Raw genomic sequence first — 72,089 nt, 5'->3', positions numbered from 1 at the left:
CACTAACGCTGAAAAGTGATCAAGAATCCCTAACCAGGATGCAAAGCCTTTCTCACAGAACACCAACCTCAGGTGATACTGACGTCAATACCCATCTTACTCAAAACACTGAAACTCATATACTGCTCATCTGAGATCGTGACATCACAGTCATTGACCAAACTGCAACCTTGGTCCTTACTTCAAATTCCATACCACTCATTGCACCTCACGTGCCAATATACGATAGACGCGATTTCCATCACAACTTTGGAACCGCTGATAGGCTAATACTTCATCACATAAGACTTTCCATTTAACTTACTTCAGGAGAACTATAGCAGCATACAGGTGAATCTTCATAATCGTCGAATATGCCAATCTCTAAGTAGTTGTCCAAGCCACCATAACACTTTCTGGGATCCGCCTACTCATATAGGCCCTAACAAAAGAATGCTTCAGAATAACATCAATCACTGCGGCCGACAAGCCTCACATGCATAACTCGATCATGCTGAACGAACCGATCACTGACACCAGTATACCAACTCAACTATGGCTAATCAATCTACTTCCTTCCAATTTATCCTTGATTGCCTTAGAAATAATAATATCTCCCTTTAACACCTAACTTATTTCAACCAAACTCACCCCGAGTGACCTTAAATCACGAGACCATGCTGTCTCAAATACCATGACCATTTCATGTCTCTCAAATGCTACACCGCAAGTCAAAACATCATAGAACATTCTGTGCCTTTCTTCATAAGCTGCTTCAAAAGCTTGACTCTTAACCGTACTTATAGACTCAAAATCATTAGGCACCACACTTTACCTCTTGAATTAACTAGGACCGCTATTGAGAGCCACCCAGCTCTGACTTGGCCCCGAATGCAACCAACTCTACTGAATTTTATAACATATGAATACCATCTCGATAAAGCACCCAACGGAATCACTTCCCTCGAAGCCTGCACCTATACGAGGCATAAATCATGAATCTTCCCTCAAGTCTAAATATGAGCCAATAAGGCTAACCATAGCATGCATCCAACAATTCATTTACTCAAATTACCACTCATGGTCCTTTTCCGTAGCTGCAATAACCCACCAATACGCCAATAACCAGAATTCACGCAGGTAATAAACCGTGCAATCAGCTAATCAACAGCAAGCTCCCCAACTTGGCTCGAAGCCATAGATCACAACACATATACTCTATTGTTGTCGTAATATCATGGTGAGATTAAACTCACTCCATCATAAGCTCGTGGAAACACGAATCATCTGGAATTTTAACTCTTCTGCAATTCTTGCATTTACTCACACAACAGTTAAGCCCACTCTCTAGGCGACCAATTTTTTTTTTACTAAGTCCTAAATTTTTCAAAAATTTCGGCAGAGCCTCCTTTGTAATTGGTCCTATCCACCTGCCAGAGAATCACCAAAACCATCCTAACAACACATCCACAACTTGACAAAGCATCACAATGCATATCAATTACATAAATCTAAATTGATACATGGACATGCGTTGCACCTATTTGAATCATAACACATAGAAAATACCCTTCAACCCTCCATTATTGGGCTATTCAACCAAGTAGGAACATATTCTTTCTTTAATATTTTCGACCTTCAAGGTGGTCTCCTTGACTCAACGATTTCGTCATAATACATTTACGGAAGCGATCTCAGCTCCCAGACTTATCTAACTAGGAGACACGAAAAATATTCTTCATACGCCCATAACTCGGGCTACTCAACAGATCACAATAAGAAATGAATCACTTAACAGTTCATCTACTATCCAGTAGGCTTCTTCTCCACTACCAAGTCGTACAAATACACCTCGCAACACTAAAATACTCATCACGTGGATATCCAACCGTCATTCCGGCTAATAAGGACAATAATGAACATATGAGTTCAAAACACTTGCTCACAAAATCAGCACCTCGGTGCTCAAGCCATTGGCAAAGATTTGGCCTCAAGTCCTCCAGACTGGTCTAACTTCAAACTCACAGAGATTACACCTCGCCCCTCGATCGGGGAATCAAAAGCCATCGAGACACATCTGATACTGAGCGCCCGTTGGTGCATACGATCACGCGGAAGGAATTTCAAAAGTTTCTTTTCAAGCTGAATCAAGGACGCAAGATAAGAATTCAAGAATGTGAAGTTTTGCTAAAGGTTCGGCAGCCTCTCGAGGATAAGTACAGACGTCTCCGTACCGATCCGCGAGATTCTACTAAACTGGCTCATGACTCGCGAGACCAAGCAACCTAGGCTCTGATACCAACTTGTCGCGACCCAAATCCCAGTCGTGATGGCGCCCAGCACACTACTAGGCAAGCCCGACCATTATTCAACACTTAACCCAATTTATCAAAAAAAAACGGAAAGAAATATCAATTAAGCAAGATTAAAGTACTGAAGAATTTAACAAAATACACAATATAATCTCACTAGGACCCGGTGTCACGAATTTGAGCCTCTAGAATACAGAATATCATCCTAATACACGGTATATCCAAAGTCCTATAATGCGGAAATAAAGAGATAGGATAGGAGGGAGAAGATCAATGGTTGCGAACGTCGTGCAGCTACCTCGATACTCCCAGAGGCTAGATCTGCTGATCAACTGGATCTACTGAGCCTGAGACTGCCCTGGATCTGCACACAAGGTGCAGGGAGTAAAGTGAGTACTCCGACCCAATGAGTAATAAAAGTAACTACAGTCCGAAGATAAAAAAATCCAGTAAATACACAAAGTAAGCTACAATCCGAATATACAGCAACATATGGAACTGAGCAGCTAAACACCAGTATAAATACAAATACATGAATGCAATGCAATGCATATGATGGTACATTCCAGTACCCACTGCGGCGTGCAGCCCGAGCCATCCATATTTATTTATCGTCGACGGCGCTCACTGGGGGTGTGTACAGACTCCGGAGGGGCTCCTACAGCCCAAGCGCAATATCTTGGTCAGTCATTGTTACCTGACCGGTCAGCCATTGTTACCTGACCAATTTATATCATACAGTGCCATTGTTACCACTGTTCAAGTATATCATCCAGTGTCATTGTTACCACTATTTCAAGTATATCACACAGTGTCATTGTTACCACTGTTTCAAGTATATCACACAGTGTCATTGTTACCACTGTTTCAAGTCACTTTATAATCAGTCCAGTGTTTCAAGTATATCATACAGTGTCATTGTTACCATTGTTTCAAGTCACTTTATAATCAGTCCAGAAAATAATATAATAAGCCCCTTGGGCATTTACAAAACAGAAGTTCCCAGCCCGGAATACATTTAAAAATATCATTTAAGTTTTCAACACTTAGAATTATGGCTGAGTTTGCAAAACAGCATTTAAAACCTTGGACTGAAATTAAATGATATGCAAATCATGCTAAGCAGTAATATCAATCCTCGAAGGATTTTACAAATCGGCACAAGGCCCCAAACATGGCATCAAGCCCAGTAATATCAATGAAGTATGTGTATCAATCACCAGTATAGTATAAACATCACACGGGATGGATCAAGTCATAATCCCCAATAGTATCCGACCCCGCACTCGCCATGGAGTGCGTGTCACGCCTCAATATAGCGTTACGATGTGAAAGTTCGGGGTTTCAAACCCTCAGAACAACATTTACATCTATTACTCACCTCAAGATGGCCAAAAGTCTACTCCGCGATGCCCTTTCCTTTCGAATCGACCTCCTCGCGCGTCGAATCTTGCCAAAACCACAAGGAATATATTACAATAGGCTAAGGGAATATAACCCAATCGAAAAGACTCGAAAAATATCGAAAATCACGAAATTTGCAAAAACCGAGCCTCTGGACCACTTCTCGAAAAATTACGAAAGTCACATCACCGGATTCCTCGTCTCGCCACGAGTCCGTACATATAAAATTTACCAAAATCGGAGTTCATTTAACCCCTCAAATCACCAAATCTTATTTTCAAATCCCTAGGCCTAAATCCTCAATTTTTCTACAATTTTCATGCTCAAATCCATACATAATTGATGTACTTAACTCAAAATAGGTGGGGATAACTTACCTTCATATTGATGATGAAAATCCCCTCTTGAAGCTCCCCAAAAATCGTCCATACTTTGAAGAAATGAAGAAAAGTGAGCTAAATCCGTGTATAAAAGAATCTGCCTGTGCCTTCGTCGAATTGTACCTTGCACTTGTGCTATACAAGTTGTACATCCTATTAAAATTGTTCCTTGTCGGACACCTTCTGTTTAAATACCCATAACGTCTTGTATAAATATCCAAATGACAAACGGTTTGAAGATGTAGAAACTAGACTCAACGATCTTTAATTTGATAGGTTGTACACCATATACCTCTTTATATATCCCGAGATATGAGCTTCTAAAGTGCATCGTAAATTCTGCCGAAATCGCTCCAGTAGCCCTTTCGATCCATCGTAACTTTCGGAGATGATATCTAAATTGCAAAGGGTTTAACTTTCCGAAAACTAGAATGTATGGGCTACAACTTTTGTGTTTTGCACTTTTTCTGATTTCTTATAGATTACAAGATATGAGCTTCCAAACTGGACTACTCGTACCTAAAATTTTCTGGGCACAGCAGAATTTCTGCAATTTTCTGCAATTTTTCCTAAGTCCGAAATCACTCCGAGACACCTCCGAAACACTCCCGAGCCCTCGGGGCTCCAAACCAAATATGAACACTGACTCTAAAACATCACACGAACTCGCTCGAGCGATCAAATCGCCAAAATAACATCAAAATCAATGATTTGAGCCTTAAATCCAAGAATTCTTTCAAATTTCATAAACTTTCAAATTTTCCAATTTAAGGTCGAAACCCGTCAAACAACGTCCGTTTGTAACCAAACTTTACAGGAAGCACTTAACCAACATATATGACCTGTACCGGGCATCGGAACCAAAATACGAGCCCGATACCATTACTTTCTGATCAAATTTCATTTTCATTTTCCTTAAACATTTTCAGAAAACAATTTCACGAAAAAATTCATTTCTCGGGCATGGGACCTCGGAATTCGATTCCGGAAACACGCTCAACTCCCATATTTTTCTATGGACCTTTCGAGAGCGAAAATCACGGGTCCGGGTCCGTTTACCAAAAATGTTGACCAAAGTCAACTTTAACAATATTAAATATCAAAATTCTTCAAATTTTTCACATAATTCATATATTTCAACACAAAATATTCCGGACACACTCCTAAGTCCCAAATAACCTAACGAAGCTATCCAAACCATAAAATTCGCATTTCGAATCCGATATCAATATTTCCACTTCCGGCCAAATTTTCTCAAAAACCTTCAATTTTCCATCTTTAGCCAAACGGCTCCAAAATGACCTACGGACCTCCGAATTCACTTCTGATCGCGCTCCCAAATCCAGAATCACCATACGGAGCTACTCCCAGTCTCGGAACCCCAAACAGACATCAATAACACTGAAATGCATTTTAAACCAAACTGATGCAATTTCTTCTAAAATGCTATCTTCCACAATAGGCGCCAAAACGCTACCGGGTTATCCAAAACCCGATCCGGGCATACGCCCTAGTTCAAAATCATCATACAAACTTGCTGGAACCTTCAGATCCCAATTTCGAGGTTGTTTACTCAAAATTCCAATCCTAGTTCATTTCTTCAATTTTAAACTTTCAAAATGAGAACTTCCATTTAGATTTGACTCCAAACTTCCTGAATTTTAAATTCTGACCATACACACAAGTCAATATACCTGAGATAAAGCCGCTCATGGCCTCAAACTGCTGAATGATGCGCCGGAGCTCAAAACGACCGATCGGGTCGTTACAGGTGCAATTTTAACTTTATAACCGTTTTTATTCAATTATTTTTAAGGAGAAATGCAACGTCATTCAAAATACGTCTTGAACCACGTCACATAAATGCACCCGCGGCCCTCGACATATTTTATCTAACATTGTTGAGAGTCAGATTTGGGTCACATAAATACGCACTCGAGTTTAAGAAAGTAAATTTTTGAAATAACGCGCCTAAAGCAACTACGCGTTTGCAACTTTGTGAGGACCATGACAATTCGCTGAATGGCACGCCTCGATTTTTAAGGATAAACAACGTTAATTAAACGAGGGCCATGAAATTGAGGTTTTGCTCGGCATGACATGCCTCGATTCTAAATTTTAAGGGAAATGCAAAACTAAACTTTTGAGGGCCATAAATTGTGACTTATCTAATGTAGCTCGCTTCAAATTAACCAAAAAGGCCTACCAATTAAATAAGGCCTAAGGAAATTGTAGCTATTTCCAAATTAAAGCTCGTGCTCAAATTGTCATTCCATGGTTCAGTAAAGAAGAGTATATGATCCATTATTTGTTCAAAAGGAGCTCGGGCCTAACACAGTCCCAACAATCTACCAAAAATCTTTACTTTGAGGCAGAAAATCAAAGGATTGCCTAGGGAAGCAAACTCTCCTTCGTCTCATCATGATTTCGATGTTCAGGCCCAAAAGAGGCCCAAATATTACCAAATGCAGGATGTAGGCAAAAGACGTAGAAACTAGCCTCTACCAAAGCAAATGACTCCTTCGCAATTAATCACAAACCAACAGATCTCATTATCACTCAGTAAATGGTATGCCAGGACACTTTGAACACCATTAAGAACAGATGCACGCCTTCATATATAGCAAATATCCATGACTTAGGCATGCTAGCTAATGTACTACACAATCAGTCAACGAGCCAGCTTATCAACCAACAATGTAAAAAAAACCTCTAGTTTCTGCATATTCTACATGAGCTCACATGAACTTCTCATTTTTAAACATATAAATCAAACAATGACTATCAGCAGTTTGGAAACAAATTTTATGAGCTTTACATGAGATATCAAGCAGGGTATCAGGAAGTTTAAATGTACAAAGGCCATAAAACTGTCACCCCAAAATATATCTCCAGAATCAAAGTTATCAACCAAAATGATTAACAAGCATGTAATGGATTACCTTAAATTTATACAAAGCAAGTTGCATTCTCTATGGCTGTAATAAATCTACTTATACAAACTAGAACTCAATTAGCCAAAGTAATTCATTATGTAAGAAGGAAATTCAAAAGACACATGATTGAATCAGCAAAACAACTAATGCTATGCATTGAAACTTCTGCTTCTCCACTCATTCTTCATATCAAGACTTCACAAACAAAAGATTTACAAGATCGTGTACCTGGAGATTGAAAAGAAACAAAGAAGTAATGAATCAGTGGTCAAGTAGCAATAGAACAGTAGCAGAAATCAGCCCCAGATTCAATGGAACGGTAACAGCTTCAAACCAACTTCAAGCCCCAAAAATCAAGCCATTTTTTCAACCGAATGCAGAATCTATATTTTCAGGGGATTCTATCTAGTGATGATGATTAGAAACTCAGCATTGAACAGAGTGTTTTTGAACCATTTTCATCAAAAAATTCAGAGAAATCAGTGTTATCAAAATCCTAGCCGTCTCAATTTTTTTTCAGTTTTTTATCTCTTCAAAGTCTGACTTGAAAGCCAAGTTATCATGCCTTTATAGGCAAGGCTCTAGGGCAGCCCTAAGCAATCAATTTTTGCACCTAGAACCTTTTCCAATTTTGGTTTTTGCTATCATACCCTCAAGGTAAATTTCAGAAATTCAAATTAGTCCCAAACCCCCTTTCCTGGAAGCTTCCTAAGGCTGTTACACTCAGATTCCCTAAGCAATTACCTAGACTACCCCTTTAAAACCTCGTTATTACCCTTCAGCTCATGGGTCAATTTGACCCAATGACTTGGCTGAATGAACAGGCTGCCCTTCTCTTTTAAATGGGTCAGAAACCCAAAGCCCAAACAAATAACCCAAAGCCTCTTGTAACCTCATGAAAGCAGAGGAAAACAACACTTAAATGGTTTCAAACATTAACAAAAAATCTATACAAAATGAAGTGTTAACTGATTAACTAAATTAACCAATCCAAACTAACTAATTAAGTAGACTAAATGCATTGATTAAAGAAAAATGATTTAAGACTAACAAGCATATGAACGACTCTTAACAACAACAACAACAACAACAACGACCCAGTATAATCCCACAAGTGGGGTCTGGGGAGGGTAATATGTACGCAGACCTTACCCCTACCTCGAAGGGTAGAGAGGCTGTTTCCAGGAGACCATCGGCTCAAAAAGCAATAGGAGATGATATATTAGTACCATAAAAATGCGTATTAAAAATAACAACAATATATAATAGATATGAAATATGAAATACAGAATACGAAATACGAAATACGAAATAGATGGCTGGTATAGTACAACTAGAAGGTAAAGCCCTGCATCAATAGACGACCAATGACATTCCTAGTCTAACTCCTAACTGGATAGTCTCACTCTATTGTGCTGTAGAAATATTCACACTCTCCCCTAACCTACAACCTTAATGCTCGACCTCCATAATTCCCTATCAAGGGTCATGTCCTCAGTAATCCTAAGTCGCGCCATGTCCTGTCTGATCACCTCTCCCCAATACTTCTTAGGTCTTCCTCTACCTCTCCGCATGCCCACTACAGCCAGTCGCTCACACCTCCTCACCGGTGCATCAGTGCTCCTCCTCTGAATGTGCCCGAACCATCTGAGTCTTACTTCCCGCATCTTGTCCTCCATGGGGGCCACACCCACCTTCTCTCGAATATCTTCATTCCTAATCTTATCCATCCTTGTATGCCCGCACATCCACCTCAACATCCTCATCTCTGCTACTTTCATCTTCTGGATGTGTGAGTTCTTTACCGGCCAACATTCAGTTCCATACAACATGGCAGGCCTAACCACTGCTCTATAAAACTTACCTTTTAGTAACGGTGGCACTTTCTTGTCACACAAGACTCCCGACGCTAACCTCCACTTCATCCACCCCACCCCTATACGGTGTGTGACATCCTCGTCAATCTCCCCGATCCCCTGAATAACCGATCCAAGGTACTTGAAACTACCTCTCTTGGGAATGACTTGAGAGTCAAGCCTCACTTCAACTCCCGCTTCCGTCGGCTCAACTCCAAATTTGCACTCGAGGTATTCCGTCTTCGTCCTACTCAACTTGAAACCTTTAGACTCAAGAGCATGTCTCCAAATCTCTAGCCTCTCGTTGACGCCGCCTCTTGTCTCGTCAATTAGAATAATGTCATCAGCAAATAGCATGCACCATGGAACCTCCCCTTGAATATGATGAGTCAGTGCATCCATCACCAGGGCAAATAGGAATGGGCTGAGCGCAGACCCTTGGTGCAACCCCGTAATAACTGGAAAGTGTTCAGAGTCGCCTCCTACTGTCCTAACCCGAGTCTTAGCTCCATCATACATGTCTTTAATCACCCTAATATAGTTACTCGGGACCCCTTTATCCTCTAAGCAGCTCCATAAGACCTTCCTAGGAACCTTATCGTACGCTTTCTCCAGATCAATAAACACCATGTGGAGATCCTTCTTCTTATCTCTGTACTGTTCCACCATCCTCCTAATAAGGTGGATAGCTTCTGTGGTAGATCGTCCCGGCATGAACCCGAACTGGTTGTCTGAAATAGACACCGTCCTTCGCACTCTCATTTCTACCACTCTCTCCCACCCGACTTCTGGACCGTTAGATCAACAGAGATCAACGGTCCTGATTTGGTCTGTTAAAACGGGGTCATTTTGGTTAAGTGGGGAAAGGGACCAGGTTAAGGGCGGTTTGGGTTTGGACTGAGGCGGGTTTTGGGAGTAAAAAACTTGGGCCTGTGGAAATTAAACTAAAAACAGCCCAAATCGAATTTCCTTCTCTTGTTTTCCTTTTTCTTTTCATTTCCTTATTCTAATTTCTTTTAAATTAAAAATAAAACCCAAATTAATTTCTAATCAAATTATCCTACTGTATTAAATTAATTAACTCTAACTAACCATTACCACAAATAATTAAGGACCAACTTGAAGGACAAACTACAAAAATTCGAAATTAAAATTAAAATTAAAAAGTGCAAAAATAAACTATTTTTTGTGATTTTTCCATTTTTTATAAACAACTAATTTGTTAATTAATCCTAAAATGTAGAATTAAATCCTAAATGCAAATGCAATATATTTTTGTATTTTTCATTAATTAAACAAAGTTAACATGCGCAGACAAATGCAAACAATTAACGAAAAATGCTACAAAAATCTACGAAATTGCAAATAATGGAAAACTTATTTTGTTTTGAATTTGTGGGAGTAATTCATATAGGGAAAAAATCACGTGCTCACAACCACATATGCTGAGCTTGGCATTTATAAGGACTGTCATCAGCTTGGAAGTCAGTCCGGAAGTGACTCATCTTGTCGACCCTTGGTATAACCTGTTTCCTACCAGCCTATCTCATAAGTCAGAGAGGGACATAAGGGTATGTTCCTCTCAAACCGATCAGTATCAGAAATGGTGCGTCCCTGGATCGGGTGATGAACTCTTCAGTAGAGAACCACTCGAACATCCATTGTATTTGATCCTCAGTTAGATTTTCAAACAGCTCAACAAACTCTTGGCATCTTCTGGCTGAGCAAACATGTTGGGCATGTAGTTCATTCGCCTTGGTTGATGGAAGTCTATATGATCATCCCAGTCTCTACATTGAATCTCTTGTCGATATTCACCCCTTTGAAGATGCTCCATGAGCCAGAGCTAGAGTAGCAAGTTGCAGCCCTAGAAGTGTGGGGCTCCTTGTTGACATTTTTCCAATGCTCGGTATATCTCTGCGATGATCACGGGCACTATGCTAAATGGTTGTCCACCAATTCCCTCCATCAAAGTTTTGGTAACCATGGCTAGCCTGGTGTGGATCCTTGCTTTTTTCATGGGAAACACTATCATCCCTAAGAAGCAGAACATGAAGATAAAGACCCTTCAGTGAATATGCCCCAATGATGTAAGGGCGAACTCATCCGGATATGTACGGTAGGATTTGTTGTGACCATACCTCTCGTACAAATAATCAAAGGGAATGTAGGACTCCTTCAAACATGTCAAGTCTGGATTCTTCTTTAGACCCATCATCTTGAGAAAACCTCTACCCTTACGATTCTCTAGCATTAACAAACCCGGAGTCTCCCATGGTATACCAGCCAGTCCTCTTATTTCTTCTAGAAAAGGTGCCATTTCAATGTCCCCGAAGCGGAACACAGACCTATCACCATCCCAGAATAGAGTAGCCGCTTCTATGATTTTGTTGTTGGGTTGGATTTCCAAAACCGAAGGTAGATTTCCTAGGTATTTTCGGACAAGAGTCTGATCACTGGAATGGAGATCTTCCCACTAGTTTAACAACTTTGGGTGGATGTTGGTGACCATGCCGAATCTGGGGACTTCGTGCCTCATATTTTTGCAAGACAAAAATGTTAGACCCTTACCCCCACCAGACTCGACTATTAAGTATCAATAATTGGCATAAAAACATTTAGTTCTCCAAATAAATGCACAAAACATGGTAGTGTTCGTTTGGGTTTCAAGGAAACCTTGTGGACTTTGGATAAGGCTATCTTAAAGAGTCGTTATGCGGACAACATAACCGACTCGGCTAGGTTTGACCATGATGCATGCACAATTAAACAGAGTAAAGGTTTCTATGGGGTATTAGATCGGTATCCTTGAGCAGACAACTCAAGAGGAAAAGGCACGGAACCGTCGACTACACCGTTGATCGACTGGTTTTACCGCAAATACGCCTTTGCTGGATTTAAAGGGTGATAATATCGGAAGACCACTCATTATAAGCATTGCTATGGTATTTGTTTGGCACGAGTGGAATATGATGTTGAAAACATGCTTATGCAATAATTAAACAAGTTGTCACGTATTTCCACATTCATAAAGTAATAATTACACTAATTCCTCAGAATTTACAACAGTATTAAAGGAAAGCGTTAAAAGAAAAGAAAGAAACAAAGAGCCAAGTCAATTTCGTAGTAGAAGAAAGAATTAAATGCTTAAAGGCATTAAAATAAGACACGTAAAGAAATGTAAGGTCACAAATAGCGTGAAATAGTAAAAGCCTACAATTTCCCCAGCAGAGTCGTCGTGCTGTCGCGCCCTCTTTTTCTCGCAAAATTGGGTTTATGACATTGACAACTCTTTTAACGGTTATTAAAAGAGAAGATTCGCAACCTAATGATTAAAGTGCATTAGGACAATAAGAAGAGTTGATTTAGAAAACCAGAGATCGGGTAAGGGCTTGAAATTATCCCGAAGGGAATGTGTTAGGCATCTCTCAGGATCCACTAGTGTGGTTTCCGGCCATACTATAATTGTGACCTTAAGTATAAATAACAAGTAGGCAAGTAAAAAGTTTCAAATATGAGGGGGTTTTCACATAATGGTTGCAATAGATTAAAGTTTAAAGAAATAAAAGAAAGCTGAATTTTTTGAGAGAATAGTTTGGGAAATTTTGAAAGTAATAAAATAAACAAGTAAAGGGAGGGGGTCCTAGGTTTACAAATAATACGGATCACCCCACACAACATCTGATAATCACTCCTCAAAGAGGGGCTACACGAGATGTTTTCGCATGGTCATCATATCCATATCTACCCTTTCCCACCCCGTTAAGGTATTAAAGTGCGGAATAGTCTCGTTTACATATTTCATGCTATTACCCACCCCAATCCTATCAGTACTGGAGGTACTTGGGACTACTAGTCCTAAAAGGGAAGGGGTATGAGGTTTCATAGTTTTAAAAGGACAAAATTCTAAGGCGGCAATCAAAACATATATGTAGCAAGTATTGGGAAAGCACATAAGCAGATAGAAAGGCTCAAATAGACCTCCTTACATCAAAGAAAAGCATAGAGATTAGCATGTCTGGCATATACTAATTAAGGTCTAATCAAACTTAATAAGTTAAAGCAGGCTGATTTATCACATATTTTCAGATAAGAAGTCCGAATTTGGCCTGCCCGCTGGTTGTAATTAACAAAACCTGGTTCAGTTTACAAGTTTACCTTATGGCTTGCCTAAGTATTAGACGAAACTTATAGGCATGATATCTACCGGTTTCAAAAAGAAGTATGTTGATTCTAGGAAAAGAAATTGTCAATTAATTAGGAAAGGCGAGTTCAAGTCCTGCAGATGTTAAGCATTATTGTTACTGATTTTAGACTTATAAGAAAGTGAAACAATTAAGATTTGGTTAATAGTTCCTATAGGCATGCTTTCTAGGCATTGTTGATTTTAAACATTTTTACAGACGTAGCGAGAGTGCAGAAATCCTATGGGCATGGTATCTAAATGTTGTTAGTTATTTAAACCCTATAGACAGGTTTGTCTAGTGACGGATGCATATGCAGGATTTGAATTTCTAGTTAACTACAAGCATGGTATCTATGTGAGAGATGCAGAATTTTTTTATAGACATGGTATCTATATAATGCAGGAATTCTTATAGCCATGGTGTCTATATGCAAGTGCAGAATTCTGTAAGTAAACCTATGAGCAGGATATCTACGTGGATGCAGAAATTAATAATCCTATAGGCATGTTATCTAAAGATGAGAATGCAGAAATAGGCATGGTATCTATAGAAATTAATAAGCCTATAGGCTTGATATCTACCCCTTTTTGCATACAGTCATTCCCGTCCCTTTTCACTAGCCACTCCCAATAGTTATTATAAATTATTACAGCCCAGAATGAATAAGAAAAGCAAAATTACATCAGAAATTAATAGTACAACCAAGGGGAGCCTAATTCGGACTCCATGTCTGAAATATGTGATGAACCAACTCCTAAGATCAGGATCCAAAGCCTTTCCCTCATTTGGATGTGTCACAGTTACCTAAGAGCCTCAAATGGACTCCGCACAGTGCTCACACCCAAATGTGCAAGATTAAGTCATAGTGCAATGTGGAAGGGCCAGTCCTCAGGTGTCCAAGTTCAGAGGGAACTCAAGGTCCTAAGGCAAGGCTCACAGGAGGGGGCAGAACTTAGAAGCTAAGAGTGAGTGTAAGTGCAGAGTTTGAAACCGGGAAAGGGAAGTGGTACAGAAGCAAGGACAGGCCAGTGGGCATACCTAGCAATGAGAAGTGCTGGCACACCCTACAAGCCTGTTAAGACACATTGTTTTGGGAGTCAGGATCCCCTAAGGGATCAAGTCCAAACATGAACAATAACTTGCATATTGCCATGTCCTGAACTACAACTCAAAGCACAAAGAAGGAAACAGGGGTGCAGGGATTCACAGCAGAAACAGGTAAAAAGAAATTAACATGCCAGTTAAACATTTAACTCCGCATAGACAGTAAAATAGACATGGATGTAAAGGCTGCAAGTAAACACATTGGGATGATGTTGAAGCTAAAACTAGAACATACCAGTCTTAAAGAAACAAGTAAGAAGAAAGCAGTAGTTTGTAAAGCCAAAGTACAAATAGGAAGTCAGAATACGATGAGTTTAGAAGAGAATTGAGATTGTGGGTGGGAAGTCTGAAGTGTAAAAGTGTTGAGTTGAGAGTGTGTGGTGAGAAAGGGGTCGTGCTCTTTTATAGTATAGAAGGCAACTAGAAATAAGGTAAGAGAATAGTTTGAAAATCGTTGTCAATCAATTACACAAGTTTTCCCTTTAATTAAGGGATTCAGATTACAAACGGGTATAAACCCATTAAGGAAAGAAATTAATCAAACACTTTTTGCAAAGTAGTATAATAGGGGTAAATACATAAAGGTCTATTTAAGGACAAGGTCTTTACAGTACACGGTTTGTGTAAATAAGGCAAGGGAATTAGTTAACAACCAAGAAATTAGAAGTCCAAAGATTTGTAGGAATGAACCCAATCACAAATTGGAAAACCTTTTTGAATAAAGACTTATCACATATAAAAAGCATACACACACGTTAAGTATGAAGGAAAATTGTCATGCCAATCAGTAGAAGAGTCTAGTGTAGAAGAATTTAAAAACTCAGAATCGTGTGCAAACAAAGAAGTTCAAACTTAGTTCATAGACTCAGAGATTAGTCTGAAAGAGTCAAGGGTTCTCAAACAGAACCGTAGTTCAATCACATGACCAAACCTCGGCAGAACCCCAAATTCTAGGGTTTCCACCTCGAGTCAAGTACAGAGATGAGGAAGCAAGTAGTTAAAACGGGCTCAGAGATTTCTTTCAGAAACTCATGAGAAAACAAGCAACTTCAGTAGAAAGTTCAAAGCAAACAGAGTGAAGAAATTAGAAGCATAGTAGAGGAAAACATGCTTAAACGGGTCTTTTAGAAGAAACTTAAAACAAGGTTCAGTAGAAGGCAAACAAAGAGACTTAAGAACTTAGTAGAGAAAATACAGTAGAAGAACACCTGAAAAGTATAGCAAAAGCACATATAGGAAAACACAGTGAGATAAACATGTGAGAGCATGGTATAGAAACACAGTAGGAAAACGAAAGACAGAAAGCACAGAAGAACATGTGTGGTAAAAAGGAAACATATGAGCATAGTAGAGACAAATACACACAAAGAAAAGGAAAAGAAAAGTCAGAGAAACATTTTAAGCATTTCAGAAAACCCTAAATCGAAAAAGAAGCGATTTTGGAAGTAATTTTTGAAAGAAAGTTGGGGAAATCATTTGAAAACTCAAATAGAACATAGATACATAACAAATCTAAAAAGATCGGAGAAAACCTCAAAGAGTTAGGGTTTTAGAAGAGCCCTAGAAATGAGAAAGGCTTGGAAAAGGTTTGATCTGAGTCGGAGAAGTCAGAACCAGGCTCAAAACACTATGGTACGCCGGAGCAAGGCCGGAGATGGTCGTGAAACCTTGAATCAGCAGAGGTTTGGGCGAAAACCTTCGAGGTCAGGCCTCGAATCTTCAAGTATCAAGCGTATAAGAGCAAGGAGAGGTGAGTATAGGGCTCTTATGGCCTGAGAAACCATGGGTTCTGGTGGGTATCTAGGTTGAAGACGGTGAGAGGTGGTTAGGGTTAGGGAATGTTCGAGAGAATTTGGGAGAGGGGAGGGGTTTCAGAGGTGGCGGTTGGTGAGAAATGGGATAGGGTTGGTAGGGGTTGTTTAATTAAAAAGGAAAGAGGGAATTCTGCCCGTTGATCAAAAATGATCAACGGCCTGGATCAAAAGGGGAAGCCGGGCGGGTAAAATAAACGGGTTAGGGGCGGGTAATTTTAGGAATTGGGATGGTCTGTTTGAATTGGAATTGGGGTTTAATTGGGGCTGATTTAGGCTAAAATTGAAATAGTTAGGGCTAAGTTTTAAATAGCCACTTTTTCCCTTTTTATTTTATAAAAAATAGTAAAATGATTTCTGAAAATAAATTGAAGGTACTGAATTAATTAATAATATATAAATATTAAGTTAAAAATACTGGAATCAATTTCATAATTATAAAATGCTATTAAATCTGAAAGTAGGCTAAAATTACAATTATATGCAATTTAGCTTTAAAAAATACTAAATAAATTTGTAAAAATGCGTAAACATTACCTTAGCTATATTTTGGTATAAATGTGAGAATAAAATAAGTTATTCACCAAAATGATAATTTGAGGAACAATTACTGGTTCTTTGTATTGTTAAAATAGGGCAATAAATTGATTTAAAAATATTTTAAAAAATTAGAAAAAATACTAAAACATTGGACATACTTATATATGCATATATATGCTATTTTGAAAGTATTTTCACATGAAAATACATAGGAAAAAATTGGGTATCAACAAGCATGAAGGGTGATGTTGTGCCATTTCATTCATATTGTTATGCTTTTATACTATCGTGAGATCATGGCACGATGGGTGTTTCCGTACAGGCGAGGATGAAGGACATGCATTATGTTGTGATATTTGTTTCCCATGTATATGTTTATGTCTTTACCTTGAGCTATTATTGTCGTAATTATAGATCTGATGTGACTTGTTGCATTTGTTCTATCATTGATCTCTATCTCATCTGTTGTTGTGTTGCTCATACCTTCTACTTGCTTAACTTGTAAATACCATGCCTATTTCGTGTTGTTATAATTGCACTCATGTCGTATCTATTATGTTGCACTTTAGGACAAGCCTTCACTTGTTAACTTGTAAAGATCATGTGTTCCTTTCTTATTTGTTATGCTTGTACCTAGGCCTCCACCATACTAGTTAGTTGAAGTTGATATTCCGTGTCTCCTAATTGATGTTATTACTCATATGCCTTCTGACTTGTCTATTTTTGTTGCCAACATGTATATCCTCATTCATTATTGCTACTTGTGTATTTTTTTACTTTGTAATTCATGTTATCGGTATTTCTGTCATCCGGTTTGTACTGTTATACGTATATCGAGTGAGAATGAGATAAAAGCATGAAGGGTGTTGCCGTGTAATTAACTTGATATGTAAGTACATTCCTCATGCGATGAAAGTTTTGGAGTGACTGTCGTAGTTTATTGGTTTTAGTTCTAAGGGAAAGGTCAAGGTATTAGAAGTAGCTAAATTGTGATCTCTGTTAGCACTCAGTTATTGTTTTGTATATTCATTTCATGTGTTCCTTTATGTTATATCGTAGTATAGTTCTATTGCTGGTTTTCAGTGCAGATTTTATTAGTAAGTATCTTTTAACTAAAAAGCCTTGTCACTACTTCGACGAGGTTAGACAAGATACTTAATGGGTACATGGGGTCGGTTGTACTCATACTACACTTCTGCACCTTGCATGCAAATTTTTGGAGTGGAGTTGCTGGTGATGTGGGGAGGTGAATCTGAAGATGTTCGTGCATTACGGATATAGTTGTCACTTGTCCTTGGTCTCTTTCGATTTTGCTAATCTGTTTATGTGAATTTAAAACAGATCGTGTATTGTTTTGTATCAGCTTTGTAAATTTCAAATCTTAGAAGCTCATGATTCGTACTACCAGTTCTTGGGTTAATTTGTAAATATTTAGATAATTCTTCTCTATTTTCCTATAATCTCAGTAAGATTGTATTGACTATTAGTTGGCTTACCTAGCAGATCGAGTTAGGTGCCATCACGACTAGTAGTTTTTGGGTCATGACTATGTGGCTCGCCGGGAGGTTTGATTTTGGTTTCGGAGTCATATGGGACACTTAGTCCCTAATATGGAAGATTAAGTCGTAGGAATTTACCGTAGTTTGAATTGTATGAAGATGACTTCAGAATGGAGTTTTGATGGTTCCAATAGCTCCGTAAGGTGATTTTGGTCTTAGGAGCGTGTCTGGATGCTGATTTGGAGGACCATTTCAGCATTAATGGGTGAAAGTTGGAAAGTTGGATGAATTTTTGGAAATCTTGACCGGGGGTGGAATTTTTTAAATCAAGGTCGGATTCCGATTTCGGAAGTTAGATTAGGTCTGTAATGTCAATATGACTTGTGTGCAAAATTTGAGGTCAATCGGACTTGGTTTTATAGGTTTCGACATCGAATGTAGAAGTTTGAAGTTTTAAAGTTCATTAGGCTTGAATCGATGTGCAATTCATACTTTTAGCATTGTTTCATGTGATTTAAAGGCTCAACTAAGTCTGTATGATTTTTTAGGACTTGTTGGTATATTCGGGCAGGGTCCCGGAGCTCCGAGTGTGGTTCAAATTGAATTCGGAGCAAATTTGGACTTGTGAGAATGGCTGAAGTGCACCAATTCTGGATCACATCTAGGCAAGATTGACCGTAGGTGCGAGCTCACAGAAGCAAGCAATTGGGCGCAGATGCAGGGCTGGAGCAAATGGCCTGTGGTCACAGGTGCGACGTGAAAGTTGTAAAAGCGGAGTCGCTTCTGCGAAAGAATGAGCACAAAAGAGGAAAGGCCAGGGAGGCCTGTGGATCACAGAAGCGGACATGGTCCGCGGGAGCGCGTGCACAAAAGCGCAATTGGGTCCACAGAAGCGAACGTGTCTGGACTAAGTGAGAACCGCACCTGCGATGGAAATTCCACAGGTGCGGAGTGTAGAACCCGATCGGTTGTTTTGAGAGTTATAGCCTCGAACCATTATTTACTGCTTCCCCCGTACCTTTTTCTACTTATGTGACTTGCCGGGAGGTTTCGTTTCAGTTTTTGAAGTGTTTTGGGACACTTAATCCCTAAACGGAGGCTTAAGTCTTAGGATTTGGATCGTAGTCGGAACTGTGTAAAGGCGACTCTAGAATAGAGTTCTGTTGATTTAGTTAGCTTCGTTGGGAGATTTTGGACTTAGGAGCGTGTCAAGATTGTGTTTTGGAGGTCTGTAGCTTATTTAGGCTTAAAATTGCGAAAGTCGAATTTTTGGAAATTTTGACCGGTAGTGGACTTTTTGATATCGGTGTCGGAATGGTTTATTTTGAAATTTCAAGTTCTTTAAGTTTGAATTTGAGGGTGATTCATGATTTTAGCATTGTTTGATGTGATTTGAGGGCTCGACTGACCTCGTATGGTATTTTATGACTTGTTGGTATATTTGGTTGAGGTACGGGGGGCCTCGAGTTGATTTCGAGTTCTTAACGAATCAAAAGTTGGATTTGTGTTGTTGCTAAAGTCTTCAGGCATCTGGTGTTTTCGCACCTACAGTGGGGAGACCATGGATCGCAGGTGCGAGGGAAGTAACACATTTGTGATGCCCGCAAATGCGCCTAAGGAATTGCAGGCGCGGAGAAGGACCGCAGAAGTGGACAATGTTTCGCAGGTGCGCACACGCAGGTGTGGCCCCCTTCCCGCAGATGCGGACCCATCCCTCATAAGGGATTTTAGCACCTGCAATGATTTTCCCGCAGGTGCGGTTGAAGGCTCGCAGAAGCGAGCTTGCTGGGAAGAAAATAGGATTTCGAGGGTTGATTTCCCATTTTCGATTTTGGGAGTTTGAGATCTTGGTGTGAGGCAATTTTTCGAGATTTCTTCAAGAAGATTGTTGGGGTAAGTGGTTCTAACTCGGATTGGGTTATATTTCATGAATCTATCGTTATTTTTATCTTCTAATTAGGGATTTGAGTTTAAAATTTGAGGGAAAGTGGTAGAAACTTCATAGGCTATAATTTCGAGTTTTGGAAGACGAATTGAGGTCGGATTCGAGTAATTCTTATATGGTTAGACTCGTGAGTGAATGGGTGTTCGTATTTTTGTGACTTTTACCTGATTCTGTGATGTGGGCCCCGGAGGCTTTTTGGGATGATTCCTAATTTCTTGCTTTAGCTTAGATTTCATTGACTAGATTAGTTTCTTATAGCTACATTTATGGTATGTAATTGATTTTGGCTAGATTTGGGACACTCAGGGTCGGATATTCGTGGAAAGAGCATTGTTACAGAATGATTTGATCTTGGTTCGAGGTAAGTGGCTTTCCTAACCTTGTGTGTGGGAAACTCCCCTTTGGATTTGGTACTATTTTTTATATGTGATGTCGTGTGCATGAGGTGACGAGTACATACACGGGCTAATTATTGTAAAAACCGATTTTTGCTAAGTAATAATTTATTTTTCCATATTATTTGAGTTATATCAGCATGTGTAGTGTCCTGTTAGGTTAGAATAGCATGTCTACTTGCCTTAATTGTTTATCTGAACACTGTGCAACATGTTTTAGTGAATTTCCTATTTTTCCTTGACTTGAACTTTAGTCTAAATTGTATGCTTTCTTGCCATAAATGTTATTCCCATTTTTTGAGATGCATATTTACTTTGGGACTGTGGAACAGTATTCCGGGAGATCCCCCCTACACATTTACGTTTGAGACTACGAGACGGTATCTCGGGAGATCCCATGTTGTTATCTCGATGTGTTGAGTTGTTGTCTTCTATGATTTCATTCTTTTTAAAAATCAATATTTATCTTACTGCGGAATTTCATTCTATCTTGTTTTATTACATATATACCAGTAGGGCCCTGACCTGACCTCATCACTACTCGACCGAGGTTAGGCTTGGCACTTACTAGGTACCATTGTGGTGTACTCATGCCCTTCTCTGTGCATGTTTTTCGTGTGCAGATCTAGGTACCTCCTACCAGCCTCGTTCTTAGGGAGTCGGGACAGCTTTGGAGACTTCAAGGTATATCTACCGTATCCATATACCTCGGAGTCCCTTTCAATTCTTCCCCATGTCAAACTCTTCCTGTATTTTTCTTTTGTTAGACTCTAGAGTATAGAGATACTATTTTTCTTTCTATAGTTTGTGACTCATGATATTCCGGGTTTTGTGAAACCTTGTACATCCAGTGTTTGGTTATTGTACATGTCGAGCGGCATTATTATTGGGTATTTAGTATCTAATGCAGTCAACTGTTTAGTTTGTTTCCATTATTGATATTTTTCGCAATCTATTAGGCTTACCTAGTCGTAGATACTAGGTGCCGTCACAACATGTCTCAGAGGGATGTTTGGGTCGTGACAAGTTAGTATTAGAGCTCTAGGTTCATAGGTGTTGTGAGTCGCAAGCTGGTTTATTAGGGTCTCGCAGATCGGTACGGAGACATCTGTACTTATTTTTGGGAGGCTATAGAACTGTTAGGAAAATTTCACTTCTTTTGATTCCTTGTCGTGCGAAATTGGTGACTTCGAAATTCTAAAATTTTGTTTTCTATTCTTTCACAGATGGTGAGGACACGTGCAGCCGGAGATGGCCAGGAACCCGTGCCCCTTACTAGAGCCGCCAGAGGCCGAGAACGCCCACGTTGTACAGCTAGAGAACCCAAGCGAGCAGCTACATATGAGCCACCAGTAGCTCCAGTCAGAGCGCAGGCACTTGAGACACCAACTACTACTACACCAGCTCTTCAGGAGACCCTTGCATAGTTCCTGAGCATGTTTGGTACTCTAGCTCAGTCAGGTTTGATTCCCCTTGCTACAGCCACATCTCAGGCCGGGGGAGGAGCACAGAACAGTGGGTTTAGGTTTATCAGATTCCAGATGTTATATCGGTACCCCCTATAGCCCTAGTTCAGCCCGAGGGTAGAGCAGCAGTTTTAGAGGAGGAGGAGCGTAGGCTAGGGAGGTAAAAGAACTATGACCCTCCTACATTCAGTGGTCTAACATCAGAGGATGCTTAGGTATTTCTAAAAGAGTGCCATTGTATCCTCCGTACTACGGGAATAGCAGAGTCAAGTGGGGTTTCTTTCACAATATTTTAGCTTAGAGGAGCAACCTATCAGTGGCGGCGTACTTATGAGTTGGACAGTCCGGCTGAGGCAGCTTCACTTACTTGGACTCAAATCTCGAACATGTTTTTTAGAGAGTATGGCCCTCAGGGACGCATGGCATGCAGAGTTTGAGCATTTGTGCCAGGGTGCTATGACTGTGTCAGAGTATGCAATTCATTTCAGTGATTTGGCTAGACATGCACCGGACTTGGTTTCTACAGTTCGAGAGAAGGTCCATCGGTTTATTGAGGGACTCAATCCCAGCATCAGGACTAGCATGGACTGGGAGTTTGAGATGGATATCTTATATCAAGAGGTTGTGAGTATTGCTAGGAGAGTGGAGGGCATGCTTGCTCGGGAGAGAGAGGAGAGAGAGGCCAAGAGGTCTCGAGAGTTTGGCCATTATTCTAGTGCTTGTGCCCCAACTGCAGTTCGACATGGTAGGGGCCATGTGAGTCACCCCATTCATTCAGCTCTTACAGCCGCTAGTGGTATTCCAGCTCCTCATACACCCCAGGAGCTGATTATGCACCGCCAATATCTAGTGTGCCTGCTGCACGGGGTGCCTTCAGCGGTCAGTCTAGCAGACCTGGCCCGAGTTAGCCACAGTAGCCATACCCTCCCAGAACTTGTTTTAAGTGTGGCGACACTCGCCATATGGTGAAGGATTTCCCCAAACTTATGAGGGGTGCACCTCCATAGACTTCTCAGCCATAGCGTACTCCATAGGGTTCCCAAGCTATGATTACAGCACTAGCTGCTACTCCACCTACTCAGCCAGCTCGAGGTGAGGTGGGGGAGGTACAGGCCGCCCTACAGGGGGAGGCTATGCCAGATACTACGCCCTTCCTGCTCGTACAGAGGTGATTGCTTCTGATTCTGTCATTATAGGTATTGTCCTGGTCTGTTATAGAGATGCATCAATTCAATTCGATCCAGACTCCACGTATTCTCTTGTTGTGGACCGCATGTATCGATCGTGTTTGATTACTCTTAGTGGTTTGAGACCAGAGCCGATTTATTATTGCTCAATATGGTACACTTTGATTTTATCTTAGGCATGGACTGATCGTCACCCCATTATGCTATTCTTGATTGTCACACCAAGACCGTGACACTAGCTATGCTAGGTTTACCTTAATTAGAGTAGAGGGGTACCTTAGATTGCACTCCCAGTAGAGTTATTTCATTTCTTAAAGCTCAATGAATGGTTGAAAAGGGGTGTGACGCGCACCTAGCCTATGTGAGAGATGTCAGTATTGATGCCCCTAGAGTTGAGTCAGTCCCAGTAATGAGGGATCTCCCCGATGTATTTCCAGCTGACCTTCCGGGCATGCCGCCTGACAGAGATATTGATTTTGGCATTGATACGTTGTCGGGCACTCAGCCTATCTCTATTCCTCCTTATGATATGGCCCCTCCTGAGTTGAAGAAGTTGAAGGAGCAGTTATAGGAATTGTTTGATAAGGGCTTCATTAGGCCTAGTGTGTCACCTTGGGGTGCTCCTGTCTTGTTTGTAAAGAAAAAGGATGGTTCTATGCGTATGTGCATTGATTATCGCCATTTGAACAAAGTTACAATGAAGAATTGGTATCCTTTGCCTCGTATCGATGACCTATTGGATCAGTTACAGGGTGCCCGAGTGTTTTCCAAGATTGATTTGTGTCCAGGTTGTCATTAGTTGAAGATTCGGGAGCCAAATATCCCGAAGACTACTTTCAGAACTTGGTATGGTCATTATGAGTTCCTTGTGATGTCATTTGGGCTGGCCAATGCCCCAGCAACATTTATGCATTTGATGCACAGTGTATTTCGGCCCTATCTTGACTCATTCGTCATTGTCTTTATTAATGACATTCTAGTGTACTCCCGGAGTCGGGAGAAATTCGGGAGGATCATGAGTAGCACCTAAGCACTATGCTTCAGACCCTGAGAGAGAATAAATTATATGCAAATTTCTCAAAATGTGAGTTCTGGTTGGATTCAGTGGCCTTTTTGGGTCACGTAATGTCAAGTTAAGGGATCAAGGTGGACCCGAAGAAGGTAGAGGCAGTGCAGAATTGGCCTAGACCATGCTCAGCTACAAATATTCGGAGCTTCCTTAGTTTGGCGGGGTATTACCGTCGATTTATTGAGGGATTCTTATCTATTGCAGCACCTATGACCAGGTTTACCCAGAAGGGTGCTCCATTTAGGTGGATAGAGGAGTGTAAGGAGAGCTTCCAAAAGCTCAAGATAGCTTTGACTACAGCCCTAGTATTGGTATTGCCTACAGGTTTGGGGTCTTATACTGTTTATTGTGATGCATCGCGAGTTGGCCTCGACGCGGTGTTGATGCAGGACCGTAGGGTGATTGCCTACGCATCCAGAAAGCTGAAGGTGCATGAAAATAATTATCATGTCAACGACCTTGATTTAGCAGCTATTGTTCATGCCTTGAATATTTGGAGGCACTATCTATATGGTGTCCCTTATGAGATCTATACTGATCACCGGAGTTTGCAGCATCTGTTCAAACAGAAAGATCTTAACTTGTGTCAGCGGAGATGGCTAGAGCTGCTTAAGGATTATGATATCACTATTTTATACCATCCCGGGAAGGCCAATATAGTGGTCGACACCTTAAGTCGCAGGGCGGAGAGGTTGGGGAGCTTAGAATATTTACCAACATCATAGAGGCCATTGGAATTGGATGTTCAGGTCTTGGACTACCAGTTTGTTAGATTAGATATTTCTAAGCCGAGCCGAGTTTTGGCTTGTGTGGTCTCCCAATATTCTCTTTATGATTGTATCAAGAAGCGTCAGTATGATGACCCCCATCTGCTCATCCTTAAGGACATGGTTCAGCACGCTGATGCTAAATAGGTCACTATTGGGGATGATGGTGCATTAAGGATGCAGGGCAGGCTATGTGTGCCCAATGTAGACGGATTGCTTGAGTTGATTCTTTAGGAGGCTCATAGCTCGTAGTACTAGAAGCCACGAAAATGTATCAGGACTTGAGGCAGAATTATTGGTGGCAAAGAATGAAGAAGGAAATAGTGGAATATATAGCCTGGTGGTTAAATTGTCAGCAAGTGAAGAATAAGCATCAGCGGTCGGCTGGATTTCTTCAAAAGTTAGAGATTCTGGAGTAGAAATGGGAGCGGATCACTATGGATTTCATTGTTGGACTCCCACGGACTCAGCTAAAGTTTGATGCGTTTGGGTGATTGTGGATAGGCTGACCAAGTTAGCTCATTTCCTTCATGTGATGACTACCTATTCTTCCGATAAGCTGGCTCGGGTTTATATCCGCAAGATTGTCAGACTTCATGGTGTGATGGTATCTATCATCTCTGACCTGGGTACACAGTTTACTTCATGGTTCTAGAGGGCCGTGCAGCATAAATTGGGTACTCGGGTAGATTTGAGCACAGTATTTCACCCTCAGACGGACGAGCAATCCAAGCGCACTATTTAGATTTTAGAGGATATGCTCTGTGCGTGTGTGATGGAGTTTGGGGGTTCTTGGGATCAGTTCTTGCCCTTGCGGAGTTTGCCTTCAACAACATCTATCAGTCCAGCATTTAGATGGTACCATATGAGGCTCTGTATGGTAGGTGGTGTCGGTCTCTAGTGGGTTGGTTCGAGCCGGGCGAGGCTAGATTATTAGGTACGGACTTGATTCAGGATGCCTTGGAGAAGGTTAAGGTGATTCAGAATAGACTTCGCACAGCCCAGTCCAAACAGAAGAGTTATATGGATCAGAAGGTTCGCGATGTTGCATTCATGGTTAGAGAGTGGTTCTTGCTCCGAATTTCGCCCATGAAGGGCGTTATGAGGTTTGAAAAGAAGCGCAAGCTGAGCCCAACATTCATTGGTCCATTTGAGGTGTTGCGGCGAGTTGGGGAGGTTGCGTATGAGCTTGCCTTGCCTCCAAGTCTAGTAGGAGTTCATCCGGTATTCCATGTTTCTATGCTCCGGAAGTATCACCGTGATCCGTCTCACGTGTCGGATTTTAGCTCCGTCCAGTTGGACAAGAATCTATCTTATGTTGAGGAGCCGGTGGCTATTTTGGACATGCAGGTTCGAAACCTGAGGTCAAAGAACATTGCTTCGGTGAAGGTTCAGTTGAGGGGTTAGCTGGTCAAGGAGGCAACTTGGGAAACCGAGCAGGATATGCGCAGCCATTATGCTCATCTTTTCACCACTTCAGGTATGTCTCTATGATCATTCGAGGACAAACGATTATTTTAAGAGGGAAAGGATGTAACGACCTGACTGGTCATTTTGGGAGTTACAGCCCCGACCCCCTATTTACTGCTTCCCCATACACTTTTCTACTTATGTGACTTGTTGGGAGGTTTCGTTTCGGGTTTTGGAGTGTTTTGGGACACTTAGCCCCTAAACAGAGGCTTAAGTCTTAGGATTTAGACCGTAGTCGGAACTGTGTGAAGACGACTCCAAAATGGAGTTCCGTAGATTCTATTAGCTCAGTTGGGTGATTTTGACTTAGAGACGTGTCTGGATTGTGTCTGGAGGTCTGTAACTTATTTAGTCTTGAAACGGCGAAAGTCAAATTTTTGGAAATTTTGACCGGTAGTAAACTTTTTGATATTGGGTTCAGAATCCGATTCCAGAAGTTAGAGTAGGTACTTAATGTTGAATATGATTTGTGTGCAAAATTTGGGGTCAATGGAACGTGGTTTGAAAGGTTTTGGCATCGGTTGTAGAAATTTGAAGTTTCAAGTTCTTTAAGTTTGAATTGAGGGTGATTCATGATTTTAGCGTTGTTTGATGTGAGTTGGTATGTTTGGTTGAGGTCCTGGGGGCCTCCGGTTGATTTCGGGTGCTTAACGGATCAAAAGTTGGATTTGTGTTGTTGCTGAAGTCTTCAGGAAAGTGGTGTTTTCGCACTTGCGGTGGTGATACCATAGGTGCAGAATGGCACCTGCGGAGTGAAGGGCGCAAATGAGGAGTTTGGAGGCTTGACCAGGGATCGCAGGTGCGAGGGAAGTACTGCATTTTGCGATGCCCGCAGATGCACCAAAGGAATCGCAGGTGCGGAGAAGGACTGCAGAAGCGGACAATGTTTCACGCAACGGTGCCAAATTTTGATGACGTACAAATCCACTACTAAAAGGTAAATGGACAAGGTCGCATGCAATATAATTTACCTAATTATGAGTTGGGGTCGAATCCCACAGAGAATAATATGTAGGCGATTAGGAATGTAAGAGAATTATCACTTGTTATGCAATGTCAAACACTTAGAATTGTTTTTAGAAAATGTTTACACCTAAATGCGGAAATGTAAACTAACCTAGAAAGAAGGTAAAATGATCATTGGCTACAAGTATGGATACATGGGGAATTACACTCAAGTAACGATCCAGTGTATTTCACGATTTTATAAATATGAGCGAGTTTATATTAATTAGCCTCGGGTAATATTTCTATACTAGCTTCTTCCAAAGACTAACAAGACTTCCTAATTGAATTATCCCTAAAACAATCAGGAGATTAAGCGCACCCGATTATGGCTACAAGTAGTTCAATCCTATCCCTAAGTAGAATCTATAAAATGAGGGTTAAAGCCTCAAGCTCTTGTTAATTACTCTTTCCCAATCCCAAATAATCTTTCCCAAAATTAATTCGAAGTTAATGGGCGAGTCCTAGGGTTAGCTAATCCCTTTGGAAACATTAAAGAACAAGAAGAATTAAAGAAACAATAACCCACTTCATAAAAGATAAAAAATCATTCAATACATAAGTACCACAAGACATTTAATCCACACTTTAATTATGAATATTCCTATAAATAAGAATCAAGTGTTGAAATAAATACTACACACTTAGATAATCAATACAAAGCAAGAAAATGAAGAAATGAGTAAGAAATTCTTAACCAAAATCTTCAAAACCCAAGTGTGTGCGCAAACCCTAGCTCCCAAAACTTGTTCTCTCTAGTCTCAAGGACTAAAAATAAGCCAAAGAGTCTTTTCCCATAGGCTTGGTCATGTATTTATGGGTTTTGGAATTGAGAAAATGTGAAAAGTCATTACAGCCTAGGTCTGATGCCCGTTGACCGCACCTGCGGAACAATCCATGCAGGTGCGGCTCCGCATATGCGGATACCTTATCATATAAGCAAAAACTTGAAGGGACTTCTGGCTCTGCAGATGCGGTCTTTCCAGCACAGATGCGTAATTGCAGTAGCGGTTCTTTACTCGTAGATGCAGTTCCAAGCAAAGTGTCTCAGCTCCACAAATGTGGGCCATTTCTCGCAGATGCGAGGTCGCTTCTGCGACCTATCTTCCGTAGATGCGGATTCCCTGAAGAGTTTTGCATTGTTTCACCATTTTTAGCTCACTTCCACTTCAATTGAGTTCAAATCACTTTGTGGTATCATTTACCTAAAAATCTAACAATACACACTATAAACGACCTTATATTATAGTTAAATGACATAAAAACTTAAAGAAAAGAGACTAGAATGAGTGGTAAAATCACCACTCATCAACACCCCCAACTTAAAGCTTTTGCTTATCCTCAAGCAAATCAAAACCAACAATTCAATGAGGTTCTACCATTTAAAGCACAAATAGCATTGCTATCATTTACAAATCACATTTTCCAATTAAGCACCATACTTATGGATTTGGTTGGTACTAATAATTAGGATCAAGCACGCGAATCTTAACCAAATAACTCCCTCATTTAAAAACAACTTCAAGAAATGCAAAGGATTTTCAAAGTAATCAAGTGACAACAAAAAGTCTCAAGAAGTGACTCAAAAGCACTAGTCTACTACATATGCTCAATTTACTCATTTCCGGATATAACAATATTACCAATCCATCCTAATTCATGTGCCCTCACAAGAAAGAAAGTCCCAAAATTACCATATTTACAACAATAACACAAGGAACAAATGTACAAAGACGCTCACTCTCAACAATGAGTTTCAAGTGTTATAAAATATCATGCCATAAGCTTGCCCTTATTTTAATTCGCCGCCTATTCAAGGACATTCGGTTGGAGATCCCATAAGGACTTTTTAAGCTTGTAATGTAGGTTTAGGAAAGGGTAGGATAAGTACTTTGGATACAAGTAACTATACCCTCCTTGAACACTACTCACATTTATCTTTCTTTTTGCATTTTGCTTCTTTTTAAACCACATAGCCTTTATTGGCATGTAGTTACCAACGTAGAACCACCTTGAAGTTCTTCTCTAATTTTCTCAAGACTCCAATATTTATATATACATATTTTATATATATATATATATATATATATAACTATTTTCTTTTGGAACTTGAGTAATTATACATCAATGTACAACCTTACCTATTTCCAACTTGACACCAACACCCCCAACTTAGGCTTTTAGCCTCATTCTCAATATTCAAGGAGGGACGGGTTCAAAAGATGGAATTATTTCACAAAAGGGTAAAAGTTTGTAATGAGGTGGCCAAAAAAAAGGTTAAAGGCTCAAATGGGGTAAAATAGTGATAATCTTTATGCAATGGTAGGCTTGAAAGGCTATAGAGGCTTTTTCAACGATCACAAAGAATGCCTAAGGTCATCCCTCCAACCAAACATACTAACATTAGTATTGAAAGACCAACCGGGAAAGTTCTAGATGATATAATTAAACACATGAATTATTTCTAATAAGAACTAACACACATGGAACATGAACTGGTCAAGACGGATCAATTTCACTTTTTTTTAAAAGAGCATTTAGAGCAATGTCATGCCAACTAGCGGGCAACGAGTCACTAAAAGAGCCAAAAAGTCATCACAAAAATTATTCCTTCCCATGCACTTACTTTTTCACTTTAAAACCAAAATTCGAAGGGGTATTCTTAATTCACATTTCACATGCAAGAGACTAATTCTATTAGTACCAAATAATCCAAAAGTCTCCACATAATAAAACAAGACTAATTCCATTAAGAGAGTCGCCACGCCATCCATCATAGGGAAAAGTCACCCGGTTCAACACAAAACTATTCCTCAGGAAAGAACTGTAGAACAAAGAAAACCCAAGGAAATACTACAAAAGAAATAAAAATAAAATAATGGAAACTACTAAAGAAAATAATTAACAAAAACAACTAATCTGTACATGTATAACTACTCACAACTATGCTCGGCAAGAGCACATGATAAGCAATATCAAAACAAGTCTGGAAAGGGCATACAATATCCATACAACAAAATAAGCCCGGCAAGGGCACAAGTCAAAGTAGCAATGTATAAATAAAATGTACTCCCTAAAGCCACCCCCAACTAACAACATTGCAGTGTCCTCACTGCATAATATCAAAATAAAATACAAGTAGTTTGAGGGTCTCCCTGAGGTCTGCATCAGACTAGCAGACTGCGGGAGGAAGGCTTATCACTTCTGTGAAGAATTCACAGCCTCATCATCATCAGTCTTATCAGCATCATCACCAGCAGCACTTGACATGAAAGAATACTCTTCGCTATCATCATCTTCCGCAATTGGTATCTTTTTGTTCGGCTTCCCCCATTTGAAGATGGCCTTTATGCCTCTCCACATCTTGATCATAAACTTGCCTTTCTTCTTGTTCTTCACCTTCTCCTTTTGGAAGTCTGACTGAAGATCTACATATGCCTTGGCCAAGTTGCCATAGGCTGTCTCGAGTATGCAAATAGATGCTGCTATTTTTCTCATGAGACTCTGCTTGCTTTTTCTGTGCATCTAAGTAGGTCTTCATGTCGTCCCTGGTGAAGTACTCGGGCCTAGGCTGGGAGGATGAGGGCCCTCTAGGGAGCTGTGACACTAACTCCCAAATGGATACAAAATGGGAGTTTAGCACCCCAAATGGTCCCTCAGGTGTAGCTACCTGTGAGGATGACTTTGGTCCGACAACAGTAGTGGTGACTTTCCTCTTCTTGCTTTTTACTACACTACCCTCACCCATTATTCTCAATGGATGAAAGGGTTTATTGGCTGGCAACCACCGATCAATGCTACGCACCTCAACCTCTGCCTGCCTGCACAACTCTATGATCAGTGAAGGAAACATCAACCCTGCATCATCGTCCAACAAATACTCTCTCATCTCCCTCAGGATATAGTAACCTACATTCATAGGAATGCCGTCTAAAATGCATGCAATGATCAAGGCTCTGGTGTAGGAGATATCTGAAGCATTTCCACAAGGTGACACCCTGTTATAGAGGATGTAGAGCCATATTTTTGCTTCAGCTGTAAAGTCAATTGACTTCAAACCCTTTCTCTTGTTTCCCCATTTTTCTCTCATGTTTGCGGGATAGAGTTTAGTGACAATCCATTCTCCGTTGTCGCACTGATCCTTTTCTTGCAATGGCTCAAGTGGATAGTTAGGAATCTCGAGTATGTCATTAATCTGCTCGATCCCAAACCTCACTATTTTGCCTCTAATGATGAGTGTGGGTCGGCAAAGTTTGTGCGCTTAAGATTTGCATAGAACTCGCGTACCCACTCCTCATTGGCTTTACATGGAGTAGGAATGAAGCATGACCATATGGTGGCTTGGAGATGGGCATAGACTTTTGGGAGCCGCTCGGCCAATTTATCCTCGGCGATCCCTTTTTCAAGAACTATCTTTTTGGTGATGAGGTTGTCATAATATCAGCGGTTACAATCATCCGACATGAAGCATGAGTTATCAAATGGTCCATCAGCCTCCTCCTTAATTTCATGATGTAGCGGAGCATTTTCGTTGATGTTTGGGTCTATTTTAGCTCAAAGTACCTTCACAAAATCAAAACAATGTTAGTCGGGCAATAGAATCATGTTAAGCAATTTAAAACACTGCAATTGGGTCAAAGAATCAAGTTGAACGGGCCCGGGAAGCTCTAGTTGCAAAGTTACTAGAATTTGGAAATCTGCCCAGTTTCCGCACCTGCGGAAAGACCATTGCAGGTGCGGTCCCGCATCTGCGGATTTTCGTCCAATTCTGTGGTTTTGCCCAATCTGTCAAAAATCACACCTACAGAATAGTCAACGCAGGTGCAAGGCCGCATCTGCGGCACCTTTTCCGCTTCTGCGGTATTCGTCCAAGGGTTCAAACACCCAGAATTTTTCAACTCCTTTTCATCTCTACCATGATTTTTAGCACCTAATTTATACTCAAGACTTCTAAATTAGTGCACTACATGAACCTATAACTCTATTGAGACTGATTTTGTGGTACTTCGCAAGCAATTTTCATTTAGACAATTTGTCGAACATCTTGCAAGCAGTGATGAACATATGCTTTTTGAATTGAAAATGGTACTCGGACTTCCCAACAATTTGTTTCACAGGTAGCAGCACACACACATACACTCTCAACCATTTCCCCTAACTTCTAAAACTCCTAAAACTAACAGCTGTAAAAAAAATAACAAATGAAAATGTGACTGTAGCAGAGGTGCGATGAAGAAGAAAGAAAAAGAAAGAAAGAGAAGTAGAAGGGAGGAGTAGATGAGAGCCATGGTACCTATGTGATCTTGTGCTTGAGAATTTTGAGTATGAGCAATTTTGTGTGGAGAGCAGTAGCGTGAGAGAGGAGAGGGAATTTTGGGTTTTGGGGGGAAAGGTTCAGAACATACCTAATGAAATGAGGGTTCAATTAATTAATTTTGCCCTATTTTCCGCACCTGCGATTAGTTTAGCACTTCTGCGCAGCCGCTTTTACGGCAAATCTACCTCATCTGCGGAAGATGCGCACCTGGGGCTCAAAAAATGCTTCTGCAGAAGCGCACCAACGTGGATTTTCCGTAGTTGCGGTTACAACAGGTTTCAGTAGCCAATTCTGGGTAGCTACTATTTTGTGTCATTCCAACATCCCAAACTCTTTAATTCAACTCCAAAAAATTTGAAACTTGGCAGATTAGTCAAAAATAATATTATAAGCTATTCTACAAAGGAAAATTTCAAAAAAATGACTAAAAATTATGAAAACGATGGGTTGCCTCCCACCAAGCGCCGCATTTAACGTCGTGCACGACGCAAATCACTTTACCACTTCTCTCGCTACTTTGACGATATAAATTGGGCACCCAGCTTTAAATCAAGCTTGTGATCACGAGCGGTGGGGGTGGCAAGTAGATGATCAAGCCAAGCATTACTTTCTTCATTTTGCACTTCTTGGCTTTCATATGAGGGATGTCATTTTGCCTTCTTGTTCCCTTAAATTGTAAAATATATGGCCTTTGTTTTTCCTCCTCGCAATCCCTCATTGACTCGTGTAGTTCAATTCACATATCACCACACAATTCCAATGTTGAAAAATGTTTGGCATGTGACATCAAACCTCCAAATTGCAATTCTTCCCGGATTTTGACATCCTCTTTTTCCCCCGGACTAGAGTCAATCTCAACTATATTTTCACTTACACCGGTTGACTCTAATTCCATATTTTTCTTGGCATCACTAACACTCATGAAGTCGGTTGGCGGATGTTCAATTCTTGATTCCTCAAAGTAGAGCTCACTTTCTTCCTCATAGTCGGACTCTTCTTGACTTCTTTCCACACTCTTAAGTTGGTGGGCATAGTGAGCCTCAACCAATATTTTCATATGATCTTCCAAAGTACGGATATGTTCATCATTGTGAGTCAAGCCTTGTTTCAAGTCCTCCAGTACAAAGTTGTGTTTCTCCTCATTTTTAAGACTGGCCTCCAACATGAGCATCATTTTCTCATTTTGAGAATTTGAGAGCTCTTCTTGGTTTTGATCAAGTGCCAAGGAAGGATTTTCGGCTTCAACCTCCAAAGAAGATTCTTGGCTATTATTAACTTCCAAGGCTTTTTGGACCTCTAAAGCTTCAAGCATTTCTTACATTTGCATGTTCAACCTTTCAAGTGCCAAGTCATTTTGGAGACTATTTTCCAAAAGCTCATCCAAGGAACTTTGCTCTTTGTTTTCTCCTTTAATTAGGCATTCTAACATGAGCTTGAACTCTCCATTTTGACCATGATCAATTTCTTCCACCTCCATATCCCTATCATTTTCATCACAAAAAGTAGAATCATCATATCGGGGTTTTGGGGAAGGGAAGGACAAATAGGCACAATTATCCTAGTGACTATTTTGACGACCACACTTATTACAAATACTCCACTCATGGGTTTGAGATTGTGCGCACAATCCGCCGCCGGGAGAATTTAAACAACTTTGCCACGAGTGTGGTCCTCTACAATAAGGACAAGGGTCATCAAAGTATGAACAACTACCATCCGATCAATTTTCATTATATGATGCTATTTTTGTTTCAAAAACTAAAAAAAATAAACAAGAAACAAACAAGAAAAATAGACCATGGTAAGAAATAATTACACAAATATTCACAAGTTTGGACCAAAGTACTTACGTTTATTTCTCAAACAATCCAAATTACGCCAAATTGTTCCCTAGCAACGGCGCCAATTTTGATGACGTCCAAATCCACTACGAAAAAGTAAATGGACACGGTCACATGCAATATAATTTACGCAACTATGAGTCGGGGTCAAATCCCACAGAGAACAATATGTAGGCGATTAGGGATGTAAGAGAATTATCACTTGTTATGCAATGCCAAACACTTAGAATTATTTTTAGAAAATATTTATACCTAAATGCGGAAATGTAAACTAACCTAGAAAGCAAGTAAAATGATCAATGGCTACAAGTATGGATACACGTGGAATTACACTCAAGTAACGATCCAATGTATTTCACTTTTTTATATATATGAGCGACTTTATGTTAATTAGCCTCGGGTAATATTTCTATACTAGCTTCTTCCAAAGACTAACAAAACTTTATAATTGAATTATCCCTAAAATAATTAGGAGATTAAGCAAACCCGATTATGGCTACAAGTAGTTCAATCCTATCCCTAGGTAGATTCTATATAATGAAGGTTAAAGCCTCAAGTTCTTGTTAATTACTCTTTTCCAACCCCAAATAATCTTTCCCAAAATTAATTCGAAGTTAAGGGTGAGTCCTAGGGTTAGCTAATCCCTTTAGAAACATTAAAGAACAAGAATAATTAAAGAAACAATAACTCACTTCTTAAAGGATAAAAAATCATTCAATGCATAAGCACAACAAGATATTTAATCCATACTTTAATTATGAATATTCCCATAAATAAGAATTAAATGTTGAAATAAATACTACACACTTAGATAATCAATACAAAGCAAGGAAATGAACAAATGAGTAAAAATGAGTAAGAAATTCTTAACCAAAATCTTCAAATATTCAAAACTCAAGTGTGTGTGCAAACCCTAGCTCCCAAAACTTGTTCTCTCTAGTCTCAAGGACTAAAAATAAGCCAAAGATTCGTTTCCCATAGGCTTGGTCGTGTATTTGTGGGTTTTGGAATTGAGAAAATGTGAAAAGTCATTACAGTCCAGGTCTGATGCCCGTTGACTGCATCTGCGGAACAATCCCCGTAGGTGCGGCTCCGCAGATGCGGATACCTTATCGCAGAAGCGAAAACTTGAAGGAATTTTTGGCTCTACAGATACGGTCTCTCAAGCGAAGATGTGCAACCGCAAAAGCGATTCTTTACTCGCAGATGCGGTTCCGAGCAAAGTGTCTCAGCTCCGCAGATGCAGGCCATTTCTCGCAAATGCGAGGTCGCTTCTGCGACCTATCTTCTACAGATGCGGATTCCCTAAAGAGTTTTGCATTGTTTCACCATTTTTAGCTCACTTCCACTTCAATTGAGTTCAAATCATTCCGTGGTATCATTTACCTAAAAATCTAACAATACACACCATAAACGACCTAATATTATAGTTAAAGGACATAAAAACTCAAAGAAAAGAGACTAGAATGAGTGGCAAAATCACCACTCATCAGGTGCTCACACACAGGTGCGGCCCCCTTGCCGTAGATGCGGACCCAGCCCTCATAAGTGATTTTTGCACCTACAATGATTTTCCCGGCTCGCAGAAGCGAGTTTGTTGAGCAGAAAATAGGATTTCGAGGGTTGATTTCCCAATTTTGGGAGTTTGAGAGCTCGGTGTGAGGCGATTATTTGAGATTTCTTCAAGAAGATTGTTGGGGTAAGTGGTTCTAACTCGGATTGGGTTATATTTCATGAATCTATGGTTATTTTTATCTTCTAATTAGGGATTTGAGTTGAAAATTTGGGGGGAAATGGTAGAAACTTCATGGGCTATAATTTCGAGTTTTGGAAGACGAATTGAGGTCGGATTCGAGTAATTCTTGTATGGTTAGACTCGTGAATGAATGGATGTTCTTATTTTTGTGACTTTTACCCGATTTTGAAATGCGGGCCCGTGATTCTTTTTGGAACGATTTCCTAATTTCTCTCTTTAGCTTAGATTTTATTGACTTAGATTAGTTTATGATAGCTATATTTATTTTATATATTTGATTTTGGCTAGATTTGGTCCATTCAAAGTCGGATATTCATGGAAAGAGCATTGTTACGGATTGATTTGAACTTGGTTCGAGGTAAGTGGCTTGCGTAACCTTGTGTGGTGGAAACTCCCCTTAGGATTTGGTACTATTTTTGATATGTGAGCACAGTGTATGTGAGGTGACGAGTACGTACACAGGCTAATTGTTGTAAAAATCCAATTTCTGCTAAGTAATAATCTATTTTTCCTTCTTATTTGAGTTATATCAGCATGTGTAGTGTCCTGTTAGCTTAGAATAGCATGTCTACTTACCTTAATTGTTTATCTGAACTCGGTGCAGCATGTTTTAGTAAATTTTCTGTTTTTTCCTTGGCTCAAACTTTAGTATAAATTGTAGGCTTTCTTGCCATAACTGTTATTCCTGTTGTTTAAGCTGCATATTTACTTTGGGACTATGGAACGGTATTCTAGTAGATCCCCTTGTAATGCATATTTACTTTGGGACTACGGAACGGTATTTCGGGAGATCCCATGTGACGACCTGGTCAGTCGTCTCATGAGTTACCGCTCCGTTTTCCTCATTTCTGCTTCCTTATGCTTTGTTATCCATATTTTGTGGTATCGAGTTGGTCGGATCAAATCCGGAATAATTTTGGTAAGGTTTGAGACACTTAGTCTCTTTTGAGGAAGCATAAGTTGGAAAAGTCAACCGGATGTTGACTTATGTGTTAGAGGGCTCGGATGTGAGTTCTGATGGTTCGGCTAGCTTTAGGAGGTGATTTGGGACTTAGGAGCGTGATCGGAATGAGTTTTGGAGGTTCGGAGTAGATTTAGGCTTGAATTGGCGAAGTTGATATTTTGGCGATTTTCGATTGGTAGGCGAAATTTTGATATAGGGGTCGGAATGGAATTCTGAGAGTTGAAGAAGTTCCGTCGTGTCATTTGGGATGTGTGTGCAAAATCTCCGGTCATTCGGACGTGGTTTGGTTAGGTTTTTGATCAAAAGCGGAATTCGGAAGATTTTAGAAAGTTAGGCTTGAATCTGATGTGTTTTGGTTGATTTGATGTTGTTTGAGGTGTTTTGAAGATTAGAACAAGTTTGGATAAGGTATTGGGACATGTTTGTGCTTTTGATTGAGGTCTGGGGGGCCTCGGGGTGATTTCGGATGGTTGACGAAAAGTTTGAGGAATGTTTGCAGTTGCTGATCTTTTGCTGCTTCTGGTATTTCCACACCTGCGGATTGGGGACCGCAGGTGTGACGCCGCACGTGTGGGAGATCGGCCGCAGAAGCGGAAAGAGGGCTTGAGGAGCAAGAACCACAGAAGCGGCTAATAGGACCACATCTGCGAAGTCGCGGATGCGGATAATGGATCGCAGATGCGGAAATGGGAGTTTAAGTGAGGACCGCAGATGCGGTGGATTTTGACCGCAGATGCAGTACCACAGATGCGGAAATACAGCCACATATGCGAAAATGTCTGGGCAGAAGGTATAAATTGTGGCCTTCACGAATTTGAGCTATTTCACCATTTTTGACTTTAGCTTTGGAGCTTTTTTGGACGATTTGAAATAGGGATTTCAAGGGAACTTCATTGAGGTAAGGAATTTGGATCTAAAACTCGTTCCTAAGCTATTATTACATGGATTAGAACTAGAAATCATGGAAATTAAGGGTGAAAATTGGGGAAACTAGGGCTTGGAAACTTAGACCTTTGCTTGAGGATTTGAAGGACCATTTGAGGTTGAATTTCAGAACTTTTGATATGTATGAACTCGTGGGGAGATAAGGAATTTATTTATGCAAAAATGATTGAATTCCGAGATGTGGGACCGGGGGTCGAGTTTTGGTAATTTCAGAATTTGTGTCGTATTTTGATTATTTTCGCTTGGGCTTCGTTCCCTTAGCATATTTTGACGACCTCATTCTGATTTTGGATAGATTCGACGTGAGTGGAGGCCGATTCGAGAGGCAAAGGCGTTGTGAGCTAGAGATTTGATCGGTTTGAGGTGAGTAATGATTGTAAACGATGTTCTGAGGGTTTGAAACCCCGGATTTCACATCGTAGTGCTATATTGAGGTGAGGTACACGCTTGATGACGAGCATGGGATCGTGCACTGTTGGGGATTGTGACTTGGTCCATCCCGATTGATGATTTTACCGCGTATTTGACCGAAATCTATTTGCTATCATCATTACTTGGGCTGAATGTCATATTTGGGCTCCGTGCACACTATTTGGACCCTTCGGGGATTTTTACTAGTATTTCTTCACTGTTTTGACTTTTTACTGAACTCAGTCATCTTATACTTCACTGTTTTTCGTACTCAGCCATGTTTACTCTGTTTTAACACTTACATGATCTTTTAAATGATATTTTGGGCTGAAAATCATGTTTATTATTGCCCGAGTGACTTGTGAGGATTTTGACTGAGTAGGGTCGAGGGCCTGTGTTGTGAGGAAACATTTGATACTAACTATGAGGCCAAGGGCCTAAGATGTGTACGCCACGAGGTAGCTTGATTGATATGAGGCTGAGGGCCTAGTGATGATGCCACGAGGTGGCTTGATATTGCGCTTGGGCCGTAAGGGACCCCTCCAGGAGTTTGTACACCCCCAGTGAGCGCGGGTACCCATTGTGATGTGAGATTGAGCCCGAGGGGCTGGTATTGTTCTGAGATGTTGCCCGAGGAGCGGAATTGTGGATATTGTGCCCGAGGGGCGAACCTTTATGTGTTTATTTTCTTAATTAACTGTCCATTACCTGCTTAATTGTTGAAAGAGGCTTTTCATGAAATTACATTTGATATAAAGGATTTTTTCCTATCTTTCACTGATTCACTGATTTTTAAATGGTTTTACTGCTTCATTATAGAATGCTTTGTGCTTTACGTGATTTCTTGCTTTCAGTCATTATTTACATTTGTTACTCACTGAGTTGGAGTACTCACTTTACTCCCTACACCGCGTGTGCAGATTCAGGCGTTGCGGATCTTACCAGTGCGAGTTGAGAGCTCCCGGCAGATATCGGAGTCCACGAGGTAGCTGCTTGACATCCGCAGTCTCGTGTTTCTCCCTCTTTATCATTTCTATCTCTTATTAGACATTTGTAATAGTTTGTAGACTTTTCAGACTTGTATTAGGTTTTATAGATGCTCATGACTAGTGACACCCCGGTATCGGGCTGTGTTGGGTTATTTTCTGTGACTTATGCTATCATTTGCTTAACTTTTAGTTTATTTATTCATGTTTAGACTGTTTATAAATGCTTAACTGTTAAAAATTGGGTATGGAAAGTGTCGGCTGGCCTTGTCTTCATGAGAGGCGCCATCACGACCGGGTCCGGGTTTGGGGTCGTGACATCCGCCCTGCATATTTACGTTTGGGATTACGAGACGGTATCTCGGGAGATCCCCTATTGTTATCTCTGTGTACTGAGTTATTCTCTTCTATGATTTCATTCTTGTTAAATTTTAGTCTTTATCTTACTGCGGTATTTCATTCTATCTTGGTTTATTAGATATATACCAGTAGGGCTCTGACCTAACCTCGTCACTACTCGACCGAGGTTAGGCTTGGCACTTACTGGGTACTGTTGTGGCGTACTCATGCCCTTCCCTACGCATATTTTTCGTGTGCAGATCCAGGTACCTCCTACCAGCCTAGTTCTTAGTGAGCCGGGATAGCTTTGGAAAACTTAAAGGTATATCTGTCGCGTCCACACACCTCGGAGTCCCTTTCTATTATTCCCCATGTCAAACACTTCCTGTATTTTTCTTTTGTTAGACTCTGGAGTATAGAGATACTATTTTTCTTTCTATAGTTTGTGACTCATGATATTCTGGATTTTGGGAAACTGTGTACGTCTAGTGTTTGGTTATTGTACATGCCGAGTGGCATTATTATTGGTTGTTCAGTATTTAATGCTGTTAGCTGTTTAGTTTGTTTCCATTATTGATATTTTACGCAATCTGTTAGGCTTACCTAGTCGTAGAGACTAGGTGCCGTCACGACATGTCTCAGAGGGATGTTTGGGTCATGACACGGAGCCGCAGATGCAAGGTGACGAGTGCGTACTCGGGTTATATTTTGAAAAATCCGGTTCTTGCTAAGTAGTTTTCTTTAAATTCCTTGACTAAGTTACCTTAACATGTATAGTTATTATGTTTAGCCTAAAATCGCATGTCTACGTGTTTTAATCTTTACTTGCAATATGTATAACATGCTTAGTTAAATTCTGTTTTCCTTGATTTTGTGTTCAGTCTTTAACTATAGAATTCCTTGCTATAAATTCGTTGTTCCATCCTGTTAAATTCGTCGTTCCACGTCAAAACCAAGAATTGCACTTCAAAACCAAATTAATCAACTTTTGAACTTCAAACTTCCAACTATCTCCGGACGTGACAAATCATACTTAGACAACTCGGAAAGATGTCAAATTTTACGCACAAGTCACAAATCACTATACGAACCTATTCCAATGCTTGGAATCCCTAACGGACATCGATAACACTAAAGTCTACTTCAAATCAAACTAAAAAAAACTCTAAAACCTTCAAGACGCCAACTTCCAACAATAAGCGCCAAAACGCTCCCGGTCCACCCAAAACTCAATCCGAACATACGCCCAGGTCTAAAATCATCATACGAACCTATTGAGACTTTCAAATCTCGATTCTGAGGTCGTTTACCTAAAGTGTTGACTCAAGTCAAACTTGGCCACTTTAGGCCACTATTATGCCGAATTCAACCTGAACCCTTCCAACATGCGTACTCGGGTTATATTTTAATAGTGGATAATATGGGTGGTTAACTGTTTTCTTTGAACCATTTTGTCACCCCTGGTCTTATATCTGAAATTTATTTCTCCGTCTCCCGTCCCTTCACCACAACATAACTTCCACAGCCACTTATCTATGATAGTTTCTTCAGGAGAACATGCCTTCATCTTCAAAACCACTTCAGAACTTCAAAATCATAGAAAGGGAATTATTATTTTTTTCTCTTCTTTAGCCATGACGTATTTTGACTGTGCCCAAGAGGAATTTTTTTGGGCATTTTGAGTTGTTATGAAGCTGCGTTTCTGTGGCAGTGTAGCTAGATGGTAAATTTATATGCTACTTTAAATAATTAGAGATTAATTAATAATAATAGTAATAGTAATAGTAATAGTAATAGTAATAGTAATAGTAATAGTAATAGTAATAGTAATAGTAATAATAATAATAATAATAATAATAATAATAATAATAATAATAATAGTAACAGTAATAGTAATAATAGTAAAAGGTCCAAATTAGCCGTTATGCTTAAAAGTTTGGCTCAACCATCTCATCTCCCCTCCGTTAAGTGACTAAGGGCATTCTGCATTGCATAGCCAAACTTCTAATGAAGGGTAAAATTAGACCTTTTCGCAAAATACAAGGACAAATTTAGATCCTTTTCTCCTTTTTATTTATTTATTTACTTATTTAAATTAATTTTAAGCAATATAGATTGAACTTCGTCCAACAATTATCATCATTTTGAGCATCGCAACTGAAATACCCATTAAAAAGGCAAAATGAGAGTTGCAAAGCACCTTAATAAAACCTGTCCAAAAGGTAAATAAGTCATGGACTGCAAGACAACTATGCAAGATTGAGGCAAAGGTACGATAAATTTAAGCAAAAATTGCAAGCTAGCTGATAGTCATCATACAAGAACATACTTTAATCAACTGGAGATTCATCGGATAGCAAAATTTTCTATCTCAACGTATTCTAAAAGACTAATCATCACCTTGAGATTCATGAACAACAAAATTTTCTTTCTTCAAATATCCTGTTAATAAGAATTAATGATTACAAAAACTATATTGTACACCCACCTCGAGGAGAAAAAAGAAGGGGAAAAAAGGAAGAAAAGGTAACGAATTGAATTGAAACTATTGAAATAAAGCAACAAACGGAGGGGAGGTAAAAGGGAAGATGAACAGAACCACCTATGTAAACAAAGTGACAACATCTCTACGATATCCACGAACTATCAAGAGCCTAGGTACATTTTCAACCAACAGGTCCATGTATTCCATGTAGAAGAATGCTGGATGATTGGCAGGAGGAGGAGGTAGACTTACAAACACAACTGCAGCCATCCTCGAGTATTTTAGAATTGTCGAATTCAGCTTCAAAGTGGTGTAGAGGAATTTCTCGACTTGTTGCTCGTTGACAACCACTGGCTTTCCATCAGCCATCAAAGGAGTCTTGTCCCTCTGCGCTCTCTCTTTCATCTCTCCCAGATAACTAGCTATTCTGCGCTGAGCAGCACTAAATGCTTCAATGGATTCTTGCTGCTCCCCTTGGCCTTCCCATGACTTCATGGAAATGACAATCACTTCAGCTTGCATCCGGAGGTCATAAAGAAACTTTTTTACATCAGCCTTGAGTCCCTCTGCATCAGAATCTTCCTCGGCAATGCAGAATACCTGAATCTTACAGCCCTCAAAGCTCTCTTTTGTGAGAAGCAGTTGAGAGAGCAGCAGCATAAGACCACCATCTCTCACTATCCAGTATAAATCAATGGTACCATACTGTCTTTGATACTCATTAGGCCATTCATCGAGACCCTTCACTATAACTACTGCCTTGTTTGCAACAATGCAGTCGTTTATTATTCCAACAAAGGTAGCAGGAATTTCAGTTAAATTTTCACGCCGCCATATCTCAGGGTACCGCATAACAATTATGTTTGGCTTGAGATTCCCAAGGCCCATAGTCTGAACAATGCCTCTAAAGCCCTCTGACATGTTGGGAGCAACAACTATTTCTGCTACACCTTCACATTGCTTGTAATCGATATACGTGCTTAGCTGCCTGCAAGCTGTCTTGGCATCCTCAGCACGTTCATGATAGTCTCCATCTATAATAGAAATAAAGATGGACATTCCTCTTCCTTTTTTCTTCATACAGTTGGCAAAGTCTGCAAGCTTAGGATGGCAAGGTACATTTTCTGGAAGCTTGCCCCATGGACGACAAAATATGAGAGGGATAGGGTACCAATTTTTGGGATGTACCTGACTTGCTGCATGCACAATTGGATGTTTATTGCAGGTCATTTTGGAGGTCTACAGCCAATATATAAGATCACACAGTATAACCTTTCATTCTTCAGAAAATCAAAGTTATTGCCAAGCCAAGAATAAAGATGCAAATTCTAAAGGATGACGATTCTACTATATGATGCCTAGTGAACAGGAGAAAACATATAATCCCGTGTTTCTCTGTGCTTCAAATTATTACTTATTTTACTAATGCTTATATTGCAATGAAATAAGCGAATTATACTTCAAGGTTCATATTTCCATTACACCCATCCTTTGCAGCAATACGATTACAAACTATTTACATGGTTACAGACAACTTGCTGAAAGATAACTCAATTAGATCCATTTAAAAATTGAAACTTCACTTAAGTTTGATCTCATGATTACACAAAAATATATTTCATGATGCCAAAAACAATAACTGAAAATCCTACTAGGACCAACCAAATAACTAAATTGAACTTTTTGATTGAGCTAGAAATTAACTGGAGTGCGCTCCACTAATTAGCTAAATAAAATTTGTATGACCACCAAACAAGTTTCAGTTAGCTTCGAAAACTTCCAGAATAGTTCTCATCACCTCCAAACAAGATTTGTCATCCATGTTTGAAATAGAACAAGAGGAGTCAGAATTATAACTCAAATTCAGCAGCTTCTATCTTCCCTTTGTTTTTCTTATCCAGTTTGTACGGCTAATTTACCAGAAATTTAGCCGGGGTAACAAAGCCAATAGAATGGATAAGTTAACTTTTAATAGGTATAAGAATATTTAAGGACCCATTTGAATTCCAACATCAAAACGATAATCCTCACATAAAACTCAAATTGTTAATACAACATTCAGTTACCATCTTCATTTTCTACACAAATTATCCCACAATCTATGTACTATTTCATGTGTAGAATGTGAAATAAGATTATTTCTACCTGGATAAAAGTACCTAATATGGAAAAATGCCCTCAAAGTTAAAGAAATTGGCTTAATTTAAAGAAACATGCCATGCTATAAACAAATAAAAATTAAAATCTTCTTTATAATAAAAACAAAAACATAATTATACTATATAGGACGATTTCATATAGAAAGAATACTTAATAACTTTGATTTAAAACGAAAGTTTATTCAAATGAAATTTGCACATTTATACTAATTAGTAAAGCTAATTCTTGACTTTGGTATCACAATCCTTCAAGGTAAAAACAAGAAGTGGGGCTAAGGAGTACGTTGTCGAAAATAAATGTAAGAGAAAATTTTGAGACAATCCATAGGAGTGTTTGATATCGCGAAAAATGCTTTTCGACGAAAATGGTTTCCTTGACGAAATCATTTTCCCCATGTTTGATTATTTCAAATTGTTGAAAATTTTATTTCCAAAGAAACTATTTTCCACCAAAAAAGTAATTTTCTTGATGAAATCATTTTTCCATATTTGGTTTTCTTGGATTGTGGAATATGCTATCTCCAAAAAAAAATTATTTTCACCAAAAGGGTATATTCCTCGTTGAAATTCTTTTGTCATGTTTGGTTACCTTGAATAGTTGAAAATGTTATCTCCAAAGAAATTTTCCATCGACAAAAAAAGAAAAGAAAATAACTTTCATTGCTTATGGGGGGACATGATTTTCCTTATAAATGTCACAACTCTTATTTGATACTACTCATTTCAACCAAAACGTAGACATTGTAGTCACTTGGTAATATTCAAAACATCACAAAAGCACTATTATCATACCCCTATCCAGAAGCAGAGAAGATAATGGTCATCAATGTTGCCGAAATTCCAACACACTTACGGTGTCTTGACTTGTTTAAGAAGATTTGGGACATATATGGGAGGATGTGAGGATGTATTTTGCAGTGTGTTCGACACGTCCAGGGTCAGGATCCACGTGAATAGTGGGGGAAGAATTTCAGCATCGACGGTGGTTGAAGACGGAGAACGAGGGTACAGAGTTTGCATGTACCTAAGTTTTGCACAATGGTTATATAGGAGAAGAGGGCCGGCGGAGATAGGGAGGACAAGATGAAAGGAAGAGGGGAGAAGGTGGTGGTAGAAGGAAAAAGGAGCTGGGAAAGAGTTGGAAAGAGGCGAGAGGGAGAAATGGGGCTAGAGTGATGTTACCGCTGGATCCCATGGCAGCAGTGTCAATTACGACTAATGGGAAGGCAGTTGACATAGAGGAATTCTATTTTGCTAGGATCCTCAGACCTACTAACAACCAGAGTCGACACAACACGACAACAGTACCAGATTGACAGGGATGAAACTGCCATAGGGGGATTCTATGTAAGGAAAACTTTCCTGCCAGGCTAGTCTATCCGGTTCCTCCTCTTCCTCCCAGAGGAACCCGCAGATAGACTAGTATGTGTGAAGTAGCCGTCAAATTCAGACGGCGAAGAGCGAAAGTCCCAAAGTTAGGAATTATCTGCATTATACTAATGGAGATAGAAATGATGCATTTGGAAGGAGAGTGCCGGAATATGAGAAGTTCTCAGCAAGCGGAGATGCTGGAGATTATCTTTACTGGACCATTTTCAATTTGTGCTTGTCATTCTTGTGCAGCGATCATGTTAATCGTCTTTGTATCGTTCCAATTTTATCAGAAGTCTCCTAAGGGATTACAGGGGATTATCTTTTTGTAGGATAAGCGAAAGATGGATATTATAGAGTTCAAAATAGGAATGAATTCCATTGCATCACGATTTAAGAATTCAAGAAGCAGCATATTGAGTGGGGTTTGGAGGAGTATATGTGCTAACGGAAAGGATCAATGACAGCTCCAAAAAGTCTGAGAGGTTCATAATACAATATGGCGGTAATTTTGATACAATAAGGGTCCTGAAGGATAAAGAAAGCAGTTTATACTAGGGAAACGCAGAAGTTTTCTGTATTCATTAGCAATTATCAACTTGTTGATCATCCTTTGACAAATATAAAACTCACATGGTCCAAGGGGAGGACTGCAAAAATCAAAATTCACATTGTCCAAGAGGGAGGAATCAAGACCCAAATCGAAACTAGATAAATTTATAATCTCAACTACATGGGAGGGATTGAAATAAGACATGCTTCAAACGCCCTTGCCTAGACTTGCATCCGCGCACTTGCCATAATGTTACCAAAGCAGATTGAGAAGTATCCGGACACCAATCAGATTTAAAAGAAATGTGGTTAAGAGCAACAAACTTCGGCAAAAGAGTGAGGCAACATAAAAATGAAATCTTTCTGAATGAATATGGCAGTCAACCATCTGATGCACTTTTTCAGAATAAAAATGTCTATGCAAGGCACTGACATACAAATAAGTGTTGCAGAACAGTAAGTAAGGTTAATGGTGTAAGAAACAAATGAACTATAATAAGAAATTAATACATTCTTCAATTGTAATACCCAAAAGAAAAGCAACATAAGATCCAAAAAGAAAAAAGAAAAATATGTTTGCACATAGACAAATGCAGATAAATCACCAGTCACAATTGAAGAAACTGTGATCTTGCAAAGGCAATCCTAAATTATATTTCTCTCTCTCAACATTTAAACAATTATAGAATACACATAAGAGGAGCAATCAGATGTTTTAAGACAAGGAACGGACAGTAAAAAAGGTCTGATTTATGTTGTTTGCCAAGAAATGTAAATGAATAAACAAATACATAAATAGACAAATACATACCTCCCAAAGATCGTAAACTACGAAGAGCAAGCTGAAAATATGCACTCTTGAAACCATCACCCCAGTCTCCTGCTTTCCCCTTGATACTCACATAATAATAGATGAGGCTTGCTAAGGCTAGTGATACCACAGTGAATGCCCAAGAAATCAAAAACATGATCACTGAAAATGAACAGCAGAAAGAGAACATCAATTACTCTGAAATGCAGGAAGAGATCAAATGATTGAAAAACTTAAGAGTCTATTAAGGTTAGGTAAATAATATGGTTTGCACCCTTGCTTAGCCAAGACCCTAAGTAGATCACAGGAAGTGCTACATAGGATAGAACCTTGTGCATAGTATCTTTACCATAGTCTTGCTATTTTCTATTGTTTGTTTTTTGGGCAGGGGAGGGAGTGGTCTAAAATGCGACTCCTTTAGGGCCAAGATGAGATGATAAAGATTGGACTCATTAGCAGTGCTGAACCATTACCACTATTCAGGCAACGAAAGAGGTCATCCTACATCTGGACATCAGTACTTTCATAAACCAAAATTCTCACTCTTCCCAATATTAGAGAAAAAAAAATTACTATTTAATGTGATTGTCTACACTGGAAAGGAATCCTAGAAAGAAAAAAGAACAAGCCTCACCAAACAGTAGTAATGGCACGTTTGGTTATAGTCATCTATCCCATTGCCAACTTACGTAATAAAGATGTCAAGGAGTTAGCCAAGCAAGATTGGCATGTCGAAACATAAAAAACAACCAGGAGCACATTTCCACAAGGTAAATCCTTCTTTGTTCCTGGTAATCTTTTTAAACCTTTATTTTTTCTTCTCTTGAACTGATTTCTTTTTAGATTAAGCAAAAAATTTGAGTACATATTTGCAAATCTTATATTGCCAAATAATTGTAATTCATTCTTAGTTATCTTCTTATTTTTTTTAATTATAGTTTCTATGAAGACACAATAAAAATCAAAGAGAATACATTCAACCCTTCAACCTATCAAATTAGAATTGGTAACAACGGCCTAAAGTAGTTGAATATTGTTATGTCCCAAAGTGGTTGAGGGAATGGGATGTAGTCTTCTTATATGATATTGGACAATCCTTCCCTCATCAGCTAGCTTTTGGGGTTGGGTTAGGCCCAAGGTCCATTTCTTCACAGTGTATCGGAACCAGACCCATTGATCCCTGTTGTTGTGTTTCTCAATGTTGGACCCCATGTTATGTTATTCATGCTCCAATTGTTCGATCCTGGGTTGAGTTAGGCCAAGATCCATTTCTTCACAAATATAAAATCAGACTAACGAAAAACTACCCGGAAAAATGTTACCAAACTCTGTCAGAAATAGGCAAAAGAATTTGTGGCACGTATTTGGAGATGCAATATATTGATAATTAAAGGTCCTCAGGTCAAACAACGGAAGTTTCAAACTCCTCGACACTCACTCATCTGTAACGGTTGCACCAAGATGGTGGTTTTCTTGGCAAGATAAAGCAATATGAAGTGAATATTATGATGAACATAGAAAATTTGTTTATTACCAGCCGTATCAAGTATCAACTAAAACAGAGAGATAAAACCAGTTGTCCAACAGCAAAAAGCAGAAGAAAATACCTATACAAAGTAATGCTCCAACAAGAGAGAAACTCCAGTGGTGGAATTTCCACCGAGGTCGCCAGCTGGGAGCATCCAACAGATCTAGAAGGAAGCAGGATAAGTTCACACCAGCATAGCATAGGAGGTAAAACATTGTTATAGTTGGTGAAATAAGATCCAGATTCCCAATTACAACACATCCAATACAGATGAAGGCAGTGAAGAAAGTAGCCACATGAGGCTCACTTCCATCTACCACTTTAAAATAGTTGAGAACTGGTAGAATATCATCATTTGCAATCGCAGCAAGGAGACGTGGTGCACCAGTCAAGCTTTGAAGGGCTGCCCCCAATGTTGAAAGGATGATACCGATATAAACAATTGCTGGAAATGGCCAAGCAATTGTAGCAGTCAACAACCTGGACGAAAACATTAGTCAGGCACTGTAAATAGATTATGAAATACCATTTAATATAATGAAATAATCTCTTTCATACAAAGTTATTGGCTTGTGGGTCAAATAAAAGTCATTAAACAAAGTTATGAAGTGATTTTTTTTTTTGGGGGGGGGGGGGTGAGGAGTAATTACCATGTTTGAAATAAGTAACCAAAAGGGAGTTGACTTGTGCCATTATTAACTTTTCTCATGATAATAATTGACAAAAAGGGGGAAAAGAACTATCCTAAACATCAAAACGAACAAGACCAATACAACAAATTCTTGCAATAACATGGCATATCTATTGATGAGTTATCACAGATTGACCTTAGAACTAGGCACCACAAGGAAAAGCAACACTGGTCCATCCCAAACTCGCAATATGTTGGATTCAAGGAAGGAGAGGGGGGAAGACTGGTATACTTTATCTATTCTTCCCCTTGGTAATATTAAAAGGGAAGTAAAAGAGATTTTGCTTCTCCTTCTCCCCAGTTTTTGGAAAGTTGAAGATAAATTCAGGAGGGTTACACCCTTCCACTTTTACTTCCACTCCTCTTTCACTTCCTAAACAAATGGACACATTTATCCTTCCTCATTTGCTTTCCCACCTCGAACCTTACCTCTACAACCCCACCCACAAAAAAAACAGAGTATAACACCAAATACAGAGAAGTATAGGTCTTAATGAACCACATCCAGATCCAGCCACGTAACTGAAATATGAAATAAATAAAGAGCGTTCTTCATTATTCCACAGAATCAACTTTCCGAAAAGGAAGTCTTGGGAGTTGGTATTCTTGATCTTTTGCTACATACAGTTTGTTGACCCACGGCACCACCACCTACTCAAAATTTGGGAAGTAATTGTTGTACATCAACATACTTGAGTCTAAATTTACAAAGCATGCCACTCAGACCACTGTATTTCATTTAGAAACAAGACAGTAATGAGAAACATCATAAGAGCATTGTAATTTAGATGTACCTGTCAGTCAGGAGCTTATCTCGAGTTGCAACGGACCCAAAGAATAGCACTGAAACTAGATATAAACCGCTAGTTGTCAAAGTTGCTGCTAATGTCCCAACAGGAATCGAACGTTGAGTATCCTTTAGTGACGCTGAACGGTTTGAACCTGCCATGATTCCAGTCACAGCTGGAAAAAAGAGACCTACCAATGCACTTACATGGAGAAACAAACAAATGTTAAGACCCAACTTAACACACTTGAACTTATGCATCACGAAGTAAAAGGCAAGGCAGAAAGAAGAATGGACTTATTACTGGCAAAAGTATCATGCATAATGGAAAAATATCATGCATAATGAATAAGCACGCATGAGAAAGAGAGAGAGAAGCAAGCAAATATTTGCATGTCTTACTTGAAATTCCAGTATATTTTTCCATTAGGATCTGGAATTCCAGCATTATTAGTCCTCTGATAAGCAGGACCCCAGTTCTCCTTGAAAGATTCCGAACTCAACCCCGTGAACGCAACTGTATCATGCATAGCAACACAAAGTAATGAGAACGCCATTATATATTCAAACAAAAAGAAATTATGTTTAACTATAAATCAATATAAAGTTTCATGAGCAGTTTGCATACTAAGATGGAAGCTATAGCCTATACCTCTGCTTCCTCTTAAAATGATCATGAAGTAAAGCATCGAGAACTTTTAAATTTTCTCTCTCAGAAAATTATGACAATAGTATCCACCCCATAAAGCAAATAAAGAAATTAGCAAATGAAGATCCAGGCCTTCATTTTAGAAAGCCTAGTTCCTCCATTCCCTTTGCATGTCCTTGTTTTTATCTAGTTACTCCACTTGGAAAGGAGCACTACATGCTTTCACAATTGAACAGGAAATCTGCCTCAATTTGAACAATTAGTTGGGACATACTCAAAAGTGTGCAAAGTTGTAACCAGGATATACAAGAAAGCAAATGTAATATCCTGCCGCACATGTGCTTTAAGTATCGTTGAGGCAACGTTTTGAACTCCGGGGATGAGAAATTAAGTAACTGCGAGAAAAATAATCTTTTTTTCCTTTCTTTTGATTTCTTACAAGAAAAAAGAATGATATGTACCTTTTTTCCAACTTGGAAGATAATGGCACAATAAATGCGCTCTTCTAAGATTAGATTGACAATAAGAATTTGGTCAATTATGTTCTTGAACTTTTTACTTTTTCAAACATGCATAAAGAGTGAGTGAGGTGCATGAAGTAGCAGTAATAAATTAGTAATAATAACAACAACAATAACAACAGCAACAACAAAAACAACAACAACAACAATAACAATAAAGATAATGATAATAATAATAATAATAATAATAATAATAATGAAAAATAAGTTTAGTTAGTGGCCAAATTGCAAAAGGAACCTTAGTATTACTTTACTTAGTGTGAAGGACTTCTAGAAACCCTAAATCTAGTTGCCTTAGCTAGTTAGAACAAGGGGAACTTTCAAACCAGAAACCTCACATTAGATTCTCACTAAGTTTCTTCGACACGGCAATTTAGGTGCCGCACCCGTGTCGACATGACACTAGTATGGGTTTGGGTATGGGATCCATACCGGATATGGTCAAACTATTTTGGGTACTTTGACCATGACAGACGGAAAAATCCCAGACGAAAAACAATTTGATTCCACAAATCAGAACCAAAACTAGGGTAAATTTGAAGAAAATAGCATACCTTATCTAGGAAATCAATCCTCTACTTATCTACAACTTGAGAATAAAAATGAAATCCCCACTTTACAAGCTATACGTAAGTAGTCCACAAAATTTCTCATAATTTAGAGATATTCTTCTTTTTTGAATTATTTTTAGTCGGATCCCCGCACCCGTATCCGTCCGAGGATCCATATCCCCGAATCTTAGAATTTACATCTTGAAGGATCTGACCTCTAGATCTGCACCCGTGTCCGAGCAGCTTAGGATTCTCATCATATACTTCACTGCCCACCTTAGGTCCACTCACTAGATAATTCATTGCCCACTTAGCTAACTCCTTGCCTACTCTTTAGCTCTTAAAGCATTCAAATTTGCTGAGAAGACCACAAATAATTTCTTCAGGTTTTTGTTAGAAGCAAGTTGTGAGATCGAGTATTAACAATGTAAAGGATCTACCATGAGTAGTAACTTTCCTGCATTTGTATTTGGCGTTTTCCAGTAACTAGCATCATTTTACTAAAGTGTGCATGTTTATATAAACAAAAATGAGATTTCAAATTATCAAGTATGATCAAGATAACGCCCAAGTCCATTATGGCCTACCGCAACGTTACATGTGCGGGAACAGGTAAATGCTTGTGTTGACATGTTTTTGGCTTCAGCATATGAATTGGTAGCTACATTGAAACTATACTTAGATATAATGCATATTCTAATTTATTCAATTTATTTGGGAAAGAATGATTTAACTATTACACAATGTTGTAAAATAAATTATTTGTGATCCTTCACATTAAACTTCAGAACAGAGCAATGGGCTGCATAAATTATTTGTTCTGGGAGGATAATTGGTCATGAAATGACTGTCTAGTGGTGATGTTCCCTGATCTACATGGTTTGAGTCTACAACAGGGGGCCACTTTACAGGAGTTTTGGTCCACACACGGATGGAATCCAACTTTCAGAAGATTACTTCAAGATTGGGAAATACCAAGGATAACAGAGTTTTTTAGTACGTTAGAACAGAGCAATGGGCTGCATGAGGGAGATGATACACTTAGATGGCAAAGCCATTGTAGTGGCAACTATACAGTTAGCTCAGCTTACAAAGATCTAAACCAGGTAGGATCTCAGCTCACATTTATGCCGGGGAAACATATCTGGAAAGTCAAAGTGCCATACAAGGTGGCCTGTTTCACTTGGTTAGTAGCAAGAGAAGCTGTTTTGACTCAGGATAATCTCATAAGGAGGGGAGATTCCAACCCTGTTCAAAATGCTACTTGTATGGGCAGGAAGCAGAGATAATCAACCATCTGTTTTACATTGTAGAATTACTAGCCAGGCTAGCCAGCTATGGGACTTATTCATTAAAATCAGAGGAATCAGATGGATAATGCCTGGAAGAACCTCTGATGTGTGACATGCTGGAACAAAGGAGGAAACTGTACAATGAACAAAGACAGATGGAAAATTGTCCCAGCAAGCATTTGGTGGACAATATGGAAGGAGAGGAATTCAAGATGTTTTGAAGATAGAAGCAGCCCTTTACAGAAAATCAAGATGAATTGTATACTTCTTTTCAGTTTTTGGTGTAAATCTGAATCCATAGAGGATCCGAGGCAATTCTAGATGTGTTAGATTCCTTGTAAGAAGAACAAGGACTTTTGGTTTTTTTTCTCTTTCTCTTCTTATGAACTGATGTAACCTTCTCATTTTGGCTTCCAGCACAATCTTTGTGCTGATGATTTATATATGCATGTTACCATTTAAAAAAAATATTGAGATTATGTAACGTACTCCAGAAGTAAAGGCAGAATTAGTAAGAATTTAATAGCAAAGTATTGTAATGTACTCAAGACTTTGAAACTAAATTAGAAAGTTTGTTGATCAAACGAATTTGTACAATCAGTTACAAGCTTGGGAATCAATACATCAATTTCTAAACCGAACTACCTAATTCAATGGATAAGAAGAATTAAGAAGAAGATGAGAGCAGAAGAAGGAGAAGAGAAGAGACGAGAAGGGAGCGAAGAGAGATAGACAGAGAGAGAAGCAGAAGATACTGAAATGGATTATAATTTTGAATATCCCTATTCAACGTTTTCCTCTATCTATATATGGGTAAGTTCCCATAAATAAGAGTTGATTAACACACGTGAGAACAAGCCCGACATGTGACCTCCTTCGATAACAAATGCCCGATCATAACAATCCTTCCCGCTTGAAATTGACCTTGTCCTCAAGGTCATTATTGAACCATGATGACAGAAGTTTCTAGTGATTATAAACTGAAGAGATTTCCTCAAGACTTTGCTCCCATTTGGAGTGCTTTTCATATTATTGTTGCTTTGTCTGAAATGGCAGTGAACTACTGGAGTCAAGCCATGACAAGGATAATCGATTGCAGCAACCAAATTGATACCAAGAAAATGTTTCCTTCCAGAATGACTCCTCCTAATGGACAAGAACAACAGCAACATTGAATAACCTTGTAAACTGGTAGTATCCCAACCTTCAATACTGATAGTTCCACTTGTGATAAACAGACCTGCTAAGTAGTTGGCACTTGAACTTCCAACAACTACAATAAGTTTTATTGTCAATGGATGCAATACAACTTTAGCATTTACGAAAAAAAGTTGAATTCCTTCCTTGAATTCTTCAACTGCAGGAAACAACTCTCCACAACCTTTAGCAGTTGCTGGTTTGTTTGCACTTTTAATATTTTCGGGCAGTCCAGGGGTTTTTAAGGTCCTAAGTATGTCCGGAAAGTCATTACTAAGAATGTTCAAGACACCAAGTATGTAATGAAATTCATCATTACGTAGTAAATTGCCAACAACAGTTATTCCTCTTGGCTCGTAATTCATTGCCCAAGTGTTCAGGTATGTAATTAGCAGTAGATTATCCAACCAAGTGATGACTCTAGGCATTGTGCAACTAAGAATGGAAACAAACTGTAGTGAATGAAGTTGTTTCAGCACAATCCATTTCTCCCAATGCAAGTTAGTTTTATTGTTGGATTTAAGTACACCTGACCAGTATGTCGCAACCACTCTCTTATCCACAAGAACCACCTCAATAAATCCAAAAACAACACATGGAACATTGGCTCTAACACCTTGATAAAGTGATTTAGAAATTTTTTCCCAATCAATTATTATAGTAAATGAACTCAATGAATTCTTATACTTCACTGCTACTCTTGAAGACATGCCTAGACTTTTATGTGATGTATCATTTGAGCAATAGTTCCAACCAACACCAACAGTGATACTCCATCCTGGCAAAAAGTTGGCTAAGAAATTAGCTTGTAAATTGATGTTTGTCCAGTAAACACCAACAACCCCGTTAAGCCGCTTCACAATCCGCTTGTTTGTAATCTTCTCACAATTAGCCAATTGTATTTCTGCGTAATCCAGATAATACATAAACATAGAAATGAGGTATCAACTTTAATTTTGACTCCATTATACAGCTCCTTCAATTGATTCAGCGAGTTGAACGTTATCCGCGCAATACAACTTAGTATCATTAATTGTGAGCAAGTACCCAATAACGAGAGGAAACTAGACTCATCAAGCTTCATATAGCTAACATCAAACATGGTAAATGTATTACCTCCTGGATCAAAAGCGACAATAGTTTCATCATTTTTCTCTTTAGGGCCATATGATAGGGAGTTACTAACCCGTAGAAACAAACATGAAACATGTGTTGCATCTAATTTGAGCAATTCATCAAACAGCTTGAGTGCATCATTTGAGTCATAACTCCTACTAAATAGATTACTAGTGATTATGCACTTAAAGTTCTTTGCACATCGTCCCACTTTATTGGGCTTACCAAAAAGAGATTCCAGATCATTGCTAATAGAAGATCATTGCACAATTTCGACATATTCGTTCGGCCCATTTAACTTCCCAGCGATTTCAAGTGTAGAAGATTTTCTGACAGAGGTTTCTCCAAGTTTAAAGAGTTCTACCATAGGTTCGTTAGGCACATAAATTGATCTTAAGATACCGTCACTTGATGGAACCTCTTGATCACCAGATTCTCCAACTTCTATTTCCTTTCCTGCACTTTCTTGATCTTTTTTAAGAACGTGATAATCAGTTCCCTTATCTTCCACACTAATTCCAAGCATCTCCAAGATTTTGTCCAGTTTCTGGTTTAGTCCATCCAATTCTTTACCCAATTTATCAAAGCTTGCCCCCATTCTAACCCCAGCCGACTGAATTGTCTTTCCTCATATACGGTTTCTTCTGACATGGCTGCCAACTCCACAAGGTGCCAAGATTAGGCTCTGATACCAATTGTAATGTACTCCAGAAGTAAAGGCAGAATTAGTAAGAATTTAATAGCAAAGTATTGTAATGTACTCAAGACTTTGAAACTAAATTGGAAAGTTTATTGATCAAACGAATTTGTACAATCAGTTACAAGCTTGGGAATCAATACATCAATTTCTAAACCGAACTACCTAATTCAATGGATAAGAAGAATTAAGAAGAAGATGAGAGCAGAAGAAGGAGAAGAGAAGAGACGAGAAGGGAGCGAAGAGAGAGACAGAGAGAGAAGCAGAAGATACTGAAATGGATTATAATTTTGAATATCCCTATTCAACGTTTTCCTCTATCTATATATGGGTAAGTTCCCATAAATAAGAGTTGATTGACACACGTGAGAACAAGCCCGACACGTGACCTCCTCCTTCGATGACAAATGCGTTTCGAGATATTACGCTTTTCTGTTAAACTATAAGCTTAAGATGAGAAAGTAAATTTTCGGAGAAAGCTCAAAATATTCGAGTTGATATTGTCTCCTTGTAACGTGTCATCACATAACGTTACACTCGTGGCAGCATTAGTTTTTTTTGGTAAGATAAAAGTATTTATTAAGCTGGTAAAAGGTAAAATGTGACAGCATTAGATTAGGAGCCAGATTTAGATTGTGCAAGTACTACTGGCTAATAAGGGTGGTATCAAATCCCCTTAATAATGTACACACGATGCGCATGGATACCTAATTAATCAGGTTGGATTCAAACCTCTGTAACAGCATTCATGGTAAGCATGGTTTTCAGATTCTGATAATCTTGTATGTGGGTGTGTAGATTGACGATATTAAGATAATTTATGCATATACTCGCTATAAATTTAGATAAGAGATGGGCAGTATATACACAACATCAGACAGCAGTTTGTTTACAGATATAGAAGATTATATTTGTACTTAATCTCATATAAAGATGATAGCATATGATTTATTTTATAAACTTCGTGTCCCAACAATTATGGATATTATCTATTCACTGGGTTAGTGGACTCACCACTCACTTATCATCTTACAGAGTGAAAGGTAGATCTGGTAGCTTAGGAGTAGCAGCTACCATTCCAGACTGTTGGTCAACCCATTGTTCCATCGTGGGTCCTTAGCTACAGTTTATTTAATGATGCTTTTGACAATTTTCAGTTGTAAGAGTTGAGAACTCATAGTCAGCTTCATGAACTCTGTATTAGCATTTTGGTTGTGTTTAGTTGAACTACAAATCTTGTCAGATTATGAACGATATAGGACTTATGGGTTATTTCTAGTTATATAAAGTGTGATTTATTCAGTTTTCTGCCTATTCTATGCATGTCTAGTTACAGTAAGAAGCTCAGATATGGCTGGTTCGCTTGGTGGACAGGCCCACCAAGTGCCAGTCAAGACTCCTGGTTTGCAGTTGTGGCAGCATAGTAACCTCTTTAATCAGGACAACGATATACATTATTCAACGCAATGAAGCACGTCCTACGAGTAGTATTCATCAAACCTAACTGTAAATTTAGAATGTCCTAAACGAAGGACGAAGGAAGCTAAATACATCAAGGAAATAGTAAGGGCCACCATGAAGCGATATAAAATGCTGAAAATTGCAGATGTTGACTTATCAAATTCAGATTGACTATGAAGTGGAGGTTAGCATCTGGAGTCCTGTGTGACAATAGAGTGCCACCAATACTCAAAGGTAAGTTCTATAAAGCGGTGGTTAGACCGGCCATGATGTATGGGGCTAAGTGTTGGGCTGTTAAGAACTCACATATTCAGAAGATGAAAGTAACAGAAATGAGGATGTTGAGGTGGATGTGCGGGCACACTAGGATAGATAAGATTAGGAACGATGATATTCGGGAGAAGGTGCATGTGGCTCTCATTGATGACAAAATGCGGGAAGCGAGGCTCAGATGGTTCGGGCATGTTAAGAGGAGAAGCTCAGATGCTCCGGTAAGGAGGTGTGAGCTGCTGGTTGTGGAGGGCACGAGAAGACGTAGAGGGCGGCCTAAAAAGTATTGGGGAGAGGTGATCAGGCAGGATATGGCGAGGCTTCAGATTTCCAAGGACATGACACTTGATAGAAGATGTGGAGGTCGAGTATTAGAATTGTAGGTTAGGAGGTAGTTGAGTCTTGCCTTACTTCGTACCTTTGTGAGACTAGTCTGGTAGGGTTTTTGTCTAAGACAACTAGTGGCAACGTTGTGTCTTACTATTTCGCTTTTCAGTGCATGACCTATTTACTAGCTATCGCTTTTGCTTTGCTTTGCATCTTTCTTCTGAATTTCATGTTGTTCCTATTTTTCCTATGACTTCTATGGTGATACTAATATTGTCTCCTTTTGTCCTTTTGTTTTCTTAAGCCGGGGGTCTTTCGGAAGCAGCCTCTCTACCCCTTCGGGGTAGGGGTAAGGCCTGCGTACACACTACCCTTCCCAGACCCCACTAGTCGGATTTTACTGGGTTGTGGTTGTTGTTGTTGTTGTTGTTGTTGTTGTATTACAGACCAGCTTAGCAATAGCAATAAGCCACCACTCTTCTCAAGGGCCAGAACCATATGAATTGGTTGACAGCTTTCTACTAAGAAAGAGTGACAAGGGAAAACCTTACACCATCAAGCAAGCATTTTTTCTTATATATATTTTAATTTTAAGTGTGTAATATACTATGTCTAAGCAGCAGAACACTTTGCAAAGCTTTCAAAAAATTAAAGAAAGGAAGGCATAAACAACATAAACCTGCTGGACGATCATGCCTTGCCAAAAGGATGCCAGAGAATATGCAGATCAATGAGAATACAACAGGTACAAGGAATGCCGGTGCGACACGATTAATCATTTTTACACCACCAAAAACTATGAAGCAGAGAAGAATAGTCACGACAATCCCATAAATTTGCAGATCATGCAAACTTGGCCTTGTAATGGGCTCCGCAATAGCTGTACCATTAACTTTTGTGACAGTTTCTGCATATACGACAGAGTAAAATTCAGCAATACAAATGAAGTTGACAAAATAGTGTATTACCTAGTAAAGAATCAACCAAAAAGTACTCATTGAATGTATGAAGCATAAAGCCAAGGAAGAGAGCAGATGATCATCAAACATTCAAACTTGCCTATACAAGTAGACCCAAAAAAGAATCCCCCCTATAAAAGAAGGCAAGATCCAAGGAGCACTCATAGCAAAAACATGATCTGCAGTCTTCTCGAAACACTAAATTCTAACCAATAAATCGAGTGCGACAATCTCACTCAAGAAATACCTTTAAAAATACCAGCAGCTGGTACAGCATTTAAGAAGGTTTCCACAGCTCCCAATACATACCTAGAAGACAGGCATGTCACAGCAGAGAGCATCAACTCAAACTGTTATAGATAGTGATAAAAGCATTGTAACCTCATTTGCTAGTGTCAAATGATGAAAGCGATGTAGCCTCCTCTGCTACATTGGCCAAGTGAGTAAGTCATAGTATAAAAGGTCAGGTTGTATACTCACATTGCTCCAGCAACTGCATTTCCCAGAAAAAAACACAGCCCAATGCTAACACCAACTTCTGGACCCAAAGCACGACCAATGAGATAGTAAGGTCCTCCACCCTAATTTAGAGGAAACAAATCAAGGAAATTATTGACCATCTAAGTTACTGGGAAATAAAGAAAGTGCATGTGTCTAATACAGGAAAGCAAAATAGAGAAGCTATCTCTTTTATCTTCATTTACATTCTATCTAACGATCAAATTCCTCTTCACCTTCATGGCACCATTGGTAGCAATAGCACTTAATGATATTGTGGTCAGGAAAGTACAAGATCCACAGAAAGCAACCAGCAACAACGACTCACCAATCCCAGCCATACCAACAATCCTACAGAGTAGAAGGAAACAGAGCAAATATATCACAGCATGTCAAATGGAAAAGAATATCATGTGACTAACACAAATAGATCAATTGATCAACACTCCCACCCAGTGTATCAGCACTCCCACCCAGTGCATCTTCCCCTTTCCTCCTTTTATACTCCTTCCTCCTATATTCATATTTCATAGATCTTTTATCTTCCTCCTTTCTTAGATTACACTACCTAAGAAGTGCTGTATCAGGAGAATGCCAGAGATAGAAGGAAGATCAGCTCACCTTGAGTATCTCACAGAACCATTGTGAAATATCAATACCAAAACATAGTTCTGACGTGAGTAGATCACTTAATTATACTATAGGAATTATTCTGCTTTATAATTTACCCCCTCAACATAACAATTAGTGTGGGGTACTTATAAAACCCAGGAGTTACAAACAGAATGCCGAAGTATTGGAAATGGGAGGAAGTTATTCACATCCAGAATGTTGACCAGTGTCTTTAAAATACAAGTTTAAGGAACCGAAACTTGATCACCTTTTGATAGCTAAAGTATTATAAGACTTGACCACAAAACAATTCCCAAGAGAACACGTAATAGATTGGATATGATGCAACTTACCAAGAAAATCTAATATAATAGATGATTCCCATAATATTTTGCAAGCATGGCACGAAGACTCCCATCAATGTCCCAGACTTGACAGCAGTAGGCTTCAACAATATTCACAAAAAAGAGACTATTAAAAAAGCATTCAAAGCTTCATTGATCAACCCATCATTACAGAATTAAATTCAGTACTACATGCAAGCTGCAAGTTATGAATTTATGATCTATGTCTAAACATTTCAAATCTGAAAAGTGCATGTTCTGATGAATGCACAAGTGAAGGTCCATACTTGTGAGAATTTAATAATAAAACAAGAGAAGAAGTAGGAGAAACCAAACAGGTAATTGGAGAAGTATAATACAATATCCACCGAACACTCTTCCATGCTGATCAGAAATAAAACTCAGTAGACAAACTTCAAAAATGAAGTTGGAAAAGAAGCGGAGAAATGAAGGGGAGAGAAGAGGACAGCCCTGAACTGTTGATATTTGTATTTCAGGTAGCCAGTTAAGAATACATGAACACTCACTCTACCACATATTGGATAATTAGTAACATAACTACTCAATCAGATTTATCTTTTATCTTGCATGTAGCTTATGTGTAAAACTGAGATAGTGAGTAAAGCAAATTCATCGACACCAACAACAAAAATTTTACTGAGGATCTCTCATGCTTTAACCTTTTGAATATTCTGTTTATACTCTATCTACTTTTGTCTCAATTAGGAATGGTGTAAGAGGCTGAAGCTTAGTTTAAAAGTAAATATGAACGCCCAATGAAGATTTATCAAGAATATTAGTCAACAATATATTGACTTACTATGCATTTACTTTAAACTAAGCTTTTCTACACTTTTGTCTTCTTATAACCTTCAGTCTACCCTTTAGCCACCTTCTTTCCCACTGTTCACAGTTTATTCAAAGATCCAAAAAATATTTTTTTTTAACCACACCCCATTGGCCTCCCCCAAAAGAGACCAAGGAACGCATAAAAGAGGATAACCAAAATAAGGAATGATTCTCCAAAGAAAGGAGAATCCCATGAGAGAATCTCCACTGATAGCACGTTCCATGTTTGGATTAAAAGAAAAGAGAATGATATTTCCCTCTTTTAGTTAGGAGGTAAAAGTTAGAGAGGATAAAAATGGAGTATGCTACCCATCCACGTCAACTTTTTCCGTCTCACAAGAAATGAACAGAAAGGTGCACGTCTTTTACTTCTCTTCCAGCTGTACAAAAACCACCATAGATAGGTTAAATAATTAATTTATGGAAATAGAGTAATACGTTTTCCTCCCCCTTTCTCTTCAGTCTTCCCCTCCATTAAACCAAACCATATTGTTAATGGGGCATGACATGATGACATGAAACTTTTAAGGAAATAGAACGGATGATTAAGAACCTATCACAGTACCCTGGACCGCTCAAGGGTGATAGATACATCCCCACCATCTCTTGGACTAGGTGGCGCTTGAATTTGATCCCCTGTCATGCTGAAATAGCAAGATTGATTAGAACCATAATACTATTCATGCATCAAAAACTGAAAAGGAAAGTTGAAGTTCAAGATGAAATCAAAGCTAAACCAACCAATCAACCACGCCTCAATCTGGAACAAGTTGGTGTCGTGTTCATTAATTTATTTAATTGACAAGATAGAAGGTTTGTAGGAAAGAAGTAAATAAAATGAAAAGGACCACAGAATGTTTACCTCTTACCTCTTGAGACCCAGAATATTTACAAGAGAATCAAAGCCAAAGAGCTCCAGTTTGGATTCTTTCTGAGGACCGTTGACGCTGTGATTTGGCATTGAACCTTCTATTTCTTCAGAAGCCACATCTGGCTGCATACTCACTTTCACTTTCCTGATAAATTGGGTAAATCAGAATAAAGCATAAAATGATAATACAAGAGACAAAATTTCTTTAAAGCATGAACTGAAAACAAAATCCTTAAAAAAGAATGTTGGACTTTCCAATAAATCCAACTTTGAGTTACTAAGTGTTGAAGTGTGTGGACATCTCCTCCAAAAGTTTAAATTGTTAAAAAGAGCACATTTTTGTTTACTTAATTATTCTCTTCAACACACCCCTGATTCTTTTTCATGGCCAAGTACGTCGGAACTCCCTTTGATAATGAATGGCTGGTGAGACTCAAACCCAAGACCACAATGTGATACTACATGTTGAAGTGTGTGACCATCTCATTTAAAAGCTTAAGCTGCTAGAGAGAGCACACTATTATTTACTTAATTATAAGAATTCTAAGAACGAAAAATGGGACGAAAAGGTCGACAGCTTAATTTCAGTAACTCACCCACAAGAGTAAAAATATCTGTTTAAATCATGGGTAAATCCACAACCACAATATCTATTAATTGTAAAGATTTTGAGAGACCGAAAAGTAAGCATCTCATTCGGGAAAGAAATAAAAGTTTAAATGTTTCCCCATTTACTAACCAAAAGAAAGTGGTAAGGACTAATAAATAATCATTCATCCAATAGGTTGAAAAGCACTACTCAGACAAACAGATTTCGCTCAGCAGGAGACAAAATCTTTTTTCCAGGAGAGTCTAACATCTCTATAAAACCATGTAGTTTCCCCGACATGATAAAGCATCATCTACCAGTTTCAGTATGGAGAGAACTTTAAGCCTCGGGAAGTCCACTCTAAGAATTTAGCAGAAGAAAACATCAACATAGTTCCTCCAAATGCACAGCGAAGCTTAAAACTCTCCTCTCTCCTCAACCCCCCCCCCCGAAAAAAAACCACAGAGGTTAGAGACAACTTACAGCACCATATATCCCTTTTTTCCAGCAAAAGTGCATAATCATGACACGCACTTCGAAGCTTCACTTTTATCCCCCACAAAATGCTTCTAAGATACCTACACTTTCTCCTTCTCAAACTCAATTCTCACAATTTCTCCTTTACCAAATCCAGTTTCTCAAAATTTGTTGAACAATCGCCCAATCTTTAGACGTCTCATAATTCATACTCAATAAGTTTGCCAGCATCCCATACAGTTCCTCTTACATGACTCTTCCAATTATCTCTATATATAAATAGAAAGGCTTCTCAGGACTCGACATCTACCATGAAGAACAAGCTTAATTATCAAACTTTCGTCAACTTTTGAAGCCTCAACGAAATTCCTCATAGCATTGAAGGTATTCTCTAGACTCGAATGCCTACTTCTACTTAATAAATTCGCTCGACATTCATCCGGAAACGACATTCAAATCATAAACCTTCCAAGGCAGCTTACATGTTTTCTTTGAACTGTGACATGTCAAATTATATTTATTCCCTCAATTCAAACAAGAAAATTAGCATAACAAAGAAAAGAACAACTTAAGCTCAAAGCTACACCAAGAAATAAGCCTACATCAAAAGTTGTCCCATTTCCCTAAGTTCCTTTTTCTGTCAACCCTCTAGCGGATACCATTTCCTTGTAGATCACACAGACCCTCATGTGAGGAACTATAAACCTCAAGGAAGCGGCCCAACAGTCTGAAGAGTTAGATTAAAAACCTGGAACGAGGTTCCAAAAGCCACACGAGGTGAATTCTTTTCATTTACCTAAACCTTGGTAGGCGGAATTATCTGGTACTAATGTAGACGGAATGCAGCAGGTACCCAACTGACTAGTCGAGATACGTAGTCTAGACGCGCACAAACTAACATCATCACAGAAATTATCTGAAAAAACTATATTTTTATACAATAGAACCCCGGAGCTAACAAGTGCATAATGGATTTGTAATATAAATGTAAGCTGGTCCGAACACCATGATTAACAACCTATGTTTGAGACAATAAATTTACTAAAAATCTGAGAGAGAAAAGACAGAGTAGTACTTGAGATCTTGTCTAGAGGATCGAGGATCAATGGAGGACATCTCCAAAACGGCCCGATCATTATCGTGCGCCACCACCGGACTGTACTTGCGTCCACCCCTACTACTACCTGGTGCGAACTCATTCTCATCCGCACCCTCAATTTCTCCTCCACCGTCCATTTCCTCCTTATCACGATTTGAATGCATGGAATTCGCACAATGTGAAATGCAAAATGCCCCCAATTGCACGAAATTTAAATGAAATGATTCAGATCTGATTCCACGTAGATAGGGATCTGACAATTCAAATAACAGGGGTTGAATATTAGTATTTGTATTGAAGATGACAGATAAGGCGGGCGGGTTTCTTTGAACAGAGAAAAGGGGTAGGGGAAAAAAGTGTGTTTAGTTTCCTTAATGGAGCAGTAGCTATTTTTTAACAGGGTTTGTTAATGTTAGTTCACACGCAAATTGGAAAACGCGTGCGATGTACGCGCCTCAAGGACCCAAACCTCGCCTCACCCGGCGCACCTGTTAGAGGGGGGTTTTGGAAGGCACGAGGGTTTTTGCTCCTTTTTTTTTTGGATAGTGAAACTTGAAACTCTCATGAGCAATGAACGAGCCAAAAATTCAAGGCCAAATACGTAAAAAGACCCTTAAATTCATCACAATTTTTCACTCATTGGCCACTCAGTGTATATATAAAATGTACTTATTAAACACTTCACGAACAATCAGCAAATAAAATTAAACGCGTGATTATCAAACGCACTGACATGGCAAAGTGTCAAATAAAACTATGACACATCGCTGGCTAACATAAACTCACGCGTTTTGATTTTGATAATCACGCATTTTATTTTGTTTGTTGATTGTTCGTGAAGTGTTTAATCGGTACATTTTACATAGACATTGAGTGGCCAATAGGTGAAAATTTGGGACAAGTTTAAGGGTCTGCTTATGTATTTGGCCAAAATTCTATGATGTCGAAATAAAGGAAAATAAAGTTTTCACCCTATAGCCAATGAAATGTTGACATGTAATCAAGTTCTTTTGTTTCTCTCACTTATCGTTGTAAGAATCGTACAAATAAAGTACACGGATGTTGTTAGAACGCAATTGTAACGATCCGGCCGGTCGTTTTAAGTATTATAGCCTCGTTCCCTCATTTATTGCAAATATTATGCTCATTTATTGTTATGTGACTCACTGGGATGGTTGGTTTGGTTCTGGGGATGTTTCGAAATGAGTTGTGACACTTAGTCCCAAGATTGGAAGCCTAAGTTGAAAGAGTTGATCGGATGTTAACTTATGTGTAAATAACTCCAGAATGGAGTTTTGATGGTTCTGATAGCTCTGTATGGTGATTGTGGACTCAGGAGTGTGTCCAGTTAGTGATTTGGAGGTCTGTATGTGATTTTAGCTTTGAATTGGCGAAAATTGAAAAAATAGAAGTTAGGAGAGCTGGGAAGTTTGATCAAGAGTAGACTTTGGGTTACCGGGCTCATATTTTGGTTTCGAAAGTTGGAATAGGTTCGTTGTGTCATTTATGACTTGTGTGTAAAATTTGAGTTCAACCGGAGTTGATTTGATAAGTTTCGGCATCGATTGTAGAAGTTGGAAATTCATTAGTTTCAAGTGAGTTGCGGTGCGATTCATGTTTTTGATGTTGTTTGATGTGATTTGAGGTTTCGAGCGAGTTCGTATCGTATTTTATGAGGTGTTGGTATGCTTGGATAGGGTCCCGGGTGCCTCAGGTTTGATTCGAAAATTTGAATTGAGAATTGGACTTAGGAAAAATGCTAGAGCTTCAGTTTTGGTGCAATCGCACCTGCGAGAGATTTTCGTAGAAGCGGCTTAGGGATCGAAGATGCATTATGGCTACACTACTGGTGAGTCACAGGTATGAGGGTTATGCTCCATTTGCGAGCCCGCATATACATTTTGTGTTTCGCTGATGGGCAGTGTGGAAGGGATCGCAAAAGCGATGGCTTGTCCACATATGCGGTCCCGCAGGTGCGAAGATGGGTCGCAAGTGCGCATGGTTCGGGGTCTAGTGTTCTCCGCAGAAGCGACATTTTCTCCGCAAAAGTGGGATCGCAGGTGCGATCCTTTGGCTTCATAGGTGCGAAATACCTGGGCAGAGTATATATTCGAAGGGTTCCGAGATTTTATTCATTTTTGAACTTTGGGAGCTCGGATTGAGGCAATTTTTGAAGGGTTTTCACTTGATTTGGAGAGGTAAGCAACTTTTAGTCGCTTTAATCTAATTATATTGATTACCTATTGAATTTTCCCCATAAATTTAGTGTTTTTGAGGTGAAAATTAGGGATTTTTGACCCATATATTGGAGAGTAATAATTTAAGATTTGAGTGACGATTTGGTGTCGGATTTTGGTAATTTTGGTATGGTTGGACTCGTAGTTGAATGAGTATTCGAATTTTGTTAATTTTATTTGATTTCGAGACGTGGGCCCTGAGTTGATTTTTGAGTTGACTTTTTGACTTTATTAAAGAACTTAGCTTATACATATGGAATTGATTCCTATAGCTCGTGTTGATCGTATTGAGTTGTTTGTGGCTAGATTCAAGTCGTTCGGCGGTCGATTCGCGAGGCAATGGCTTGTTGGAGTATAGATTAGCACGGTTTGAGGTAAGTAACACTTTTAAACTTAGTTTTGAGGGTATGAATCCCCAAAATACGTGTCATGGGGTTGGTGTTCAGGTGATGCACATGCTAGGTGATGGACGTGTAGGCGAGCACCGTGATAATTGTGACCCATTCAATTTCGTGGTATTGTATAGTTATCAAACTTTGTTGCTATTCATGTGATCCCTATGTGTATGTTAGAAATCATGTTAGACTATATGCTTATCCTATTGAGACCCACTAGGATTCTTTCTGTTGTTGAATTATTTGCTTAAATGGTAATTTTTTACTCAGTCACATCCATTATTTGCATATCGTATCTCAGTCTCCGTTACAATTTATTGTTATATCATATATCATTATTTGGGCTGATTGGCATGAGAATTGTGAGCCCGAGAGACTGGAGAGATTGATGACTGAGTTGGGGCTTGAGAGCCGTGTTGTGAGGGAGGTTATGGATCGGGCTACACACTACAGCATGCCTTCTTGGCTTTATATATATTATTATTATATAGATCGGATTGCACGCTGTAGCAGGCCTTATATTCTTTTTTTATTATGGGATCGGGTTACACGCCGCAGGAGGCCAGATTTGCTTTATATTAGCACTTGAGTAGGATCCGCCCCTCCGGAGTCTGACATACCAGCAGTGAGAACAAGTACTGTATAATGCTGAGCGTCTAAGTGTGATGAGCGAGAGTTGAGACAGTCAGATTAAGTGCTCTGAGAGTGTGAGTACGTGAGGTTATCATTGTGATGCATTACATATGGCATGCACCTTTGACATGTGGATATAGAGATGTAATATTCTTCATATCAGTCATTATTGGCATATTTTATCCGTGTTAAGCTTAAACTGTTAAATACCTGAAAGCATGTCTAGATTCATGCACTATGTACCATTTAATTATGAGTTTTGCTATGATATTACTATCATATTTCCTGTCATTGCTGTACTGATGTAATCTATTTTGGACTGTATTTTTCTGATCTCGTCATTGCTTTCAGCCCAAGGTTAGTCTTGTTACTTATTGAGTATATTGGGTCGATTGTACTCATACTACACTCTGCACTTCGTGTACAAATCCAGGTACTTCGGGGCACGGCGGCTGCTAGCTTTGGAGCTTTAGCTGTTCGGAGACTATTGAGGTAGCTGCCTTGGCATCCGCATACCTTGATTTTCCTTCTTTTTGGTTTATTTGTATTGTTCTATCTTTCTAGACATAATTTAGCAGTCAAATTATGTTGTCGTTTAGATACTCATGTACTCAGCGACACCCGATGTCACACCTCTCTTTTTTCCTACACCCCGGAAAAGGGTATAAGGGATTTTTTTCCAACTTAAAGTGACAATCGAAACGGGATTCATTTATTATTAAAAATTCAGAGTCGCCACTTGGGATAATTTATGGTGTCCCAAGTCACCGGTTCAAATCCCAAATCGAGGAAAATATTGACTCTGTATTACAGTCCGCGAACACAGAAATCCGGGTAAAGAATTCTGTTAACCCGGGAGAAGGTGTGAGACATTCCCGGGTTTCGTGGTTCTAGCACGGTCGCTCAACTATTATTTTTGGCTCAATTATCTGATTTTAAAACACTTTTAAACCTATGTGCATTTTTAACTTTAAATCGCTTTTAATTATTTTTAAGGAAGATTTCAACGTCATCTAATACACGTCTTTGGATCATGCCACATGAAATGCACCTGCAGTCCGAGACACATTTTATTCAACGTTGTTAAGATTTGGATTTGGGTCACATGAAATGCACACCTGAGTTTAGGAAGGTAATTTTAAATTACGCGCCTAAAGCAACTACACATTTTTTAACTTTGCGAGGGCCATAGAAAATTCGCTAAATGGCATGCCTCGAATTCTAAGGATTTAAAATTAATTAAATGAGGGACAGGAGTTTTGAGATTTTATTGTGGATGGAGTGGTATAAATTTGATAAGTACAAAAGGCCTAAAGAAATGAGTTAGCTACATGTATATCGTTGGAGCCTTTTGTTATAGCATACTACAATTCAGAAAGGTGGAGTTGACATTTATGTGAAAATAACAAAAGACAAGTGTCAGCTTTGGGTTCATCTCCATATCATCTTCAAAAGACCAACTTTTGTTTTCAAATTCTAGAAAGAAACTAACAAAATTTTATTAAAAAAATAATGAATCTTAAATGACCATATGAGCACAAAAAGAAAAAGAAACCATGCTGAGAACTATTCAGATGAACTAGAAGGAACAAAACAAACATGGACATACAAAAATGCATTTTAAACTTGATTATAACAAAGAACACTTAAAGTAATTAATTTATTTAACACTATGCTAAAGAGAAAGTTTTAGTATCATCACTATAACTTCTACAGTACCATTTTGAAGCAGAGGAAGTTGAATCTTCACATGGTTAATTTAAGAAAATATGCAGTCAATAACATAAATTGAAGATAAGATACTTCCACTAATGCAATCTATTTTCTTTTACATTTTTATGTTGACAAATTGTTCAACTTCACATACTTCTTTAAATTTCAAAATATGAACATGGTGCTACATGGGCTTGAAATCTAAATGTAAACAAAACAATACTTGCTGGCTACAAGTCATGAGCCAAGAAAAATAAAAAATAAAAAAAAAATAAAGAAAAAAAAAACAAAAACGAAACAGAGTCATGAACATACTAAAATAACGTTAACATTTGCAAATCTCAATTCATTCAATCAAAGAAATATCATTCATGCGAACAGATCCAATACGAAAGAAACTTTATCAAAAGAACCAAATCAATTTGCTTCTGCTTCAATAAAGATGCTCCTGCATTTTTTAACTCAAGAGCTTGAATTACATACCTACAAGAGAGTGAATTCAAATGAATAAAATCTGAAAGTTGTAGAGTCAATGCAGCAACAACAACAAAATCTCTATCAACTCTTCTTCAAACCCAAGATTCAAGGCCCGAAATGTTGAAAGAAAAATTTAATGAAAATTTTCAACATAAATTTCTCTCCTCTCCCTCTCTTCTTCTTTTTTTCTTTCTTTCTTCTCAAATTTTCTCTGCTATTTATAGCAAAATTTTCGAGATTTTTCAAATTTTTTTTTAAAAAATATTCTACTATTTTATTATGTTTAATTAAAAGAAATCCCACTTACAAATTGCTTTTATTTTTTTATAAAAAGAAATCTCACTTTTCATTACTTTTATTTTTTAAATTCCAACTTTAATTACTTTTATCTTATTTAAAATCCCACTTTTTTACTTTTTTAAAAGAGAATTCCACTTATTTAACTTTTCTTAAAAAAACAATCCACTTTTTTTTTGCTTTTCTTTTAAAAATGCTACTTTCGTTTACTTTATTTTTTTTTAATTTTCAGATACCTTTATATTTATTTTTTAATTCCAACGTTCTTTTACTTTTTATTTTTTTAAAATTTCCACAAAACTTTACTTTTATTTTTTAAATTTTCTACTTTCTTTTACTTTTTAAAAGAGAATTCGACCTACTTTTAATTTTTTTTTATTCAATACTTAAATTTTTCTTATTTTTTAAATCACTCCTAAAAATTTAAAAAAAATATTTTTTGGATTTTTTTATATTTTAAAATAAAAATAAAATAATAGTAATAGTAATAATTCACCTTTTAAAATTTTGTATTTTTACCCTATAATAAAAAGTGTAACAAAGCTAAAAATTGTAGGTTAAAACCCCTAAAATATTTACATAGAAGAAGTGATAAAAAATTAAATATAGTCAAAAATTAGGTGCTCACAGCTGCCCCTCTTTGTTTGGAAACATGAAGAGTTTTTAAGCAAAGATAAGGTGAGCCATGTGACTAATTTTTGAATATATTTTTATTCAAAAGGGAAGAAATAAGGATAAGAGAAAAGAGAAAGGGTGCAACCGAGTCTTGGTTTTGGACAACCTACATATCTCGGGTTATAGGGGAATCAGGTCGCATGTAGTTCGAGAAGTTTTGGTAGCTGGTACTACCGAAGAGCTGTGATTTTGCTGCTATTGCTGCTGTTTCTGCTTACTGAACTCCTTATTACACCGTGACAAAATAAAAGAAGTCAGACTAAACTATGATATACGAATTATAAGAATCCTATCTATATCTTCAAACTTGAACTTGCAGTTTCTGCTGCTCTGCTGACTTGTACTCTCTGAGTGAGATTCCTTTGTTGCTGACTTGAATTGCATTCTGAGATGTTTTACCTTTGTTCTTCAAGTGGGATCCTGATTGTTATCTTCCTTTGAACCTTGCTTCTTCCCTTCGTTCTCCAGGTGGGCTCCTGATTACCAACACTTGCGCTGCTTTTCCTCGAAACTTGAACTACTTCCCTTCGTTTTTCAGGTGGGTTCCTGATTGTTGAACTCCTTTGAACCTTGCTTCTTTCTTTCGTTCTCTAGGTGGGCTCCTGATTGCTAATACTTGCACTGCTTTTCCTCAAAACTTGAACTGCTTCCCTTCGTTCTTTAGGTGGGCTCCTAATTACCAATACTTGACTTGCTGCTTCCCTTCGTTCTTCAGGTGGGCTCCTGATTACCAATACTTGAACTGTATTCCCTTGCTCTCCAGGTGGGCGCCTGATTGCCAAAACTTGAACTGTATTCCCTTGCTCTCCAGGTGGGCGCTTGATTGCCAAAACTTGAATTATATTCCCTTGCTCTCCAGGTGGGCGCCTGATTGCCCAAACTGGAATTGTATTCCCTTGCTCTCCAGGTGGGCGCCTGATTGCCAAAACTTGAACTGTATTCCCTTGATTTCCAAGTGGGCGCCTAATTGCCAAAACCTGAACTGTATTCCCTTGCTTTCCAGGTGGGCGCCTGATTGCCGAAACTTG

General features: G+C 38.9%; 2 protein-coding genes and 1 non-coding gene across 5 annotated transcripts; 1 reads left to right on the top strand and 2 right to left on the bottom strand.

The window, feature by feature from the left end:
* Positions 1–25,860: 25,860 nt before the first annotated feature.
* LOC138886012 (uncharacterized) lies at positions 25,861–26,244 on the top strand. Its single transcript, XM_070167033.1, has one exon. The coding sequence runs from the start codon at positions 25,861–25,863 to the stop codon at positions 26,242–26,244; it is 384 nt and encodes a 127-aa protein (XP_070023134.1).
* A 15,956-nt stretch (positions 26,245–42,200) lies between these two features.
* LOC104249899 (cation-chloride cotransporter 1) lies at positions 42,201–64,997 on the bottom strand. Of its 3 annotated transcripts, XM_009806411.2 has the most exons (13): positions 64,611–64,997; positions 62,468–62,614; positions 62,164–62,242; positions 60,759–60,850; positions 60,030–60,144; positions 59,776–59,876; positions 59,543–59,604; positions 59,016–59,243; positions 50,658–50,772; positions 50,263–50,457; positions 48,857–49,257; positions 47,250–47,411; positions 42,201–43,552 (listed from the first exon to the last, which is right to left on the bottom strand). In XM_009806411.2, the coding sequence occupies exons 1-13, from the start codon at positions 64,796–64,798 to the stop codon at positions 42,474–42,476; spliced, it is 2,964 nt and encodes a 987-aa protein (XP_009804713.2). In that variant the 5' UTR covers positions 64,799–64,997; the 3' UTR covers positions 42,201–42,473. The 3 variants fall into 3 exon arrangements, with proteins under 3 accessions (XP_009804713.2, XP_009804715.2, XP_009804716.2); XM_009806413.2 differs by lacking the exon at positions 64,611–64,997 and having other exon boundaries at positions 62,461–62,581; XM_009806414.2 differs by lacking the exons at positions 62,468–62,614; positions 64,611–64,997 and having other exon boundaries at positions 62,152–62,237.
* LOC138886680 (U6 spliceosomal RNA) lies at positions 46,093–46,195 on the bottom strand. Its single transcript, XR_011405725.1, has one exon. It is a non-coding gene; the product is annotated as a U6 spliceosomal RNA (small nuclear RNA).
* Positions 64,998–72,089: the final 7,092 nt, after the last annotated feature.

This window comes from Nicotiana sylvestris, chromosome 2, assembly GCF_000393655.2.
Source record: "Nicotiana sylvestris chromosome 2, ASM39365v2, whole genome shotgun sequence".
Taxonomy (NCBI): Eukaryota; Viridiplantae; Streptophyta; class Magnoliopsida; order Solanales; family Solanaceae; genus Nicotiana; species Nicotiana sylvestris.
The sequence above is the reverse complement of the archived record's forward strand: the minus strand, read 5'-3'. Positions and strand labels throughout refer to the sequence as shown.

Coding starts and splice junctions, on each gene's coding strand:
- LOC138886012 (XM_070167033.1), top strand. CDS start 25,861: ATGGATCAGAAGGTTCGCGATGTTGCATTCATGGTTAGAGAGTGGTTC.
- LOC104249899 (XM_009806411.2), bottom strand. CDS start 64,798: ATGCATTCAAATCGTGATAAGGAGGAAATGGACGGTGGAGGAGAAATT. Junction 60,145..60,758: donor TATTATATTAGATTTTCTTG/GTAAGTTGCATC, acceptor TCTACTCTGTAG/GATTGTTGGTATGGCTGGGA. Junction 59,605..59,775: donor AATGCAGTTGCTGGAGCAAT/GTGAGTATACAA, acceptor CCTGTCTTCTAG/GTATGTATTGGGAGCTGTGG.